Source organism: Hypanus sabinus, unplaced genomic scaffold (assembly GCF_030144855.1).
Source record: "Hypanus sabinus isolate sHypSab1 unplaced genomic scaffold, sHypSab1.hap1 scaffold_460, whole genome shotgun sequence".
Taxonomy (NCBI): Eukaryota; Metazoa; Chordata; class Chondrichthyes; order Myliobatiformes; family Dasyatidae; genus Hypanus; species Hypanus sabinus.
This window is the reverse complement of record NW_026781333.1, coordinates 2,069-74,157: the sequence shown is the minus strand read 5'-3', so window position 1 is coordinate 74,157 and position 72,089 is coordinate 2,069. Positions and strand designations below refer to the sequence as shown.

Sequence of the window (72,089 nt, the reverse complement as noted above, 5' to 3'; positions counted from 1 at the left end):
TGGGAAATTTTATATGCCAGCAGAAGGCAAAATAAAACTCATTGAAAGTTAAAGAAGGAATACCATATAATCCTAGCAAATATGATTAAAGAAGATATCAAAAGTTTATTTATTCAGATACACAAAGTGTATGAGCGAGGCGAAAGTGGAAAGCAATGATCGAGAGACGGTAATGGGGGATAACAAAATGGTGGACGCATTGAATAAGCATTTTGCATCAATTTTCAAGTCCAGTCAAGTCGTCACTTTTAACTGTCATTTCGACCATAACTGCTGTTACATTACATTGTAAAGATGAGACAACGTTTTTTCAGGACCGTGGTGTTAAATGACAAAGTCCAAAATCTGGACTGAACTACGTAAAAAACAACACAGAAAAAAAAAACTACACTAGACTACAGACCTACCCAGGACTGCATAAAGTATACAAAACAGTGCAGGCATTACAATAAATGATAAACAAGACAGTAGGGCAGTACGGCATTAGTCCAGGCTCTGAATATTGAGGAGTTTGATAACTTGGGGGAAGAAACTGTTACATAGTCAGGTCGTGAGAGCCCGAATGCTTCGGTGCCTTTTCCCAGATGCCAGGAGGGAGAAGAGTTTGTACGAGGGGTACATGGGGTCCTTCATATTTCTGTTTGCTTTGCGGATGCAGCGTGTAGTGTAAATGTCCGTGATGGCGGGAAGAGAGACCCCGACTATCTTCTCCGCTGATCTTACTGTCCGCTGCAGGGTCTTGCCATCCGAGATGATGCAATTTCCGAACCAGGCAATGATGCAGCTGCTCAGTATATTCAATACATCCCCTATAGAATCTGATGAGGATGGGTGGGGGGGTGGGTGGGAGATGGACTTTCCTCAGCCTTCGCAGAAAGTAGAGACGCTGCTGGGCTTTCTTTACTATGGAGCTGATGTTGAGGGACCAGGTGGGATTCTCCGCCCCGTGAACACCCAGAAATCTGGTGCTCATAACGATCTCTACCGTTCAGCGGGGAGTGATCGCTCCGTGCCCTCCTGAAGTCAACAACCATCTTATTTGTTTTGTTCATATTCAGAGACAGGTTGTTGGCTCTGCACCAGTCCGTTAGCCGCTGCACCTCCTCTCTGTAAGCTGACTCGTCGTTCTTGCTGATGAGACCCACCACGGTCGTGTCATCGGCGAACTTGATGATATGGTTTGAGCTGTGTGTTGCAGCACAGTCGTGGGTCAGCAGAGTGAACAGCAGTGGACTGACCACAGCCCTGGCGGGGAGGGGGGGGTAGTGTGTCTTTGGAATTCTCTTCCTCAAAGGAAAAAAAGAAAAAGCAGGAGATTTTTTTTTATGTTTAATTCCGCAGAACACAGTCAGTTTCTTGACAGTCAATGGAGTGACGTGTTGCAGGCTGTGCAGGCTTGGGCCGCTGAAATCAGAGTTCAGTTGAGGTCAGAGAATCAGAGAATGGTGGAACAGAACGGAGAGGCCGAATGTCCTGCTACTAATTCAATATGCCAGCAGCAGCCTCCTCCAAATAAGAGTCCCAGTGAGATTAATTTTCAGAGTTTTTCCATCCGTCCCTGATGAAAAACGGTTGATGTATGTATAAATTAAATGCGATGTCAGGCAAATTCTACAGCCAGGAAATGGTCTAAATTTCATGTGATGGCGCTGTGATCTAACAATTCGTTTCCTGTCAGTGAACAATAAACTGAAGCAGAATGGCATCCTTGTCTTGCTGTCGACTTTGACGAGTAGTTATCTCTGGAAGATGGTAATCTCGGCACAACCGCTCACGAGTTGCCCATTACCAAAATGTTACAACTGCGGACAACTGTTAAAGATGGCTTTTAAAAGGACCAACAAAAAATCATTGCAGGTCCAGGCTACGGGGGCACAGTTAAATCTGGAGAAAGGGATGTCCGCTGATCGAAAGAGGACATTATTCCAAATGCATAATATTCCATCAGAGTTGAGAGCGCCCTTCCTTCTGCTGTCTCTGTGTAATAAACCAAGAGCGATCTTTGCCCTGAGCTGTCGTTGGGGTTTATAATACGACAATAAACTGGTCCCCGGGTGAACAATAATTTCAATATGACGGCACCAACCAAACGGAAACAGGATGCGGGTTATGATTCCGCTCTAGAGGTGGCAAAATTTCGCGCACTTAAATATGAATTCTAGTTCGGACCACAAGTTAGAAAGACTCATTCAAGCAAGGTGAGTCTTTGTGTGGTTTAACACAAGCGTTGTGGAACAAGGTGCGGCGTTACGTGCTGAATAGACTGAAGTTCATGAGCGTGTTATCAACTGACCATTGCTCAGGGTGTGTTAGGGACATAAAATTCAGATGACTGGATTCGCTGAAACCCGACCCAGGAGTGCTGCATCAGGCAGGAAGATGGACTGTATTCTGCAGTGTTATGGTGTTTTAATAAGCACACTTGTAACGGCAGTATTTTAATATTTCTACCATATCAATATTAATACTGAAATCGCGCGGCTTCACGGATCTGGGTGCTGGATTATTCTGTAAGTGTGTGTGTTTTTAGGTAAGACGAGGAAGCACTGGCAGTGATAGTTATATTAACAAATATTGTGGTAATTCTCACTGACAGCAGATAAAAATAGCAAATTCTACACTCATTGGGCGCTTTACCATGTACCTCCTGTCCCCAATAATGTGGCCACTGAGTGCATGTCCGGGGTCTTCTACTGTCCCCCGTCCATTCCAACGCTGACCACTGCGCTGTATTCGCTGGCATTCGATTACGACGGGGATTTGATTGCATTCGCTGTTATTCAGATGGAGGTGAGGAGATTTTATCCGCTGGTGGTTACATAAATGAAATAAGCTTTTGCTGGAGACATTGAACATCACGAGGATTCTGAAGAGGAATATCGAGAACATGTTTGCTACTATAGGGGTAGCTGAAACAAGTGAAGATAGATGAGGTTATTTTTCTGAGGTGGAATTAGTACGTCTTTGAAATTCGCTTCCTCAAAGAAAAAGTGTTTAATGTGTTTAATTCCGCAGAACTCAGATTATTGACAGGCAAGGGAGTGAAGTGTTGCAAACGGTCGCGGGGATGTGTCACTGAGATCACAGTCCTACTGTGATCATAGAGAATGACGGAACAGGACTGACGGGGCGAATGTCCAGTTACTAATTGAATATACCGGACGGCCGAGCTCTCTGCGCTGTGGGAACATCGAACCATTGGTGGCGCCGTTGGACCCTCGGAGATGCGCAGGCGCGCTGCCGACACCAAGTATTGCCCCCTGTTGTACCGTCCGGGCGGCGCTGAGGAAGGAGCTATTACCGGGTGTGTGTAAATCGGGGGCCGAGTGCGGTGTTAAGGGCCGGGACTGAGAGCCTGACGGCTGGAGGTTGAGTGAACTTGGCCTTTTCTCCTACGACAGATGGAGGATGAGATATGACCTGATAGAGATGTGTAAGATGATGAGAGGCATTGATCGTGTGGATAGTCTGAGGCTTTTTCTCAGGGCTGAAATGGCTAACACGAGAGGACACAGTTTTAACGTGATTGGAAATAGTACCGAGACGATGTCTGGGGTAAGGTTTTTCTACGCAGACAGTGGTGAGTGCGTGGAATGGGCTGCCGGCGCCGGTGGTGGAGGCGGATAAAGTAAGGTGTTCAGGAGAATTTTGGATAAGTACCTGGAGCTTGGAAGAATAGAGGGTTGATGGGTAACTCAGGCAAATTTCTAAAGTAAGTACATGTTTGGGACAGCACTGTGGCCGAAGGGCCTGTGCACTATGCTGTAGGTTCTCTACGCTTCTCTGCTTCTGTGTTCTCAGTTCATCTCATGCAGTCAATACTCACAGCATCCTTTCCTCCCACTATCATGCTGCTGTGTTTACTATGCTGTAGGTTCTCTACGTTTCTCTGGTTCTGTGTTCTCAGTTCATCCCATGCATTCAATGCTCACAGCTTCCTTTCCTCCCACTATCATGCTGTTACATTTGCTCCCGAGGCCTTTGACTCTACGCTGAGAGGCGGTGAACACAGAGCGATAAAAAAAATGTGCAACTCTTCTTGCAGCTCTATTGGGCCGTTACCCTGGAAACGGAGGAAGCAGCTCACCAAAAATAACCGAAAAGGGAATTAACAAACCTAACATCGTACGCTATGAGTTTCATTATGACAAAGGTTAACACTGCAGCCATTTTGGAATGAAGAATCTAAAACTGTATAGTCTGCCTTTAACGTTCTGCATTCACTTAATTCTCTAGTAGTCTGGCTAACAAAAATGATCAATAGTTAGCGATCAATACTATATTAATCTCTGCCAGAAATATACCCAGTGACAGCCTCATTCAGCATCTGTTGCAAAAGACTCCACAGATCGGCGACTCTTTGGCTGAAGAAGTTTCTCTCATCTCAGTTTTAAAGGGAAGCTTGCTTATTCCGAGGCTGTCCTCTCAGACCCCAGACTCTCCGTCTGATGGAACTATCCTCCCCATGTCCACTATTTCCTGGCTGTTCAGCATTCTGTAGGTTTAAATATGATCCCGTCCTCCTCTCTACTTCTGAACTCCTTAGAGTACAGGCCCAGAGTCATCAAATGCTTGTCCGACAGAAACGCTCTCATTCCTGAGAGTACTCCTGTGAACCACGTGAGCAACAGTTCTACTGAACACATTTCCAGGAATTACAGGGAATGTGGTACCAGGACAATATACAGGGGAAAAGTTGCGGTTTCTTTACTGTTCCACCAAGTATCAGCAAACATGCGCTTGTGCATACGTCCATTTCCAGAGGAACAAGCTTAGTGATTTGGGTTCATAATCGTTCATCAGAATGGCTTCAAATATTTTCCATTTTTGGTGCAGGTTTCCAGCATCCTGAGATTCCGCCGAATTTCCATCGGTTGACAGACAGGTGACAGTGGCGGGGGGCGGGGAGGAAATTCCAAACACAGATTGAACACCAAACTCACGGGTCTATTTCTACTGTTGCAAACACGGAACAGTCCATTCCCACAGTTTCTAACTGCAAGGGATGGGATGGTAACATATCCTCTCCTCAGAAAAGTAGTCATTACTTCCAAAGGAATTCCAGAAACAAACATCTGAACCCAGGACAGAAATACTCGTTCAACACCTCATAAACCTGGGCAGGTTGAGCCCCGGGTCCATTGTAGTTGGATCTAAAACTGTGTTATCTCAGGACCCAACCTCACAGTGTCACACTGCTGAATCTGACACTCACCGACCCCCGAATCCTCAGACATCGTCCTCACATCTCACAGCGAGTGGTGTAATCAGAAATCTCCCCACAACCAATGCCCAGCACCCCAAGCCTTTTGATTCACTGTGAAGGGAGGAACATCCAGCCCCCATCTGTGGAAGTACTGACCTGGGCCAAATCCCCGATACTGACAGGTCTAAATGCCGAGTGTTTCCCAGGATTACAGCTCAGTCAGGACTCCTTGTTGCTAGTAATATGCTGCAGTGTCCCGGCCATTTAGAGTTCAAACACCAACACTCCGACATCAACCTGTGTCTGAACGGGAACCTGATGAACCTCTGACTGGGCCAGATAGCGGGCTGGAAAACCTGGGCGCGGGGCACCAGCAGGCGGGTATAATGTTTCACATTGTCTCCACCAGCTAAACTGAACACATTTTATCATTATCCTATTGTTAAATGAGATCTTGCCCAGCACAATTAACCACCACATTTCCTGTAGTCTAACAGGAATAAAACGCGTTTAAAAATAAAATTGAATGTAAAGAGCTGGAAACTCGGTACATCAGATTGGATGTGTGTAAAGAGAAACTGTGGAAGACCCGGTATCAGAACTGGGAAGGTCCAAGATGCTGCCAGATCCGCTGAACGTTTCCAGCATTTTCTCTTTTTTTTTACTTTAAATGATGCACAACTATTAACTGATAACAAGTTATTTATAACGGCCTGAACAAAGTAGCGCAAATGTAATACATTAGATTTCTCTTCAATCCAATTCCGGGAGAATGCAGTCAATGCACACAACTTCCTCCCCACCCCACTATCAATCTGCTATCTCTGCTGCCAAGCCTCCTTCCGACAAAGACTAACACGGCGGACATTTGGCAACGTTGAAGCTAAAGTCGGAATGGCTGTCTTTACCCTACCTGGTGCTGTATTCAATAAATCTTCTCCTAGTTCCAAGTAACAAACACATATTTCAGAATGAGTGAGCCTCAGAGTGAGGGAAAATACGTCACAACGAAGACAACGGTAGAAGAGAGGCTGTTAATAGGTAATCATTGGTGGGATACCGGCTGGGCAGAGCTTGGACAAGATGGTTGATATATATCGTTGGTGGTGGGATACAGACTGGACAGAGGTTGGACAAGATAGTTGATATAAATCATTGAGGTGATGGGATACAGTGGACAGAGGTTGGACAAGATGGTTGATATATATCATTGAGGTGGTGGGATACAGTCTGGGCAAAGGTTGGACAAGATGGTTGATATATATCATTGAGGTGGAGGGATTCAGACTGGACAGACTTTGAACAAGACGATTGATATATATCTTTGATTTGGTGGGATACAGGTTGTACAGCGAATTTCCCAAATGGGGAGGAAATCCTAGTTTTGTGCTGAGGTACCGTTTCCCAGGAGGTAGCAGCTTCTCTGTAGGTTGCTTTATTGTTATTTGACATTAGGCCAATCCGTCTACTATCGTCAGCAAATCTGATCAGCTGCTTGGAGCTGTGGGTGGCGACACAATCATGGGTATACAGAGGGTAAATGAGGGGGCCAAGGAGACAACCCTGTGGGTTATGTGTGCTGAAGGTCAGAGAGACAGAGGTGAGAGACCCACTCTTACCACCTGCCAGCGATCTGACGGGAAGTCCAGGATTCAGCTACACAAGGCAGGGTGAAGGCCGAGGTCTTTGAGCTTTTTGTCGATACTTCACGCCTTCGTATGGCTACTGCTCTGCCCATGACTGCAAGGAACGGCAGAGAACATCAGAGAAACAAGCCTGGACTCTTCCTAAATTTCCCCCTGAATCTGAAAAGCAGACCGTGCACTCAAATATACCCACAACCCGGGATATTATTGCTGCAAACCAACGGACGGTTTCCTGTGATTATAAGCCAAAAGAGTAATAAAATGGACGGGAAATCACAATGTAACTCGACGTGCCCCTGCACCATATGTCTATCTGCACTGCACTTGCTCTGCATTCATAATGCGTTGTTACAGTTAATGTTTGGTCATATATCAGCTCAATGTACTGTTGTAATGTATCGATCTGTGTGGATGGTACGTCAGCAAGATTTTCACTGTATCTCAGTACGTAATTAGAATAAACCAATTCCCCATTTTAATTGTGTGGAAATATTAGACAGACTGACCTTCTGCTTCGGAAATTCAGAGGGAAACTTAACTGAACTTTTGGCATTTCTGAAGAACACAAATAATTAGAAAATGTTTCAACCTTGCATTACGATCTGCTGTAAACGAGATCAGGTGACGGGTGGAGGGTCTCCCGTCTGAACCGGTGACTCTGCTCCTCGCCCCATACACGCTGCCCGACCCATCCGCCGCATTACCCACATTATTCCATATTGACACCAGATACGTGTTTAGTTTTTCCCGCCTTATCTTTCAAGTCCCTTTCCCTCCACCTTCAGGTCACAGTTTCACGCGCTCCGTTCCGATTCTGGTCCGAAGCAGTTTTCAGACCCAAACCGGAAATTTCCAGCTTTCATTTAAAACAGTCCATGTTTATAAACACTAATTTCTATTCACATTTCTCCAGCCTCGCTGGACAGCAACACTAAAACATCTGTGAAAAAGTGCAGGAGGTGGGCATTCAGCCCCTCTAACCATCAACAAGATGGCGCCTCTTCTCCCATCTCAGCCACATGTTTCTGTCCGATCCTTATTTCCTCGATCCCTTCGGTCTCCATACATCTGCCGGCCGCGGTTTTATGTGAGGACGATCACCGAGTCTTCACCGCCATCTGTGGAGGGGATTTTCAGACATTCACCACCCTCGGAGTGGAGACATTTCCCCTCATCGCAGTCCCGGACATTCCACCCCCTTTTTCAGAGACTGGGATCCCTGGTTCAACCGGTAATGATGTTGTGCATTTCAATGTGTTCACCTCTCAGTCCTCGATTCTCCAAATCACATTAGGTTATCACATTTGATCTTTCTTCATATGATGACCCCACCACTCCAGGGATCAATCTGGTGAATCCTCATTGCACTCTCTATAACAAATACTCTCTAACCTCTCTTGATCCTCTATGGAATTAATTTCCATCTTCTGCAGCCCCGTGTAGCCCCAACCACTCTCCGCCCACCCCGCCCTGTCACTATTTCCACCTTCCCACCTTCCCCCTTTACCTGGATCCACCTCTCACGCCCCAGCTCTTGCCCCATCCCCACCCCTCACCACTTTTCTCTGACTATTTCCCGTCCACTCTCAGTCCAGAGGGAGGGGCTCGGCCCGAAATGTTGACGGTCCATTTCGCTCCACAGATGCTGCCCGGCCCACTGAGTTCCTCCGGCAGTTTGTCCTTTGTTCTATATAAACCTTGTGTTAGTGTGGGGAGCGGGATTTTACACCATATTCCTGGTACAATCTCAAGAAAGTACAAATAATTGTCACTTTGCCCGAACCATTGGCCCCGCTTGCAGATCAATTCAATTCAATTCCTCTGTTGACTGCTGGGGGGTGGGGAGCAGGGAGGGGGTCTTTGGCAAGTGATTAGTAGTTCAGCCGTTAAACCGAAAAAGCTGTAGCACAGCAGTGCGTGTGTGACGTAAGGCACGGTGCTTGTGACAGCAGATGCAGATACTGTGAGATCATGCGTGACATCTGGCGCGTGGGGGGCTGCTCTGTGACGTCACGTGAGGGGGAGCGCTTCTATTTAAAAACACCTTTCGTTTCGTACGATTTGGTACAGCATAACTTAATTAGGGTTTCAGGTCTGAATCCCCTGTTGTGTGATGTGAAGTCCTTTCTATTTGTCTGGCTATTCGTGGAGGGTGGGCAGCGTGGTGTTTGTCTCGAGTTGAGTCACAAATCCACAAATGTTTCTGGGCAACACACAAAATTTTGGAGGAACACAGCGGTCCTGCTGAAGGGTCTCCGCCCTAAACGTCCACTGTATATCTTCCGTAGATGCTGCCCGGCCTGCTGAGTTCCTCCAGCATTTGTGTGCGTTCCTTGGATTTCCAGAATCTGCAGTTTTTCTCTTGTGTTAAATGTTTCAGGAGAGGACTTTCGGGAGTGATCCGGTTTGGGATGGCTTCAGTCAGTGCAGTATCTTGGTGTCTAGTACTTTAATAAACAACTGCTTTTTTCTTTTTAAAAAAAAAAATTAATACGAATCAGAATTTCCAGCGGGGTCCACACACAGTGTATTAGCCAACAGAAGTCCTCTATTCCCTGCAGTGTTTATCTCCTGGTAAACTCAACACCCTGACAGTGTGGACCATAGATACCCCTTCCTCAGAGTCAGGGGATCATTCTGACAACTGATCGGTGAGCGGAATTATATTTGTTGGTCATTAAATTTCGCTCGGACATGGAATGGATATGGTGTTCGGGGTGTCCCAGTGAAAGAGCCGGACGGCCGAGCTCTCTGCGCTGTGGGAACATCGAGCCTCGGAGAAGCGCAGGCGCGTTGCCGACACCAAGTATTGCCCCCTGTTGTACCGTCCGGGCGGCGCTGAGGAAGGAGCTATTACCGGGTTTGTGTAAATCGGGGGCCGATTGCGGTGTAAGGGGCCGGGACTGTGCTCTGCCGAACGGCTGGTGGTTCTGTGATCTCCTGTCCCGCTGCCCCGGTTTTAGCTTTGCGATGGAGACCGGGCTGTGGGATTAGTTAGTTGTGGATCCCCAAGGGGTTTGGGGTAAAGGGGATCTGTCTGTGTGTCGGTAGAGGTTATGGGTGGACGTGTGTGAGTGGGGTGAGTAGTTGGAATGGTGTGTCGTCGTAGGCGGGTTGGGGTCTGTTGGGTGAAGGTGGGATGATAGGAAACTTCGTGACAAACTAAGTTGTAAACAAGGGAGGATCTGGTGAATTGGGTCAGCCAGCTCAGCTCGCGGGTCCTTCCAGGAAACATCAATACTCTCTTCATATTAATTACAGGTACCGTCCAACCTTGCTGTTAAGATTTTGTTTGTTACAGAGCACCAGAGTCTGGAAACAGATTCAGGAAATATCAGTCCTCTTTCATATTAATTACAGGAACTGTCCAACCTTGTTATTAAGATTGTGCTTGTTCCAGAGCCTCAGAGTCTGGGAACAGCTGTCACCGTCATGAACAGCGAGTGCAGATTGGAAATGGGGTCACTGACCTCTGCATCAGAGAAGGACAGCCTCCTGTGAGATATCAATGTCCTCAGAGTGGATTCAGATCTGGTGGCATATCGGGAGTCTGAAAGGGAAAGGGAGTAGGCAAAGGGCTAAAGAGAGAGTTTTAATCGGGGAACATGTTTAGGGGTAAAGGGGTACAGAAGCTGTCTGATAGATTGTTTTAATTCCTTTATATAATCTCACAGACGGTGACTGAGGAAAAAGCTTGTTGGCGGAGGATGCCCGGAGGTGAGCAGGTCAGAAACAGAATGAGAAATTGAATTGAATGGAGTTCACTTATTTCATCCTTCTCATACATGAGGAGTAAAAATCATCTAAATGTGAAATGTGCACATATAGTAATTTATAATAGCTTAAAACAAATATAACAGTCAATGTAATCTAGAGTGTTCTCAAATCAGTGTGAGTTCATCAGTCTCATGTCCCAGTGGAAGAAACTGTCCCAGAGCCTGCAGGTCCTGGCTTTTATGCTTCCCGGATGTAGCAGCTGGAATAGAGTGACCATTATTTGATTTCCTGTGTCCCGGGTTTAGGCAGTCGTCTCAAGTGAGGAGTTGGTCTGCAGCAACACAAACTAAATGCTGGTAGAACGCAGGCAGCATCGATAGGAAGAAGTACAGTCGACGTTTCGGGCTTCGTCAGGTTCAGCATGGTAATATTCTGTGGAAAGGTAGATCACGCGGCATCCAGGGAGAGCTGGCTAACTGGATGCACTGTTGTCTTGATAGCAGGAAGCAGGGAGCGATGGTGGGAGGCTGATTATTCGACTCGAGGCCCGAATCTAGTGGTATTCCCCGGGGTTACACTCATTGATCTCTTTATTTATTGCTATTTAATTATATTTGCATTGTTGCAGTTTGTTGTCTTCTGTGCTCTACTTGATGTTTCATTGTTCCTTGTACAGTTACTATTCTATAGATCTGCTGAGTATGCCCGCATGAAGAAGAATTTCAGGGTTGTATGTGGTGAAATGTATGTACTCTGAAAATGAAATTGACTTTGCACACTGCAACTTGTCATCTCTACCAATAATTTGGTTGAGAGTGTACAGGCAATGGATAGTGAATTTGCAGCAAGTAACTTCAAACAATTACTGTTTTTGAAAGATACTCAGTATAAACACTCCCCTCCATTTCTCGCTCCTCACTCGACCACACCCTCCCCTTAATGTCTTCCCTCTCTGCCCCGTCTTCTCTCTCAACCCCGCAATGGGCAGACGTTCAGGGTGAAAGAAACATAGAAAACCTACAGCACAATGCTGGCCCTTCGGCCCGCAAATATGTGCCGAACATGTCCCTACCTTGGAAATTACTAGGCTAATAGCCCTCTATTTTCCAAAGCTCCATGTACCTATCCAAATGTCTCTTAAAAGACTCTATCGTATCTGCTGCCGCCACCGTTGTCGGCAGCCCATTCCATGCACTCACCACTCTCTGAGTAAAAAACATAATCCTGACACCTCCTCTGTACCTACGACACAACACGTTAAATCCGTGTCCTCTTGTGGCAACCATTTCAGCCCTGGGAAAAAGCCTCTGACTATCCACACGATCAATGCCTCTCAACATCTCTTTCAGGTCACCTCTCATGCCTCCATCGCTCCAAGGAGTAAAGGCGGAGTTCACACAACCTATTGGCATAAGGCATGCTCCCTAATCCAGGCAACATCCTTGTAAATCTCCTCTGCACCCTTTCTATGGCTTCCACATCCTTCCTGTAGTGAGGTGACCAGAACTGAGCACTGTACTCCAAGTGGGGTCTGATCAGGGTCCTATATAGCTGAAACATTTCCTCTCGGCACCTAAATTCAATTCCAGTATTTATGACGGACAATACACCGTACGCCTTCTTAACCACAGAGTCAACCTGCGCAGCTGTTTTGAGTGTCCTATGGACTCGGATTCGAAGATCCCTCTGATTCTCCGCACTGCCCAGATTCTGACAATTAATACTATACTCAGTCATTTTATTTGACCTACCAAAATGAACCACGTCGCACTTATCTGGCTTGAACTCCATCTGTCACTTCTCAATCCAGTTTTGCATCCTATCATCGTCCCGCTGTATCCTCTGACAGCCCTCCACACTATCCACAACACCCCCAACCTTTGTGCCATCAGCAAGTTTACTAACTCATCCCTCCACTTTCTCATTCAGGCCATTTACAAAAGTCACGAAGAGTAAGGGCCCCAGAACAGATCCCTGAGGCACTCCGGTGCTGACCGTCCTCCATGCAGAATATGACCCGTCTACAACCACTCTTTGCCTTCGGCGGGCAAGCCACGTCTGGACCCACAAAGCAATGTCCCCTGGATCCCATGCTTCCTTACTTTCTCAATAAGCCTTGCATGGGGTACCTTATCAAATGCCTTGCTAAAATCCATATACACTACATCTACTGCTGTTCCTTCATCAACGTGTTTATTCACATCCTCAGAAAATTCGATCAGGCTAGTAAGGCACGACCTGCCCTTGACAAAGCCATGCTGACTATTAGTAATCATATTATACCTCTCCAAATGTTCATAAATCGTGCCCCCCAGGATATTCTCCATCAACTTACCAAATAATGAGATAAGACTCAATGGTCTATAATTTCCTGGGCTTTCTCTACTCCCTTTCTTGAATAAAGGAACAACACCCGCAACTCTCCAATGATCTGGAACCTCTTCCGTCTCAATGGATGATGCAAAGATCATCGCCAGAGGCTCAGTAATCTCTCCCCTCACCTCCCAAAGAAGACTGGGGTACTTCTCATCCGGTCCCAGGAACGTATCTAACTCGATGTTTTCCAAAAGCCGCAGCACATCCTTTTTCTTAAAATCAACATGCTCAAGCTTTTCAGTCTGGTGCAAATCATCACTACAAACACCAAGATCCTTTTCCTTAGTGAATACTGAAGTAAAGTATTCATTAAGGACCTCTGCTATTTCCTCCGGTTCCATACATACTTCCCCACTGTCACACTTGATATTTCAGGGTGGAAGGTGAAATATTCTTGGGGAACCTGAAGGGGAATTCTTCACTCAGAAGTTCGTGAGACTGTGGAATGAGCTGCCAGTGGAAGTGGTATATGTGGGTTCGATTGAGACACTGAAGAGAAATTTGGGTAAGGACATGGATGGGAGGTTTATGCAGGTAGTTGACAATAAAAACAAAAACGGGTCGGTATTGACTAGAAGGGTCGAACGGCCTGTTTCAGTGTTGCTGGGCTCTGTGGCTCTAATAATATTCTGAACTGTAATTTCCCCAGTCATTGCTTTGCTGCTAATGACTGAACCCGGTAATTTACAGAATTGGTGAAGAGGCTGCTCAGTGACTCTTCCTGTGCTCAGTGTGACTGGGACGTCCCATCACTGAGCAGATATTGTCTTCTCCATTCTCTTTCACTAAGTCTGTCACTCAACACTTTCCATATTTACAGGAAATCACAGAACTCACAGAGAAAGAAACCGCAACAGAGGATTCCTCGCATTTCCTCAAACCTGGTGATGGGGAAAGGCTGCCAGTCCCAGGGAGTGATGTGGGAATCCTTTGTGGAAATGAGCAATAAGTTAGCAAAGGTGGACAAAATGCTGAAAGTAGTTCTGAAGTTCGGTACGGTAATACAACACACAGAATTGGAAATCACATTGAAACAACGTGGGTGTAAGAAAGTACGTCAACAAAGTTCGGCCCATAATGTTGTGCTGAACCAACGAAATTAGCAACCAAATGGCCATTAAACTGAATCTTTGTGGCAGCATAATATCCACCTCTGTCCATTTTCCTCACATTTATGCGCCTGTCTTTCTTTCTTTAAATATATTTATTAATTTTAAACAAATAAATGAAACATGAATACAGAGAGTCTGAGAGTACATAATTAATAGGTTAAAATACAAATACAAATAGATAATAATCCTTATATAATAACCTCCCAAACTCATAGTAATTACGAAAAATGGAGTGAGTAAATAAAAAAAAACGGAATAGGAAGAAACCTAACCAACATGGGCCATTGCATTATGTCAAATATACACAGTAGCGTCAATAACTCCGCACCTCAATCCAAATAATTAAGGATAATAAAAGTAAGGTTCAGGGGAAGTCAGTTTAGCTCATATGAAAATGTTGAATAAATGGTCTCCAAGTTTCTTCAAATTTAACTGGGGTCAAAATAACACTTCTAATTTTTTCTAAGCTCAAACAAGAAATAGTTTGAGAAAACCACTGAAATATAGTTGGAGAATTAATTTCCTTCCAGTTCAATAGGATAGATCATCTAGCCATTATTGTGACAAATGCAATCATCCGCCAGGCTGAGGGGGATAAACAACTATTATCCACCACTGGTAAACCGAAAATTGCAGTAATAGTTTGCCATTTGATACTCAGAACTGTTGAAATAGGACCAAAAACATCTTTCCAATAATTTTGCAAGCAAGGGCAAGACCAAGACATGTGGGTCAATGAAGCAACTTCAGAATGACATCTGTCACAGGTTGGATTAACACAAGAATAAAATCGATCAAGTTTATCCTTGGACATGTGAGCCCTATGTACAACCTTAAGTTGTATTAGGGCATATTTAGCACAAATAGAGGAAAAATTGAGTAATTGAATAATGTTCTCCCACTGCTCAGTGGGCATAAGAAAATGAAGTTCTTTTTCTCATTCCTTCTTAATTTTTTCTGATACTTCTGACTGTATTTTCATGATCATATTATATATGGTGGCTACGAAATCCTTCTCACAAGGATTCAGAGCTAAAAAAAAGTGTTTAAGGTAAATTATATTTATTAGATAGCTGTTCAAAGGACAGAAAACTATTATTTAAATATGGATCACGAAAACATGTTATACCTTTTATTTTCCATAATACAAAGGATTGATCCATAGAAGAGGGCCAAAAAATAAAGTTAGAGATAATAGTGCTTGATAGGACAAAATTATTCAAGCTAAAAAATTTACGACATTGGAACCATATTCGCAATGTATGTTTAACTATAGGATTCGTTATTTGTTTATTCAATTTAGATAAAGAAAACGGAAGTAAAAATCCTAAAATTGAAAACAATGAATAGTCTTGTACAGATTTGCATTCCAAATTTACCCATTGTGGGCAAGATGCTATAATCGATTGTTGTGTGCAAAATATTAAATATCGAATATTAACTGCCCAATAGTAATATCTTAGATTTGGCAAAGCCAAACCACCCTCCTTCTTAGGCTTCTGTAAATATTTTTTGCGTAGTCTAGGACTTTTATTCTGCCACACATACGAGGATATTTTGGAGTCAATAACATCAGAAAAGATTTAGGAAAAAAATTGGTAATGGTTGGAATAAATATAAAACATTGGGTAATACTATCATCTTAATATCATTAATTCGACCAACCAATGACAAAGATCATGGGGGCCACCTACTAACAAGTTGCTTAATTTGGGCAATTAAAGGTAAAAAAAATAACTTTAAATGAATTCTAATGTTTCTTGGTAATTTTAATGCCTGTTATGAAGGATGAACAGTTTGGATGGGCAGAAGGGTGCAGTGTTACCCATGGCCCCCGCCCCCGGCAGAATCACAAACCGTTACTGTTGCTATGCTGCTCATGACAGAGTGAGCTGGAAAAGAAAACATGCAAGAACATCTGCTACAGATAAGAGAGTGGAGAGAGACTTGTTGATTCACCGTATTATGACTTCTGAGAGGGTTATTTATCTTGTACCATTCTATTCATTAACATTCCTCAGTGGACAGCAGGGATAAAAGTCAGGGCTGGTGAGACACCCTTCGGACGCACCAGGAGACACACTAGTGGACACTGTTTGAGAGTTGGAACCGACGGGAAGGTGCGGGGCATCGGAGACTGAACCAGGAGCTCGGTCAGTTAAATTCACAGTGTTATCGCAGGGCCGGCAGGGACTTGTGTGTGTGTCCACTCATGCCATAGTGATGAGTTCACCACAGAAGAACGGTCTAACTGAATGACAGAGGGGACATAACTGAATGGCCACAACGATACGACGGATCAAGAACGCAAAGGATGGTTTGCCTGACTGTAGCTGGTACATCTCGCTCGCTCTCTCACTCTCTACTCTCCAACGATTACAATGCAACAACCATATCTACCTCAGCACGTATGAACTTAAAAGATGAATAACGGTTTTTAATAAATCCAGTATGATCTTCAGGGATAATTCGAGGTAATATGTTTTCTAATCTAGTGGCCAAAACTTTGCTAAAAATCTTAGAGTCCCTATTCAGCAAGGATATGGGCTGATAGGGTACACGTTCAGTGGGGTCTTTATCTTTTTTAAGAATTAAGGAGATAGAGGCATCATAAAAAGATTGTGGGAATTTACATAAAATTAACACATTTTTAAAAATTTTACAAAGCCAAGGGGAGAGTATAGAGAAAACGGATTTTTAAAAAATTCTGCAGTATAACCATCCGGACCAGGGGCTTTCCATGAATTCATTGAAAAATTCGCCTCTTTTATTTAGATTTCCGTTATAGGTGTATCTAGAAATACATTATATTCTGTTGTTAATTTGGGGATATTCAATTTTCTTAAAAAATCATCCATTATAGAAGAATCCTCAACAAATTCTGATTGATATTAAGAATTGTAAAAATCTTGAAAGGCTTTATTTATCTCTTTATGATCAATCGACAATGTGCCATCTCGTTTACGAATCTTGGTAATTTGCCGTTTAACTGAAGCAGTTTTCAATTTATTAGCCAATAGTTTACCAGATTTATCTCCATGTACATAGAACTGGGTTCCAGATTTGATTAACTGATTTTCAATCGAAGAGGATAATAACAAACTGTGCTCCATCTGAAGTTCAACTCTTTCTTTATAAAGTTCGTTGCTGGGGGTCACTGAATAAATCTTATCAAATGCTTTAATTTTATCAACTAATGTTGATATTTCAAAATTAGTTCGTTTCCTAACTCCAGCAGAGTACGAAATGATCTGTCCACGAATAAATGCTTTAAAAGTGTCCCATAAAGATCCACTAGGGATCTCTGCAGTAGAATCTGTTGAGAAACACAAATCAGTTTGTTGTTTAATAAAATTAAGAAATTCTGAGTCCTGCAATAAAGGTGTTGAACATCCAAGATTTAGCGTTAGAAGTTGAATCCATTCTCTTAACAGATAGCTTCAAAGGGGCATGGTCAGAAATGGTAATATAATCATATTTACAATCAATAACTTCGGTACGTAAACGAAGATCAATAAAGAAGTAGTCCATTCTTGAATAATTATGATAAAAATGAGAAAAGTATGAAAATTCTTTGTCATTGGGGTGTAAAAAACGCCAAATTTCGGAAATTGCAGAATCAATCATAAAGGAATTAATAGGAAAGGCTGATTTATTCGGAAGAGCTTGGGTGTACTTAGATCTATCTAACGAAGGGTTTAAGCAGCAGTTAAAATCCCCACCCATCATCAGCATGTACTGATTCAAATTAGGAAAGGATGTAAATAGACACTTAAAAATTCAGGGCAGTCAGTGTTTGGAGCATAAACGTCAACTAAAGCAACTTTTTGATTAAAAAGTAAACTAGTAATAAGCAAAAATCTACCTTGTGGGTCCGAAATTGTTTCATAGTGTATAAAGGAGGTTGAAGAATCTATAAAAATGGAAACGCCTCTTACTTTGGCTTGGGAATTCGAGTGATACAGTTTTTCCTTCCAAAACCTGAAAAAAACGTTCACGATCCATTTCCTCACATGGGTCTCTTGGACAAAGACAATATTAGCATTCAGTCGGTGGAATACTTTGAATATTTTTTCCGTTTGACGGATGATTTAAACAATTAGTATTCCAAGAAACAAAATAAATAATCTTATCCAGATTGCCAATATTTATTACAATTAACACATAAGGTTAAAAAAATAGATCTCATGAATCCGGAAGAGGGAAGTAAGTTCAAGGAGGAACCGGAAGTTCTGACATTGCAACCATTTTTGTAGTTTCGATTCAGCCCATGAAATATAACTAAGCGTGAAGCAAGCAAAAAGAAAGATCCCCCTCCCTCCATCCTCAAAACCCCAGGAAAAAAAGCCAAAAAGAGGCAAGCAGGCAATCTAATACTAAATTCATCCCCATGTCTCAAGACGGCAACTCAAACACAAAAGAAAAAAAAGACACAAACCACCCATATTTTAGGAAAGGGTTAGTATAACAAAGATTAAACTATAAAATTATAATTTTATATATATAAAAAGGATTTAAACAAAGGGAAAAATTTAAAACGTTAAAACCCATAAATGAAAAACTCATTCAGACACATCAAAACGTATGTGACGTATCCCAGCACTAAGGTCTTTGGGGAAAAGAAACGGCATCTTAGAAAAGCTTTTTATTATAAAAAAACCTTAATATTTAAACGTCAAAAGTATAAAAAGTGTACATAAACATAAAAGAAAAACCTAATGAGTTACTTTCAGAACTAACAGAATAATAATATTAAAGGAACGAACTCAGGATAAACCAAAAAAACGCACCTTTACCGTTGGTAAGAAATACACTGTTAACCATCACGTAAAAAATCATCAAATTATGAAAGATCCAGATCTATATACTAGTTATTACATTAGCCAACCCGTAGTAAAAAAAAAAAGTACTATTCTTTAAGGAATCTTTGAGCATCCGCTGGAGATTTGAACAGCCGATAGGTCCCATCATTGAGGGTAACTCTCAATTGTACAGGAAATAACAGCGCTTGCTTGTAGCCGTCCTGATGAATTTCCGACATAACCGATTTAAAAGCCATTCTTGCCCTTAAAACTTCGGGACTATAGTCTTCCAGAATACGAAATTTGAAATCATTAAAACTGATCATACCCTTTTTCCGGGCAGCCCGAATCAAACGTTCTTTGGTATGATGGTAATGAATCCGGAGTATCCCTGGTCGTGGTTTCGTACCTGAAGCTGGTTGAAAACGGGAAATGCGATGCGCACGGTCGATTATTGGAGGGGTATCCAGTACTTCTGAGCCGAACACATCCATTAAAAATTTGGAGAAAAATACAGTGAGATCACCGTTCGCAAAATTTTCCCGAAGCCCAATTATCCGGAGATTTTGTCTGCGAGAGCGGTTTTCAAGATCAGTGATTTTAGATTTATAACGATCCAGCAGTTGGGAAGTCGAAGCTGGCTGTTATTGCAGAGTTTCAATTTTGCGATCTTTCTCGCGAGCGGCATCTTCAAGAACAAAAATTCTTGCTTCTTGTTGTTGTGAATCCAGTGTAAGAGATTGAAGCCTTGCATCGACTGTCTTTAAAATTTCATCGAACGTAGAAAGCTTTGTTAATTTATTCTCCAATTTTTCAAGTCTCTCGTCCATAAGTTTAGCAATTGCTTCCAGAGTTAACGGTTCTCTCGTCTGTTTCGATTCCTTTTGTTTCGACATTTCAACGGGTTGAGAAAGATTCAAACAGATGAAAAAGATTTTATAAGTATGAACCCCTTTAGAATAGGTATAAACTGTTCAATTAGGGGTTGCTTGCATGTAGAAAAAAAGTAAAAGGATTGGAGCGAAGCCTAAAACTGTTTCACTCCATAAGCGCCATCTTGAGACTCCTCGAGAATCAGCTTCTCGTGTTGCATGTTAATGACCTGAATAAATCAGTTGTCACGGAATCCCGGCATTTTGGGGATGGGTTTGCTGGGCGTGCTGTTGAGCTTTGGCGATAGTATCGCCTCCCTGAAATATGAACCATATTTAGATTTAATTAGAAAGTGAATGTGGGTCATCTGTACATGATTTAATAAAATCAATTTGAAAAGGAATAAATCGTGTGTTTATTTATTAGTTTTCATAGAAGGTACTCAAATATTTAGGCGCTGATCTCTGACTCCTGTAAGGGCTGATTTCCGCAACAAGGCATATCGCGGGGTAACATCGAATATAATGTCTACAGGATCGGGAATAGAAGATCGCCTTCTATTGCTGAGGGGTGGCTGGTCAATTGAGGAGGTTCTGGTACAGCTGAGTGGCACTGCCGATCACGAAATAAACTAAAATAACACAGGATCTTTTGAAAGGTTATGTAACGCCTTTCCAAAATTTGTATTCTTGTACAAATTATTGAGAAAGAATATTTTCTAATCTCAATATCTGCTGAAGTTTTTGGAGGCTGTTGTGCAGTATTCGAAATGTTTTTGCCCCTTTTATTCGCTGTTTCGGATGATACCACTTGACAGATCGGAAAATATGGAATAAGGATGTTATTGACCGTAGCTATCTGTTGCTTTATGGAGATCCAATGTTGGATGCAAATCGTCTGGTCTCTTTAACGTTGAAATGACGCTTGTCCTAATTCAATACTATGTTCCATCCGGCCCATTCCAAACATTCATACATTCTATTCCTACCTCGAGCTAATTCTTATCAGATACGAATGACACACTTTCAGTTACCAGCATCGGGATGTTTTAAATGATAATTTTTATTTTATTTTCAAACTAAAAGCGCGGATCTTCAACAAAACGTTGCCTGTTGTAAGACGTGTGCGAGCTGGAACTGAGTTCTACTCATGGGAGAAAGCCTTAGGTGATCTGACATTTCTCTTGATCAATTCCCGGATAAGCGTCCAAGGAGACAGTATCAACGTTTTCAACTCTGCCCTGAAGTTAGTTTGTGTCGCTGCATAAATACACGTGTTTGTACAAGAACTCATGTTCGTGAGCAGAGTCCCGGTTTGAGCAGCGATATATCGGGCAGAGTAATAGTCGCGATCAAAATACATGGTTAGGCTGGCGATAAAATTGGTCACTGCCGACGGCAGCCAAAATAGTATAAAGCTGCCCGATATACAGAACAGTAATATGATGCCCTTTTTCCTGTTCTCCATTTCCGGGTCACATTCAATCTTACTCTTATGGGTTCGGAAGCCACGCCGGGATTTGCTGGCCACTAAGATATGCCTGGCAGTCATCCCATTACATAGAAGTATTAAACCAAATGCGCACAGCAGGTTTTGAAAGGTTTTGAATCTGCTGAGCGCGACGAACATTGGAGAGTTGAAGATGTCCAATTTCGGGCGGACACCCCACGAAATATTTCCAATTATTCGTTGAGGCTGAAATGCAAACAAGAGGGGTATATTCTCCAAGCAAAGACCCGCCAGTATTACTGCTGACAGGATTCTGGCTGTCCTCACTCTGCAGTATTTTGTTTTAAACTTCTGACAACATATGGCAACATATCGATCACAGGTGAAGGCCACCGTGTACCACCGTGATAGTTCCAGAGTGACCGCCAGCACGTAGATCGTGGCTTTAAGGACTTCCGTATAATGCAGAAATGAACTGGACAGACGGAATATTAAAATCTCATAGACAAGGACATTGATGAGAATGACCGATAGATCTGACACAGCCATCATCGTCATGTAGGCAGAGATGCATGTGGAAAGACCGCATTTTCCCCGGGACAGAATAATAATTGTTAACAAATTAGCTGCAACAGGGAAAAAAAAAACAAACAACAGATAAATACATCACTAAAGGAGGAAGAGAGGGGAATCTTACAACTTATTTCTGAAATACTTTCGGATGTATTTCTGTTTGGTCCGGTGGTCTGAGAGTGAGCAGAGGCAGGACGGAAAGGCACTTCACAGTGTGATCTTCACCGGCTGGAAACGGGCTGAGAAACAGCCCGTGTAATTTACTGGGAGCCTGGGTAATGTGCCGCCCTGCAGGAGGATAAACCAGGTTACAATTGCATGGTGAATGGTAGGCTGTGAGGTGATCCGCATAAAAGAAACGGAGCTGAAACTACAGATCCATCATTCATTTAAAGTAAAACACTGGGTAAACCGGGCGGCACAGAGATCATTTTGCACATCGGCCATCACAAATCAGGACTCTGAGCACTGGGGCTGAGTTATTGAGTTGAAGTTGTACAATACGTAATTGAAACCGAATTCGTAGTATTGTTTACAATTCTACTCACCTTCGTATGGAAGTTATATCGGGAATTATATCAAAATTCACGACAGACTTTACCTCCTGAGAGAAACACTACTGCTATTTCAGCGATGGCGTTCCTCCGTTCCCTTTGCACCGGACGTGAGGAGGCGCCCACCTGTGTCCAGAGGAAAGTCTCCTCACCGGCCGTGTGGACAGGGAACGATACAGCGACTATTGAGCAGCCTGTTTAATGGATACATTGCGGCGCATCTTCTGATCATACTTCATAAAGAATATCAATGTCCTACCGAAGGCCAATAGCTGTTAGACAATGTATTAATACGACTTACCGGGTAAACCAAACACCGCTAGAACAGGGTAACAAACGTCTTTCACCTGTAGGATCGCCGGTCGATTCATGTTCGATTGCTTGAATTATCTCCCGTTGTGCAGTTCACATCAGCGTGTGACTCGGACCACGATACCCTGCTAATTTATGGGAAACACGAATTCTCCGTCACGGGTAGGGGGGTTGTGCAATGAATGACGTTACTTACAGCCAATGAAGCACACAAGGGTTGATGTTCCGCTCCGGTGCCACCTGTTCCCCAGCTGATGGACTGAGCAGCTGGATCATGAAGCTCCTTCATTCACATTCCACAACAGAGCACCCCCCCCCCCCGAGGGAGTGATGTCAGCGCTCCCCTCGCCCGCGGAGAGCATCTCTCCAGGAGGGTCCTTTCGTTGTCCCACAGTAACTCAGTGAAGAGGTCCCGCTCCGTTTCGTAACTGCACTTGTTACACAGCGTTATGCTGATTCCCACTGACTATAACATTACTGATGCTGCGCTTCACTTTACTTTTCACATAATAATTCTTCAATAACTTTTCCCATCATGGGTCCAGTCTAATATCAACCCGTTAGTCTCTGTCTAACCTTACAGACTGTGATTCCTTCCTGAATGTGACGTCATTGAAACCAAACAATTGATGCAGCATCCCGGCAATGGGGTAGTGACGCGACTCTAACGTCACTGATGATATATTCTGTTATAGCTGGTGGAGAGTCACTGTTATATATGATATGGTTACTCCAAACAAGCAGATATAAATCACCTCCATCAGCACTGAAAATGCTGATATTTAAGCGTTTAGAGCCGCCTGTGCCTCCACATTACGTCGGTGTGGGGACCAAAGCCGCTTGTTCCCATGAAACTTCTCAGACTCCGCCGGAGAGATTACAAAGCTGCACCTTCACTGGGCAATCGACATTACCAATGAAATACAAGAGATTGTCAGGGAGATTTTCCTTCCGTTGGCAGAGATTTGTATGACAGGAGTATTCGCTTCGATATTCAGGGTGTAAAGAGCCATGTGGAAGATTGTCTTACACCTTTCATCTACAAAGTATATGGGTGATAAGGAACTTCCTACATCATGCACTGTTGGAGGTAGTGAGACACTGAATGCTGTTTTTTTGTTATGATCTCATACATTATTATATACAAAGTTACCGGCTCAGTGCAGGGACCGGGGATTAATGTGCTTGAGCGGAGCAACGTCGGCGCCTCAGAAGGTGTCAGACTACAAGTTTGAGCGGTGATGCACATTGAACACTATCAGTGATCCCCACTCCTGAGAAGTACATTTTGTAAATTAGATAAATTCGTGCAGTGTGTTGATGAACCACAGAGTGTATGTGCGCTGGCAGTTATGTAATACGAAACGAGAGTACGCCAGCAACCAGGCAGATCGGCCACTGTTCGTGAGATAATTTCGACAGGTCATCAATGTACACATGTGTATGTCGGAGTACATCGGAATTAGGTCGATGATGTATGATATTCTGTCTGCCTTCGGAGCTGAGGTAAGTCAAAAGTCAGGTCCATCTCACTGGCGGGTTTATTTACATTAAGTAATTCTCTACAAACACATCGTGTAAATCAGCACGATCGCCAATTTGAGCATCAGCCACTCTCAATGTGCTTCATCATTCCAATAGATTCAAAGTCTGTTGCAACTGCGAAGACATCAAATTTCAGGAAGTATCGGCGTTACAGGGAAGATACCAGCATGCATTGTGGACTGGCTGACGGACAGGAGGCAGCAGTGGCTGGCTGCCAGTGAATAGTGGTGTTCCTCAGAGGTCAGTATTGGAAACGCTACTTTTCCAACTTCTGTCAATGATTTGGATAATGGAATTGATGGCTTTGTGGCAAGATTTTCAGATGATACAATGATAGCAGGAGGAGTAGGTACTGCCAGGGAAGCAATGCGATTACAGCAGAACTTAGACAAACTACAAGAGTGGGCAAAAATGTGGCTGCTGGAATACAGTGTGGAGAAAAGAATGGTCATCATTTTGGTAAAAGGAACAATAGTGCGGACTGTTATCAAAATGGGTAACAATTCAAACTTCAGGATGCAGATGAACGTAGAAGTCCCCATGCAAGACTTGCAGAAGGTTAAGCTACAGGCTGGGTTTGTGGTAAAGAAGGGATATGCAATGCCAGCATGGAACATGATATAAAAGCAAGGAGATAATGCTGAGCCTTTATGAGTCTGTTGTCAGGCCGCACTTGGAGTGACGTCATCATCTATGAGCCCCAGATCTCAGAAAGGATCTGTTGTTATTGGAGAGAGTCATGAGGACATTCACGAGAATGATCCCTGGAAGAACTGGGTTGGCATATGGAGAGCGTTCGGCAGTTTTGGTTCTGTATTCACGGGAATTTAGAAGCATACACGAAGATCTCACTGAAACCTAACGAATTTTGAAAGGACGAGATAGGGTGGATGTGGAGGGGATGTTTCCTATAGTGGGGGCACCCAGACGAGGACATATCCTCAAAATTGATGGATCACCTTTTGGAACAGAAGCAAATGGGATTTTCTTTAACTAGGGAGTAGCGCGTCTGTGAGAGCTCTGCCACAGACTGAGGTGGAAGCCAAGTCCGTGGGTGTATTTAAGGAGGAAGTTCATCGTTTCCTAATGTGAACAGGGCATCGAAGGATGTGATGAGAAGGCAGGTTTATAGAGTTGTGTGGGATCCGGGGTCAGCCACGATGGAATGGCGAAGCGGACACGATGGGCTGAAGGGCCTAATTATGCTGATGGTCTTATGGTCTAAAGATCGCGTCAGAGTGAATTATCGAAATTGTTCAACACTCATGTTCAATTTAAAGCTGAAGTTCAGATATATTCTTATTGTTCTGTACGCATGTATGCAGCTAAACGAAACAGGGACTAAGGTGCAAATCACAGAACATATATCACATACAGCAGGTAAAATAATATTAAAGCAATACAACAATATTAACAGGTAGAATATGCTGTAGTTATGCAAGTTGACATAAAGTGCATATATGACATGTCGTTTGCTACGGATAAATCCCTGCAGCAGCGGACAGAACAGACCAGGCCGACTCTGAGAAACATTTCAGACTAAAGGAATTTATTTGTACGTGACATCACGGACAGCCTCTTTACGGAAGAGCCGGGCTTGGGGGCTTTGTTTGGCTGGCAGACCCGCTTCATTATATAGACACAGAGTACGTGACCAAAAGCACTTAACAGGAACATTGCTTGACTTTGAACTTAGGGGTAGATTTCAACAAACAACGTGACTCTGATCTCAGAACTTGATTTGCAACAAACGAGAGCTTTACGTAGATGCGGGGCCGCAGCATCTTTCTTGGAATGACTTCAGCTGAATTCCAAGACCTGCAAGAACTTTAGATAAATTTTAAGAGCTTTCACAAGCGATTAGGTTAACCCCTACATATCCAAAGAGTCTTAGATTCTTCAAAAATCCCCTCGTTGTTGATGCTTTCAGATCAACACTACTCATGCGGTATTTCCTCGTCTTCCTCACAGGTGGGTCAGATCCCTCCGGAAAGGGTATTTCGCTTACTGCGCATTTCCCTCACCCTCTGGTGTATCATAGGCTCTTTTCATTAACTGGTCACAATACAATCACAATGCGCCACATACACAGCACCCTAAAACACATATTATTACCACTATAATTATCCCATGGGTAATCCAGCTTGCCCAGTCAGAAAACCAACCCTCTATTATTTCCCACCATTTCGTTTCTGAAGCAAAATAATTAAACTGTTTCCCTATCTTCCTAATCTCCTTAATCTTTCCCCTTATGTGTTGACTGAGGTCAGTTATGTTTTCTGAGGCATCGGGAATATAAGTACAACATTCCCAACATCCCTGCCCTACCGCGGCGCTTGTCCCTCCTTTTTCGGCTCAGACCAGGTCCAGGGCATTTCTATTTTGCAAGGCTACCATTCTAAGGGCAACTACCTCTGTCGTTAGGTCTTTCAGTTGCGCATGCAGGTCAGTGAGGGGCATCGGCCAATTTCTCTAGAGCGGTTGCCATATTAATAATTTCTCGCAAATTTCGGGCCACACCGTATGAGGGAAATGCTATCAACCAAAGCCTTTCACTTACACTTATCTCTCGCTTACATCGCCTTCAAAAAGGATGTTGCGATATATCTTCCATAGGATGCATGGAGGGCAGTATATAGACCAGATTACAGCAGCCCGTCCAATTTCCTGGGGACACATTCCCAGTTCCGCCTGATGGCCCTGGATGCCAAGGATAAGCTCTTTCCCCACATACCCAGTAAGTCCCATTAGGAGTGTGCCGAGGAGGACCCATCCTCCGTTCGGTACAAGAGCTATTACCCAAAAAATGTCCCATTTCCCCCGCCGTATTACAATGACAAATCCCATTTACAGTTTTCTGTGCATTTACTAACTCGAAGGAGGACATCCCTTTTCCCTCCGTCGGGGTAGGGAGGTACTATCAACTGAAACAGGTACATCCACAATCCCCTTCACTGTCATCACTGCCAATCTCTCGTTCTAAAGCTGGAACAGGATGTGGTAAATAGGTTCACACGTTGCACAGAAAGCATTTCGTTTCCGCTCATGGGGACCCCTTCCCGGGACATTCACTGGGCGACATGCGGATGTATCTGAACACACACCCATAAAAACATCTGGCTTGTCAGCTTCATGCTGTCTTGTATTTTTACACACACCCAACAGAGTCCAACTCTTCACCGCAAAGACTGGCATAAGTGTGACATAAAAACAAAGATGTATTTCCGGACAAGGCCACACTGACTCCCCGCATTATCAGTCCCCATAAAAACATCTGACTAGTCAGCTTCAAGCTTTCTTGTCTTCCAACTCCTGGTGCCGTTTGCACCTCGTTGCATAAATCCATTCTCCTTTTCCTTCAATCTTCACCGCGGTACGGGTCCGCTTTTTCTGGCGGACCGAGGGTAGGTGTTCAGAGAAAGCAGGATCTCCTAGTGGCCACACATTTTAATTCCACGTCCCATTCCCGTTCTGATATGTCTATCCGTGGCCTGCTCTGCTGTCAAGATGAATCCACACTCAGGTTGGAGGAACAACACCTTATATACCGGTTCGGTAGCCTCCAACCAGATGGTACGAACATTGACTTCTCTAACTTCTGTTAATGCCCCTCCTCCCCTTCTTACCCCATCCCTGACATATTTAGCTGTTGTTGTTGTTTTTTTTTTCTCTCTCTCTTTGCCCATCACTCTGCCTGTTTTCCATCTGCCTCCGGTGCTCCCCCCCCCCCACTTTCTTACTCATGAGGCCTCCCGTCCCTTGATCCTTTCCCTTCTTCAGCACTGTATCACTTTTGCTAATCACCTTTCCAGCTGTTAGCTTCATCCCAGCCCTTCCGGTCTTCTCCTATCATTTCGCATTTCCCCCTCCCCCCACTACTTTCAAATCTCAGTATCTTTCCTTTCAGTTAGTCCTGACGAAGGGGCTCTGCCCGAAACATCGACAGTGCCTCTCCCTATAGATGCTCCCTGGCCTGCTGTGTTCCACCAGCATATTGTGTATGACTGTCAATCTACTACCCATCTGTTCCGTAACGTCCAAAGGCGAGGTGTTATTTTCCAACTGGACTCCACTGATACCCCAGGATACATTTTCACTGATCACTTTTCAGTGGCATATATTTCAAACATTTCACTTCCACCGTGGGGATCCCGGAGTAAAGCATCACTGGTAATTACGTTGCCAAAATGCTAAACAATATAATTGTGGCTGGTTTGATCAGAATGTCCGGCCGTAAGACTTTAATAAAGTGATAAAGTTAAGAGTGTAACTGGAGAAAGATCGGGAGTTATTTCGGAGTAACTCTACACGGGCTGCGCGTTGAATCAGGGGCGGAGCGTATTCCGAGATAAGTATTTATTCCTGACGTTGACTTTACGGATGAACCTCCACGGCCAGTTACTGACCCTTATGCAGGCGCGGGATATTTCGCCCACGTTTTAATTTTACATGGAATCACAACCACTTCAATATATTGAAATGGACCGTGATCCCAACTCTGTACCGATATGAGATCTCCCACCATCACCTCGTCTCAAAACTAAAAAGTGCCCAGTTTTCCTGTTCTACATTACCGTCATTATATAGGAAGATTTTTACCATACTTTTCGACATTCCCGCAGAACTACGATGTCAGAGTTGTGATCAATTCTTCCTCCTTGGACCTTTAACAGGAATGGAATGAGCGATACCAATGGTAAGATATTTGACTTCTGTCTGCGCTGCATATCTCCGGAAGATCACAGATTCCAGTCTTGAAAGTTTTAGGTGTTGATGTTACCAACTGTTTCCACAGTTGTAACTGTACTGAGCACAAATATTTGCGCGTCTGACGTGTGGTTGCTGTGGTGCTGCTCGCGACAGAGAAAACAAAGAGAAGCAGAGAGATTGAATGCATGTGAGATAAAGAAATAGAGAGAGATGGGGAGAGGCAGACTGAAAAGGTGGAACCCAGAATACTGTGGTGGAGAATTTGAACGGAGAGTCTGTATGGTGAGACGAGGAAGGAATGGAATACAGGGGTGTGGAAAACGAAAGCGATTTGCTATTTTAAAGTAGGTTTGAAATTTTTCAGCACAAAGTTATTTCTGATGTTGCTCTGGATGGGAACATTTGAGGTGTGAGCTTCGTTGAAACCACAATGCATCCTCATGCGACAATACATGACAATAGGGTTGAAGGCTGATTCTCCCGTTACGCAGTGTACGTTATCCACGAACCTCCTTAGGTTTAAATCCCTTTATGGTCTCCTGTAAATTAAATATAATTTCTATTAATTCTTCTTGCTTTAATTTACCTTTGCCAGGTTTGAAATACAATGCGCTACTGCAAGAAAAGAGAATGTTCATTATTTTTACACCTGGATGCACATGACAGTAAACTTGAACACAAACTGAAAATTTGAGTCTCAAGTTCATTTGAAGCACTGAAGCCCAAACAATGTTTCTGCCCAGGATTGAACTGGGGACCTTTCGCGTGTAAAGCGAACGTGATAACCACTACACCACAGAAACCGTGCAAAGTGCTCAATGCTTTGCGCTCTTGAGCAATGACCCGAGACATCGCCTCCCCGCCCTGCTCTGAAGTACAGCAATAAGTACAAAACATTGTCCACTGTTACTTTCCGTTCTCAGTAACACGTATTATTAGTTTAGGAACTTATTCCCTGGAGTATGGGTATAGGTAGAGTGTTACAGGGATGTGGCAGTGGAACGAACCCAAGTGCTGAACACGATCGTGGAATGGGTGCCAAGGGAGTCATTACCTGGAGTCTTGGTTTTCGTAGAGGATTCAGGAAAGATGCTGGATTTGTAACTGATCGTCCTAAGAACCATGGCACGAGATTACTCGTACACGAGTCGACCAGCGAACTGGCCGCTCCTAGTTGTGGTCACAGGATATTTACACTGCATTTGCTGATGGAAAGCAGGTGTTTGTATTTAGTGGAAAATGGGAATGAATGGGAAATAAACGACGTGATTGAGGCCCAATTCCGGAGGAAGATAACCAGGAACTAGAAGGGATCATGGCAGTAATCCCCCGCCACACAATGGGAGGCTCCGTGCGAACCTCCAGGCCTGTCTGAATTGTCCCGATGAAAGTCCTGGATGAGGGAACGGTCTAAACTGAAGGAGCGGGGGACCCAGGAAAGCTCTTCTGGACCCTTCCCAGTCCACTAGGTATTGGAGACACCTGCCCCTACGGCGTACATCCAGTAGTCTTCGGACGATGTATGCCGGATGTATGTCGATGATACGGGCAGGTGGGGGAGTCCCAGGTGGGGGACACAAGGGGCTGACGGAAACTGGCTTTATCTGAGACACTTGAAAAGTTGGGTGGATGCGCATGGACCTTGGCAATAGTAGGCGGACCGCTGTGGGATTGATAATCCTGTCAACCTTGGATGGTCCCAGGAAGCGGTGGGCGAGTTTCCTATGTTCGTTTTTGAGCGGGATGTCCTTGGAGGAAAGCCACAACGTCTGCCCAGGTTGGTACCTCCGGTGCCGGAGTCCGGTCTCGGTCGGCTGTCTTCTTATTTCGATTTGTTGATCTGAGTAGGGCCGCGCGAGTTTCCTCCCAAAACTTACGGCACCGATCAATATGGTCCCGAATCGACGGTACCGCAGTCTCTCCTTCTTGCGCGGGGAACATCGGGGCTTGGTACCCAAGGGAGCACTCGAACGGAGAGCGCACAATGGCAGAGTTCACCAGAGAGTTGGGGGCGTACTCAACCCACGGGAGGTGGTCGCTCCAGGTCTTGGTTGACCCGTTCCGTCTGCCCGTTCGACTGGGGGTGAAAGCCGGATGACAGGCTGGCTGATGCACCTGAGGCCTGACAGAAGGCTCTCCATACCTGTGAGGCGAACTGGGGATCTAGATCGGAGACGATATCCGCGGGGATTCCATGGAGGCGGAATACCTGGCGGATGAGAAGACCTGCGGTTTCTTGAGGGGAAGTGAGTTTAGGGAGGGCCACAATGTACACCGCCTTAGAAAATCGGTCTACCACGGTGTGGACACTGGTGGTTCCGCGGGAAGGGGTAGACCAGTGACGAGGTCTGGGGCGATGTGTGAGTAGGGACACCAGGTACAGTTAGAGGACGAAGAAGACCCGCAGGTGGTCGATGAGAGTACTTTCCCTGGGCACAGACGGAACAAGCCGAGACATAAGAACGGGTGTTCCCCTCCGTGGACGGACACCAAAAGTGCTTCCTCAGGAGAGCCAGGGTCCGATCACTCCCGGGGTGGCAGGTGAACCGGGATGTGTGACCCCATTGGTGAACCTGAGGCCTGACGGAGACGGGCACGTACAGGCGATCGCCGGGTCCGTTACCAGGGTCCGATCACTCCCGGGGTGTCAGGTGAACCGGGATGTGTGCCCCCATTGGAGAACCTGAGACCTGACGGAGACGGGCACGTACAGGCGATCGCCGGGTCCGTTACCAGGGTCCGATTACTCCCAGGGTGGCAGGTGAACCGGGATGTGTGCCCGCATTGGAGAACCTGAGACCTGACGGAGACAGGCACCTACAGGCGATCGCCGGGTCCGTTACCAGGGTCCGATCACTCCCGGGGTGGCAGGTGAACCGGGATGAGTGACCCCATTGGAGAACCTGAGACCTGACGGAGACAGGCACGTACGGGCGATCGCCGGGTCCATTGCCAGGGGCGGATTCGTCCCGCTGGGCTTCCTTTACCTTAGCCTGGATCTCCCAAGTGAGGGTGGCCACACTCAGGATGGTGGGAGGATCGTCTCGGGAATGGAGCTGATATCCGTGGAGTCATGCTGGCGGGAAAGCGCGACCGACTTCCCGTCCTTGGATCCTGGAAGGTACATGAGGGTAAACTTGAACCGTCCAAAAAACAATGGCCAACGGGCCTGGCGGGATTTCAATCGCTTGGCGGTCTGATTGTGCCCCAGGGTCTTATGGTCAGACACACTCGCAGAATAAAGAACTCAGGGACCAGAACTGTCTTCGAACCCGTCACTCGCAGAAATAAAAACAGGGACGATGATAGTCCTCGACCCTGTTACTGGCAGAAAAGAACGGCGACCCAAGTCTGGAGCGGGCCAGGTGGATTGGAAAGGGGCACTAGCATGGCTGAGAGAAAATCCACAATGGTTGGTGTTTTACGGGTTAATGGGAAAGGTGCATCCTAAATCAGAATAAATATTGGAAAGGGCGGATGAGGCAACCATGGCTGATACCAGAAAGTAAAGACAGCATAAAGCCAAAAGTGAGGGTTTATAATGTAGCAAGCATTAGAGGGAAGCCGGAGGTTTGGGACGCTTTCAAAACTGGCCAATACTGGAGAAAATACCGCTGTTCAGCCATATGAATATTAAAAGGGATGCGAGTGTGGGTATCAGAAAGCTGGAAAATGACGCGGAAGAAGCAGTAATGGGGGGAAAAGAAAAGGGACGAACTGAATGAATATTTTGCGCCAGGCTGCTCTGTGGAAGACTCCAGCATAATGGCAGGCACCGAGAAACACATGTCAGAGGGCATCAGTGAGAGTGGATGTTATCACCTGGAGAAGGTGCCCGTGAAGCTGAAAGGTCTGAAGTTAGATGTCATCGGGACCAGTTGGACTACACCCCATGGTCCTGAAAGTGGTAACTGGAGAGTTTCTGTAGGCACTCCTTCACGTATCATTATTTACATACAACAGCTCCATAGCAAAGAAAGCCCAGCAGCGTCTCTACTTTCTGAGAAGGCTGAGGAAAGTCCATTTCCCACACCCCCATCCTCATCACATTCTACAGGGGTTGTATTGAGAGCATCCTGAGCAGCTGCATCACGACCTGGTTCGGAAACTGAACCAATAATGATTGCAAGGCCCTGCAGCGGATAATGAGATCAGCTGCGAAGATTATCGGGGTCTCTCTTCCCGCCATTACGGACATTTATACTACACGCTGCATCCACAAAGGAACCAGCATTATGAAGGACCACAAGCACCGCTCCTACAAACCGCTCCTTTTTTCATTTTGTACTATTTATATAATTTAACTATGTAATAATTATATTCTTATATTAAATCACAATTGTTAAAATCTATGGTTATGAATTAGGTTCTACTGCTGCCGCAGAGACAACGCATTTCATGACATATGCCGGTGCTATTAAACCTGATTCTGATATTCATATGGGAGACCCACCACCAGTCACCTGATCCCAGTTACCGCAGGTCGTAATGCGAGATTGAAGTTTTTTCTATTTATTTGCATTCCTCAGATATGACAACAGTTCAGTTTCCTTCTGTAGTTCCAGAGCAGAAGCTCAGTCTATCTAATATTTCCACACAATTAAAACGGGGAATTTGTATATTCTTATCAAGTACTGAGCTACAGTGAAAATCTTGCCTGATGTACCATCCACACAGATCGATACATTGCAACAGTACATTGAGCTGATATATGACAAAACAGTAACTGTAACAAAGCATTATGGCTGCAGAGAAAGTGTAGTGCAGATAGACATATGGTGCATGGTCACGTCGAGTTACATTGTGAGGTCGAGTCCATTTTGCCATTCATTTGGCTTATAACCACAGACAGGAAGCCATCCTTCAGCCTGGTGTTACGCACTTTAAGGCTTTTGTATCTCTCCACCAATGTGGGAGCAAGATTGCAGCAAGAATGTCCAGGTTATGAGGTTCTTTGAGTACATGGCCTGCTTTCCCGAGGCAAGGGAATGTAGGAAGAGTCCATGGAGTGGAGGCTTGTTTCTCTGATGTTCACTGCGCTCCAAAGTTCTCTGCAGTTCCTTGCAGTCTTGGGCAGAGCAGTAGCCATACGAATGCGTGAAGTATCGACAAGAAGCTCAGAGACCTCGGCCTTCACCCTGCCTTGTGTAGCTGGATCCTGGACTTCCTGTCAGATCGCCGTCAGGTGGTAAGAGTGGGCTCCATCTCCTCTGTCTCCCTGACCCTCAGGACGCATAACCCACAGGGTTGTCTCTTTGGTCCTGTCCTTTACTTTCTGTGCACCCATGACTTGTGCTGTCACCTACAGCTCCAATCTGCTAATTAAATGTGATGACAACACTACATTGATTGGCCTAAATTCAAATAATAACTTTCAATCGATCAAATGCCTTCTGACAAGGGTCGGTCCAAACAAACTTTTCAACCTTCTTCAGGAGATTAGTCAGAGGAAGAGCGACAGCAGCAAAGTTCTTACAGAACTTACGATAATATCCATTCATTCCCAGAAACCTTGTAGGAACCTTCTCAACAGACAGAATAGGAACTTGTGAAATTGCCTGGACTTTTGACCGAACAGGAGCCAACTTGCTTAGACCTACAACATAGTCAAGACAGGTCACAGTGGCATGGCCATATTCACTCTTAGGTTGTCCTAGGAAAGCCTGTCAAACAGCTTTTCTACTGCAGAGATATGCTCTTCCCGAGTGGCACTCCCTGTAACTAAGTCATCAATATGGGCATCTGTGTGTTCTAATCCTCGAATTACAGGATCATTCATTCTCTGGAATGTTCCTGGAGCATTTTTCCTTCCAAAAGGTAAAACATTGTATTCACACAAACCAGATGGTGTCACAAATGCAGAAATTTCTCTACCTCTGTCCATCAATGGAACACACCAATACCTTTTCAACAGATCAATCTTTGTAAGAAATTTAGCTTTTCCAACCTTTTCGGTGCAATCATCCTCCCTAGGGACAGGATGGGCATCTGCTTTTGTTACTGCATTTACCTTCCTATAATCAGTGCAAAATCTAACACTATGATCAGGTTTGAGCACAATAACACAGGGTGAGCAATCTGCTGCTAAAGGACTAATAATACCATTTTCCAGTATATATTCAATTCCCTGCTCAGGCAATTTACACTTTTCTGCATTCATGCAATATGGGTGTTGTTTAAGCGGTTTGGCTTGACCATTATCTACGTTATGTACTGCGACTGTGGGTTGCTTGGGAACAATGGGAAATACATTTTTAAACTCCAGAATTAATTTCTTCAGCTATTGTTGTTGCTTTGGCTGCAGGTGTGCCAACCTGTTATCAATGTTTTCTGGAACAACCGAGTTCATTAGCCTAACTGGGACCATGTTTGGCTTGTGAAAATTCTCAGACGAGTCAATTGTTTCATTCTCAGGGTTACCAGATTCATATGTTTTGACAACAACACTCACCGATGGTGCCTGCTTGTCAAAATAAGACTATCATATTTATGTGTACAACCTGTGCTGGTTTACATTGGTCGGGTGTTTTAATAACACAATTCAGATCATTAATTTGAGAGACCATTTCATACGGTCTATTGAGATTCGCCTGAGGTGGATTTGTCAACATTCTTCAACATAAGGTAAGCGCCTTATCCCCCACGTGGAATTTTCTTTCCCAAGCCCTCCTATCAAACCAACACTTCACTTTGTTCTGAGAAATCTAAGTTTTGTCTCGCTAGACCTCAGGTGTGGAGTAGTTTATCTTTGATCTTCAAAACATAGTCTAACAACTTAACATGTACATCCCCATTAATCCTATGTTCTTTAACAAGGTCAAAGGTTCCCTCACTCTACAACCAAATACAAGCTCAAATGGAGTAAATCCCGGTGATTCCTGTACTGACTCTCTTACTGCAAACAAAAGCAAATGTATTCCTTCATTCCAGTCTTTTCCATTTTCAACACAATATGTCTTAATCATGGTTTTGAGGGCAGAATGAAATCTTTCAAAAGCCCCTGTGATTCTGGATGGTATGCAGATGATGTAATTTGTTTAGTTCCCTGTTCATAAACTCCCTGCTGGAATAATCCAGATGTAAAATTACTTCCTTGTTCAGACTGGATTTCTTTAGGCAAACCAGAAAAAGTAAAAAATTTGGTAACAGCCTTTGCCACAGTTTTAGCTTTAATATTTCTGAGAGGTATTGCCTCTGGGAATCAGGATGTAGTACACATAATAGTTAGCAGATACTGATGGCCAGCTTTAGTCTTTGGCAAAGGGCCAGCACAATCCACTATAAATTTTGAAGAGGAGTCACTGAATGCAGGTTTAGACTACAGTGGAGCCACTGGGGTGACCTGATTAGGTTTACCCACAATTTGACAAGTGTGACAGGTTCTGCGAAAGGTCACAACATCTGTCCTCAAATTAGGCCAGTAACATTTTTTGATAATCCTGTTTAGTTTTATTCACTCCAAAATGTCGATGTAAGGGTATACTGTGGGCCAAAGTTAAAATTTCAGTCCTATAAACCTTAGGAACTACAACTTGGTGAACAATTGCCCATTCCTCACTCGCTGGTACAGCAGGTGGCCTCCATGTCCTCATTATCACTCCATCCTTGACATATTTAACTGCTGTTGTTTTTTTTTTTTCTCTCTACCCATCACTCTGCCTGTTCTCCATCTGCCTCTGGTGCTCCTCCCCACTTTCTTACTCATGAGGCCTCCCGTCCCATGATCACTTCCCTTCTTCAGCTCTGTATCACTTTTGCTAATCACCTTTCCAGCTCTTAGCTTCATCCCAGCCCTTCCGGTCTTCTCCTATCATTTCGCATTTCCACCTCCCACCACTACTTTCAAATCTCAGTATCTTTCATTTCAGTTAGTCCTGACGAAGGGTCTCTGCCCGAAACACCGACAGTGCCTCTCCCTATAGATGCTCCCTGGCCTGCTGTGTTCCACAAGCATCTTGTGTGTGACTGTCAATATACTACCCATCTGTTCCGTAACGTCCAAAGGCGAGGTGTTATTTTCCAACTGGACTCCACTGATACCCCAGGATACATTTTCACTGATCACTTTTCAGTGGCATATATTTCAAACATTTCACTTCCACCGTGGGGATCCCGGAGTAAAGCATCACTGGCAATTACGTTGTCGAAATGCTAAACAATATAATTGTGGCTGGTTTGATCAGAATGTCCGGCCGTAAGACTTTAATAAGGTGATAAAGTTAAGAGTGTTACTGGAGAAAGATCGGGAGTTATTTCGGAGTAACTCTACACGGGCTGCGCGTTGAATCAGGGGCGGAGCGTTTTCCGAGATAAGTATTTATTCCTGACGTTGACTTTACGGATGAACCTCCACGGCCAGTTACTGACCCTTATGCAGGCGCGGGATATTTCGCCCACGTTTTAATTTTACATGGAATCACAACCACTTCAATATATTGAAATGGACCGTGATCCCAACTCTGTACCGATATGAGATCTCCCACCATCACCTCGTCTCAAAACTAAAAAGTGCCCAGTTTTCCTGTTCTACATTACCGTCATTATATAGGAAGATTTTTACCATACTTTTCGACATTCCCGCAGAACTGCGATGTCAGAGTTGTGATCAATTCTTCCTCCTTGGACCTTTAACAGGAATGGAATGAGCGATACCAATGGTAAGATATTTGACTTCTGTCTGCGCTGCAATATCACCGGAAGATCACAGATTGAAAGTTTTAGGTGTTGATGTTACCAACTGTTTCCACAGTTGTAACTGTACTGAGCACAAATATTTGCGCGTCTGACGTGTGGTTGCTGTGGTGCTGCTCGCGACAGAGAAAACAAAGAGAAGCAGAGAGATTGAATGCATGTGAGATAAAGAAATAGAGAGAGATGGGGAGAGGCAGACTGAAAAGGTGGAACCCAGAATACTGTGGTGGAGAATATGAACGGAGAGTCTGTATGGTGAGACGAGGAAGGAATGGAATACAGGGGTGTGGAAAACGAAAGCGATTTGCTATTTTAAAGTAGGTTTGAAATTTTTCAGCACAAAGTTATTTCTGATGTTGCTCTGGATGGGAACATTTGAGGTGTGAGCTTCGTTGAAACCACAATGCATCCTCATGCGACAATACATGACAATAGGGTTGAAGGCTGATTCTCCCGTTACGCAGTGTACGTTATCCACGAACCTCCTTAGGTTTAAATCCCTTTATGGTCTCCTGTAAATTAAATATAATTTCTATTAATTCTTCCTGCTTTAATTTACCTTTGCCAGGTTTGAAATACAATGCGCTACTGCAAGAAAAGAGAATGTTCATTATTTTTACAGCTGGATGCACATGACAGTAAACTTGAACACAAACTGAAAATTTGAGTCTCAAGTTCATTTGAAGCACTGAAGCCCAAACAATGTTTCTGCCCAGGATTGAACTGGGGACCTTTCGCGTGTAAAGCGAACGTGATAACCACTACACCACAGAAACCGTGCAAAGCGCTCAATGCTTTGCGTTCTTGAGCAATGACCCGAGACATCGCCTCCCCACCCTGCTCTGAAGTACAGCAATAAGTACAAAACATTGCCCACTGTTACTTTCCGTTCTCAATAACACGTATTATTAGTTTAGGAACTTATTCCCTGGAGTATGGGTATAGGTAGAGTGTTACAGGGATGTGGCAGTGGAACGAACCCAAGTGCTGAACACGGGCGTGGAATGGGTGGCAAGGGAGTCATTACCTGGAGTCTTGGTTTTCGTAGAGGATTCAGGAAAGATGCTGGATTTGTAACTGATCGTCCTAAGAACCATGGCACGAGATTACTCGTACACGAGTCGACCAGCGAGCTGGCAGCTCCTAGTTATGGTCACAGGATATTTACACTGCATTTGCTGATGGAAAGCAGGTGTTGGTATTTAGTGGAAAATGGGAATGATTGGGAAATAAACGACGTGATTGAGGCCCAATTCCGGAGGAAGATAACCAGGAACTTGAAGTGATCATGGCAGTAATCCCCCGCCATACAATGGGAGGCTCCGTGCGATCCTCCAGGCCTGTCTGAATTGTCCCGATGAAAGTCCTGGATGAGGGAACGGTCTAAACTGAAGGAGCGGGGGACCCAGGAAAGCTCTTCTGGACCCTTCCCAGTCCACTAGGTATTGGAGACACCTGCCCCTACGGCGTACATCCAGTAGTCTTCGGACGGTGTATGCCGGATGGTTGTCGATGATACGGGCAGGTGGGGGAGTCCCAGGTGGGGGACACAAGGGGCTGACGGAAACTGGCTTTATCTGAGACCCTTGAAAAGTTGGGTGGATGCGCATGGACCTTGGCAATAGTAGGCGGACCGCTGTGGGATTGATAATCCTGTCAACCTTGGATGGTTCCAGGAAGCGGGGGGCGAGTTTCCTATGTTCGTTTTTGAGCAGGATGTCCTTGGAGGAAAGCCACAACATCTGCCCAGGTTGGTACCTCCGGCGCCGGAGTCCGGTCTCGGTCGGCTGTCTTCTTATTTTGATTTGTTGATCTGAGTAGGGCCGCGCGAGTTTCCTCCCAAAACTTACGGCACCGATCAATATGGTCCCGAATCGACGGTACCGCAATCTCTCCTTCTTGCGCAGGGAACATCGGGGCTTGGTACCCAAGGGAGTACTCGAACGGAGAGCGTACAATGGCAGAGCTCACCAGAGAGTTGGGGGCGTACTCAACCCACGGGAGGTGGTCGCTCCAGGTCTTGGTTGACCCGTTCCGTCTGCCCGTTCGACTGGGGGTGAAAGCCGGATGACAGGCTGGCTGATGCACCTGAGGCCTGACAGAAGGCTCTCCATACCTGTGAGACGTACTGGGGATCTAGATCGGAGACTATGTCCGCGGGGATTACATGGGGGCGGAAGACCTGGCGGATGAGAAGACCTGCGGTTTCTTGAGGGGAAGTGAGTTTAGGGAGGGCCACAATGTACACCGCCTTAGAAAATCGGTCTACCACGGTGTGGACACTGCTGGTTCCGCGGGAAGGGGTAGACCAGTGACGAGGTCTGGGGCGATGTGTGAGTAGGGACGACCAGGTACAGTTAGAGGACGAAGAAGACCCGCAGGTGGTCGATGAGAGAACTTTCCCTGGGCACAGACGGAACAAGCCAAGACATAAGAACGGGTGTTTCCCTCCGTGGACGGACACCAAAAGTGCTTCCTCAGGAGAGCCAGGGTCCGATCACTCCCGGGGTGTCTGGTGAACCGGGATGTGTGCCCCCATTGGAGAACCTGAGACCTGACGGAGACAGGCACGTACAGGCGATCGCCGGGTCCGTTACCAGGGTCCGATCACTCCCGGGGTGGCAGGTGAACCGGGATGTCTGCCCCCATTGGAGAACCTGAGGCCTGACGGAGACGGGCACGTACGGGCGATCGCCGGGTCCGTTACCAGGGTCCGATCACTCCCGGGGTGGCAGGTGAACCGGGATGTGTGCCCGCATTGGAGAACCTGAGACCTGACGGAGACAGGCACGTACAGGCGATCGCCGGGTCCGTTACCAGGGTCCGATCACTCCCGGGGTGGCAGGTGAACCGGGATGTCTGCCCCCATTGGAGAACCTGAGGCCTGACGGAGACGGGCACGTACGGGCGATCGCCGGGTCCGTTACCAGGGTCCGATCACTCCCGGGGTGGCAGGTGAACCGGGATGTGTGACCCCATTGGAGAACCTGAGGCCTGACGGAGACCGACACGTACAGGCGATCGCCGGGTCCGTTACCAGGGTCTGATCACTCCCGGGGTGTCTGGTGAACCGGGATGTGTGCCCGCATTGGAGAACCTGAGACCTGACGGACACAGGCACGTACAGGCGATCGCCGTGTCCGTTACCAGGGTCCGATCACTCCCGGGGTGGCAGGTGAACCGGGATGTGTGACCCCATTGGAGAACCTGAGACCTGACGGAGACGGGCACGTACGGGCGATCGCCGGGTCCGTTACCAGGGTCCGATCACTCCCGGGGTGTCAGGTGAACCGGGATGTGTGCCCCCACTGGAGAACCTGAGACCTGACGGAGACAGGCACGTACAGGCGATCGCCGGGTCCGTTACCAGGGTCCGATCACTCCCGGGGTGGCAGGTGAACCGGGATGTGTGCCCGCATTGGAGAACCTGAGACCTGACGGAGACAGGCACGTACAGGCGATCGCCGGGTCCGTTACCAGGGTCCGATCACTCCCGGGGTGGCAGGTGAACCGGGATGTCTGCCCCCATTGGAGAACCTGAGGCCTGACGGAGACGGGCACGTACGGGCGATCGCCGGGTCCGTTACCAGGGTCCGATCACTCCCGGGGTGGCAGGTGAACCGGGATGTGTGACCCCATTGGAGAACCTGAGGCCTGACGGAGACCGACACGTACAGGCGATCGCCGGGTCCGTTACCAGGGTCTGATCACTCCCGGGGTGTCTGGTGAACCGGGATGTGTGCCCGCATTGGAGAACCTGAGACCTGACGGAGACAGGCACGTACAGGCGATCGCCGGGTCCGTTACCAGGGTCCGATCACTCCCGGGGTGGCAGGTGAACCGGGATGTGTGACCCCATTGGAGAACCTGAGACCTGACGGAGACGGGCACGTACGGGCGATCGCCGGGTCCGTTACCAGGGTCCGATCACTCCCGGGGTGGCAGGTGAACCGGGATATGTGCCCCCATTGGAGAACCTGAGGCCTGACGGAGACAGGCACGTACGGGCGATCGCCGGGTCCGTTACCAGGGTCCGATCGCTCCCGGGGTGGCAGGTGAACCAGGATGTGTGCCCCCATTGGAGAACCTGAGGCCCGATGGAGACCGTCACGTACAGGCGATCGCCGGGTCCGTTACCAGGGTCCGATCACTCCCGGGGTGCCAGGTGAACCGGGATGTGTGACCCCATTGGAGAACCTGAGACCTGACGGAGACCGTCACGTACAGGCGATCGCCGGGTCCGTTACCAGGGTCCGATCACTCCCGGGGTGTCAGGTGAACCGGGATGTGTGCCCGCATTGGAGAACCTGAGACCTGACGGAGACAGGCACGTACAGGCGATCGCCGAGTCCGTTACCAGGGTCCGATCACTCCCGGGGTGGCAGGTGAACCGGGATGTGTGCCCGCACTGGAGAACCTGAGACCTGACGGAGACGGGCACGTACGGGCGATCGCCGGGTCCATTGCCAGGGGCGGATTCGTCCCGCTGGGCTTCCTTTACCTTAGCCTGGATCTCCCAAGTGAGGGTGGCCACACTCAGGATGGTGGGAGGATCGTCTCGGGAATGGAGGTGATATCCGTGGAGTCATGCTGGCGGGAAAGCGCGACCGACTTCCCGTCCTTGGATCCTGGAAGGTACATGAGGGTAAACTTGAACCGCCCAAAAAACAATGGCCAACGGGCCCGGCGGGATTTCAATCGCTTGGCGGTCTGATTGTTCCCCAGGGTCTTATGATCAGACACACTCGCAGAATAAAGAACTCAGGGACCATAACTGTCTTCGAACCCGTCACTCGCAGAAATAAAAACAGGGACGATGATAGTCCTCGACCCTGTTACTCGCAGAAAAGAACGGCGACCCAAGTCTGGAGCGGGCCAGGTGGATTGGAAAGGGGCACTAGCATGGCTGAGAGAAAATCCACAATGGTTGGTGTTTTACGGGTTAATGGGAAAGGTGCATCCTAAATAAGAATAAATATTGGAAAGGGCGGATGAGGCAACCATGTCTGATACCAGAAAGTAAAGACAGCATAAAAGCAAAAGTGAGGGTTTATAATGTAGCAAGCATTAGAGGGAAGCCGGACGCTTTCAAAACTGGCCAATACTGGAGAAAATACCTCTGTTCAGACATACGAATATTAAAAGGGATGCGAGTGTGGGTATCAGAAAGCTGGAAAATGACGCGGAAGAAGCAGTAATGGGGGGAAAAGAAAAGGGACGAACTGACTGAATATTTTGCGCCAGGCTGCTCTGTGGAAGACACCAGCATAATGGCAGGCAGCGAGAAACATGTGTCAGAGGGCATCAGTGAGAGTGGATGTTATCACCTGGAGAAGGTGCCCGTGAAGCTGAAAGGACAGAAGTTAGATGTCATCGGGACCAGTTGGACTACACCCCATGGTCCTGAAAGTGGTAACTGGAGAGATTCTGTAGGCACTCCTTCACGAATCATTATTTACATACAACAGCTCCATAGCAAAGAAAGCCCAGCAGCGAAGGCTGAGGAAAGTCCATTTCCCACCCCGCATCCTCATCACATTCTACAGGGGTTGTATTGAGAGCATCCTGAGCAGCTGCATCACTACCTGGTTCGGAAACTGAACCATTAATGATTGCAAGGCCCTGCAGCGGATAATGAGATCAGCTGAGAAGATTATCGGACATTTATACTACACGCTGCATCCACAAATGAACCAGCATTATGAAGGACCACATGCACCGCTCCTACAAACTTTTCTCCCTCCTGCCGTTTGAGCATTCGGGCTCTCGCGACCAGACGATGTAACAGTTTCTTCCCCACAAGCTATCGGACTCCTCAATACACAAAGCCTGGACAGACACCTTACTGCCCTATTGTCTTGTTTATTATTTATTGTAATGCCTGTACTGTTTTGTGTACTTCATGCTGTCCTGTGTAGGTCTGTAGTCTCGTGTGGTTCTATTCTGTGTTGCTTTTTACGTAGTTTACTCTAGTTTTTTGTACTGTGTTATGTAACACCATGGTCCTCAAAAAGTAGTCTCATTTTTACTATGTACTGTACCAGCAGTTATGGTCGAAATGAAAATAAAAGTGACTTGATATTCGAGAATAGATGCTGATGACTGGAGAATTATGACTGTCACTCCGCTCTGAAAGAAGGAAGTTAGGCTGAAGAAAGGACAATAAAAGAAAGGTAGCCTGACTTGAACGTGTTAGATAACTCAAAAGATTCCAAGCAGTTTGAAGATCAAAGACAGTTGAGGAGAAAGGGAGGAGATTTGTCAAATAGATCATCGTGCGGTACGGTGATGCACTTTGGAAGAAAGGATAAAAACGTCTCTAAATGGAGAAGGTTTTCTGAAATCAGAGGTGCAAAGAGACCTTGTGCAATATTCCCTGAATGTTTACTTCCAGGCTTAGTCAGCGGTAAAGGAAGGCAAATGCAATTTTAAAATTCGGTTCAGGAGGGGTAGAATATATAAGCAACAATGTAATGTTGACATATGTCCGTCATTATAAACCTGATTCTGATCCCGACCTTTATCCCCAACAATGGAAATCTCCTTCAGTTACGATACTGACGGCAGTGTTATCGCTCCACATTCACGTTCTGATATAACTGTGTTGGAACAAATTCCAAAGCTGTCGAATTATACTATTTGTATTGGAATGATGAATCATCTTTTCCATTACCGAAAATAAGTACAACCATCACTTCAGTTGTAGTGCTACGGTGGGTGCAATGAACATTAATGGAGCTGCGATGGCCGAGTGGTTAAGGCGTTGGACTTGAAATCCAATGGGGATTCTCCGCGCCATGTTCGAATCCTGTTTGCAGCGCTCAGACTGCAGCGCCAGGGAATAGAAACCTCACTGCCAATAAAAATTTAACATCCTGGCTGCTGTCTGTGTTCATTTGACAACTACGTACCAGCCGGCAGATTTAGAGATTTTTACACTCATTGTGAAACTTTCATTTCTATTACGACTCTGACCAATCCCCCTCTGGGCAGCATAAACGCTTTGTAGTTTGCAGCTTTACCGACTTGTAAAACTAAAAGAATCAAATGCAGAGAACGGATATTTCAGCGTCAGTGTAAAGAAGTGGACTTCATCCTTTTACTGAAGTGGGCAGCACGGTCTCCGAACGTGAAAAGCTTTCGCCGGTTTCATATCCCTCATTGTACAGACTCCCCATTGCTCTTTTGTCCAGCGAGCGACCCCGCCTATTGCCATTGACAAATCGTTTCGCTGACCTTCCGTCAAAATCACCCTCGCCAATTGCCACAGAGCGGTGTAATTGTCCGATATCAACAAATCTCGTCAAATGACGTGCAACCTACCTAGCTCCCATTCGTGTATGCAGATGTCAATCCAACGTGTTATCCAGTTGCGGAAAGGGTTTCACCAAGAGTTGTTCCTTCCCACAGACTCTGACTGCTTCTGCCTCCACAAAATCCCGTCAATACCGAGCAAAGCTCAGTACAATGTCCCATTATATAACATTAATATCAATAGGCTTCTGATCGAAGCTGGGGGCGCTGTCAGGGCGTTGAAATAAAGGCGGGCGACAGAAGTTTATCTCCTCACACCTGGGGAGACGGTAGAAGATTTGGTGGAGGTGACCGGCCGACTTTTGACCGGCAACTGCTGTATGGGGGGGAGGGAGGATTGAGAAAAAGTCTGGGCCAGCCTGATCTTATAGAATGCCAAGGCTGGCTGAAAAGGACTAGACACTTCCCTTCATTCTGTTGTCTGTCTGTTTAAAGAAAAGGAATAAACAGCCTTTCTTGGGCCTGGATGCTCTCCCGTGGATATAATAGTTCGCAATTATGTCATCAGTTTGCCTGATGAATCATTTCCAAGGCTGAAACTGGCACAAGATTGATATCCATCTTTTGTTAATGATACAGAATTGTACAATGTATGTTTTGCGTACTGTCTGTCTTTTCGAGCCTGCAATGATGCTGCAAGTGTTTCATTGTACCTGTCCCTCACCATCCCTGTGCACACGGCAATAAACCCGACTGGACCTGACAATACTCACTGAGATTTGAGCAGTGATGATCCCGTGCAGATGAGTCAAGGTGATGTCGGCAAACTGAGTGAGTAGGACCAGAGTCCAATATGGGAAATGTATGGTCACCCTCTTCTACAGACAGACAGCGTCTCTGAGTGGATTGAGTTGCAGTGAGGAGTGAAGAAGATTAAACCTACATTGTATCGATTGCAAGTTATTGCCAGCAAGACCTCGCAGTTATTTCCAGCTTTATTGAGACTGCACCTGCGATATTATTTTTTCAATGCCATGTTCTGCTCGTATATTTTGTGGTTTTATGGTGCTGAATCAGGCGGATGCAGGTTAAGCATAGACAGGATTCGGGTTCTTGTGGAAGCAAGTTAATACACAAAATAATTTGAAACAAACACTTTAAATAAACAGGCAATATTTTAATTCCCTGACCGGGAATCGAACCCGGGCCGCGGCGGTGAGAGCGCCGAATCCTAACCACTAGACCACCAGGGAGGCTGATGAAGTTCTGATTACAACAGTAGATTACTACAAAACCAGCAAAATATGAAACAAAACCTAAAGATGAATAATAATGAATAAATGTGATAAATATTGTCACGAATCTACTGCTCAGCACTTTGCAGACCGCGTGCTCACCCAATGCTTCAGTTTAAGAAACACTCTGGACTCTGAATGAATCAGTGGGAAACACTCGTTCTCCAGTGTCTTTATAAAGATGGTAACATTCAGATTCTCTTATGAGCCCTGGTTCGTTTTTGTTTCTGTCTGTCGCCTCGAAGCAATTCAGTACTCTGCCCTCCGATTCCCGTGGCATTGTTGCCGATACATCCGGTGTCTTGTTCCTTACCCTCCCCCTGGGTGGAGGTATGAGAAAGAAACCCAGACGTTCAGAATGCCTGAAATATGGTCTGGGGGTGGAATGCTGGGCTTTCTGATCGTGCTGTAACCGTGGTCGAGTGTGCGGGAGCCCCTGGTACTGAGGATGATGTGCTGGCGACAAATTAGCTTAGATTTCTTGAAACAAGCCTGATAGAAACCCCCGCAATGATTTGAAAGTCCTCAGTGTAGGCAGTTCCTTGTTTGCCGATCGCGGCACTCAGTACATGGTATGCTTGCTTAACATCTGCTCTGGCGGTATGTGAAGTGCCGTCCGGATCAATGAGGAGAACCTCTCGGTAAGCAGCACCGACAGAACTCAATCATTGGATGTTGTGATTGGGGCAACAAGGGTGCGGCAAGACCGCCATGTACGGAGAAGGTGAAGAGTTAGTCATGAAACAACACCGCCGTTCCACCGCCCGCCCCCCCCCCCCTCCCCCAGCACCACAATACCTTCTTATCTTCTCCGAACGGTGGACTGAGAAGCCTTCCGGCTGTTCCACCGAACTGAGCCATGTCTCCATGAAACAGAGAGGACAGCAGCCCTTCATTTCCCTCCGAAACTGCAACGTTGCGCTGACGTAATGCATCTTGTTTTCAAGTAATTGACCTTTCGCCAAGAAGATGCCGGGTAAATGATGCTTCATCGCCCGTCGATTTAGTCTGGCATGAAGTCTTCCGAACCGACCTCTTTTCCGGCAATGGTAATGGCTGACCTTCGCTGACCGCTAAAAGGTGCCGCACCTGCATTCCCGAGAGTCAAGTCCACCTGGTCCTTCAGTAGCTCGTTAATCTGCTGAGTAATTTAGTCAGATCAAAAGTACGTTTCTTAAAGGGAAATTATGGGTTTCAGATTGCAGCGACAGTGGGTCAGCAGAAATACATCAAGACTTTTAGCGATCTGTCGGCAATACTTCGCGTGTATTGCCAGTGTCATCGTGAATCTTTGGATTTATAAACAAATCTCAAAATTCCTAAAGCCTTATCAATAATGTAGACATCCCGCTCTTACTGGAGCTTACAAAATGCATCACCTCGCACGTCATCTCTCTCGTGTCTATCCCCCTCCCGCTTTCTACAGACACTAAACACCTGACTCTGATCTCTCTCCCCATCGAAAATCTTTCACCAGCTCCCGATCAGGAACAGGAACATTAGCGATAGACAATATTGACCAGTGCGCAGTAGATCATGTCCAACCAATCTCACAGATCTTTACAAGTAGTAATCTGGAATGGTGTTGAAGGCAAAGCTGTGGATGCCGTCTACAGGAACTTCGGCAAGGAATTTGCAAGGTTCCGCGTGGGAGGAAGCTCGGGAAGGATCAGTCGCTTGGCTTTCACAATGAGGAAGTAAATTGGATTCGCCATTGGATACGTTGGGGAAACTGGAGTATGATAATTGATGATTGTCTTTCTAACTGGGGACCTGTAATGAATGGAGTATCCCAGGGATCGTTGCTGTGCCCCTTGTTCCTTGTCATCCATAAACTTATCTGGATAATAATGTCGTTAAATGGATCAGCAAATTTGCCGATGATAACAGCATTACAGGTGTAGTGGACAGCGGGGTAAGAGTACCGGAGCATAAAGCGGGATCTGGACCAGCTGGAAAAACGGGTTGAAAATTGTCAGATCGGATTTAACGCACACAACTGTTAGATGTTGTCCTTTGGGCGGACCAGCCAGGGTTGGTCTGAAACAATGAGAAATAGGGCACTGAGCAGTACGATAGAACAAACGAATCTGGGAATACAGGTCCATAATTCAATGAAAGTTACGGCGAAGGTAGACATGGTAAAGCTTTTCGCACATTGGCCTTCCCGGACCAAAGTATGGAGTACAGGAGTTGGGATGTTACGTTGTTACGGTTTACGGCTTTGTTGGGGCCCGAATTGGAATATTGTGAGCTGTTGAGCTCAACTACCTGCAGGAAAGATGCAAATAAGATTGAAAAAATGAAGAGAAAAATTACACGACTATTGCCGGAACTGAATGTTTTGAATTAAAAAGGAAAGATTACATATATCAGCACTGTATTCCCGAGCGGGTAGAAGACTGAGTGGAGATTTGATAGAGGTATACAACTTTATGAGGCGTATAGAGAGTGTAAATGCAAGCGGGCTTTCTCTACTGATTTTGGGCGAGAATACAACTGGAGATCATGGGTGAAGGGTGAAATGTGAAATGTTTAAGGAGATCATGAGGCGAATCTTATTCACTCAGAGGGTCGACAGAATGTAGAGAGTGCTGTCAACGCAAGTGGTAATTGAGATTCCGATGTCAACGTTTAAGAGATGTTTGGAGAAATACACGGATGAGAGGGATATGGATGGCTACGGTCCGGGTCAGGTCGATGGGAGTAGACAGTTTAAATATTTCATCAAGGCCCGAACTTACTGAAGACCCTGTTTCTGTGCAGTGGTTCCCTGTGGCTGTCTGACTGTATATCTGGGTTGGAACCTTACTGCCTCACAGCACCGACCAATCTAGAAAGTTGTTGATGCTGTTCGATTCCACTGTCCTTGCACACACTGAAGCATGGAGACTGAGTTAATGGATGGTTACAGCATGAGGAGATGGAAGCTTTGGAAATTGTTTATTCTGTATTCTCCGACTGTCTGCGATGGTTTTGAAGGAAGACAAGAGTGAGTTCAGATATTTGCTTTGCCTTCGCTGCGTTTTTAGTTTGTGTAGATTTGTATGTTTCGTTTATTAATGATTTCAGAGGGAGACACGGATTCCACACCGGCCATGTGGATTCAGGGTTATAAAGATCGAAAAATGAGCGTATCTACACTCGATGCAATAAAACCACGATTCAGAGGTAAATTGGCATTAGGATAAATTAGTGTGTACTAGAATTGGGATTTTGGAAGGCTGGATCTTTTAACAAACACCGGAAGCTGCTGCTGATCACTTTGAAATGCTGGTTTCAAGTTGTAGGGCTCCATCAGACTCGCAATAGTGTTGCAAAGTGTGCCAGAATTTCAACTCTTCATGCGGAACACGGATGTCCTTTGTCTCCCAGCCAGAATTTACTCTGTCTACTATATTATCATCTGCCTTCTGTTAGGAAGCCAATTCTGAATCAACGCAGCCAGGTTTCCTCGACCCCATGTCTCCTCACATTCAGAATGAGTCCACTATCGGGAACTTATCAGACACCTGACAAAAATTAAAGGACCCACATCGACTGTTCTGATTCAACTGTTAGTTTTATTTTCACTTTTTCAAATAATTCAATCTGGCTCATTAACGACAACATGCCATGCTTTCTCTCCGTAGCCAGACTACGTTTCTCCAAATATGCATAAATTCCCTCTTCAATAATCCCCTCCAGTAGTTTACCCACTACTGATGTAAGGCTCCCTGGTCTATAATTCCAACAAGTATCCCTGTTATTTTTCGTCAACAAATGAATAACTTTTTCCACCCTCCAGTCACCTAGTTCTACTTCCGTGGCCAGCGAAGACACTAATATCCTGTCCAAAAGCACAGCAATATCGGAGATCGCCTTCCAAAATTACCCGGACTATATCCAGTTCGCCACCGGGGAATCATCTATCATAATGTTTTCCAAGTTTCCAACGCATCCTCTTTCTCAACGTCGGCATGTTCGAGCATATCTGCATTTTTTCGCAGTGTTCACATTGATCAATGTATTCAGTGAGGAGCTTCATCGCCTCCTTGGACTCCAGACACGTTTTCCTCTTTTGCCTCTGATCTGCCCACACTCTCTCTAGTCTCCTCCTGTTCTTCACAGTCCAACTAGTCAAGGATTTCTCAACTCCCCCTATCACTCTTTTAAGTCCACTGTTATATTCCTTCCTGTCTACATTGTGACTCGCTTTAGCCTTACCTGATCCTTTCTTCCTGTTCTGTTAGTATCGTTCTTTCGTCCCCTTGACGTGTTGTTCCAACTTTCTTGTCTCCCAGCGTAACTTTACGCTATCGTCCTTTCCCTGCATCAGTGAGACAAGCCTATACTGAACCCCGTGTAAGTGCTCCCTAAACAATCCCCACATATCTGTTGCGCAACACCCCGAGTGCATCATTTCCCAATGTACCATCCTGAGTTCCTGCCAGGCAGCACCATAAATCGCTGATCCCTAATTAAACACATTCCATACTCACTGGTGCTATCCCTGGGCAAGGTAAATGGTGGGGAGTTCGCCCTGTTGATCTGAAATGCGGACCCGGGGATAGATCTGTCACAAGACCCGTTTCCTTTCCTAATATTAGATCTGACATGGAATGTTAGCTAGTCAGCCTTTATTCATATTGTGACATGAAGACTTCCTGAACACAACCGAGAATTTATGCAATTCCTAAGCATTTTAACTTAGGTAGGTGCCAAAGACTATTAGGGAGGTTGCAGGTGCCCTTGCGAATAACATGGCTCATATCCAGGTTCTGCTTCCCAGTCGGTTCATCACTGTTCCCGTCGCGTTTTATTTTGTTAATCTGGTGGGCGGCTGTACAGAATACTCCAAACGGTGAGATTGCGCCCATTTCAAACGCTAGAACATAATCAGTGTTCGTCTCCAGGTCTATTAACAAACTAACGCTCCACGTTGTCCTCCCATTCTGCAGCTGTGATACTATCCCTAGTTCCCCATCGTACTCCCTTTAAATTCTGATACCCGACCCTGTCCATTTTGAAACATCTAAAACCCGGAAAGTCCTGAAGCCATCCCTGCCCTTGTGACAGTCGAGTGTCTGTGATAGTTTGGAACATACTTCAACCAAAGTGACAATCACGGCAGCAGTATTGAATGTTTATATAGCTACCTACCTGAACTGTGTGAAGCAAAAACTCTGCAAATTCCGTATGACCAGGCGTGTCATTGTTTGAATAAATTGTTTGAATTTATGACATATTTTCTGAACCTGTACATTGTAAAACGACTTTATTTGAAAAAAAAGCTGAATTGCCATTAGACACGGGGGTTATCTACACAGATGGCCATTTAATGTAAACACATACTTCATTCCATTGATCAGCTCTTCTCTGAATTTCCTCTGTGTCAGTGTATAGATACAAGTATTGGTGCACATGCTGAGAAATTGTAACATGAAACCAAGTTGTTGGAGGATGTACACCGGGGAACTCAAATATCTGTCCTGGTAAAGATAGTTTTGCACTTTCCATTTCAGAGAACGGGCTACATGGGGCATCCAAAATAATATGAAATTAGCTGATATAGAAAACAGCAAGATCATCGATTTTCTGCGTTTTTCCACCTCGGCATCTTTCTGATTGTCGCTGCTCTCCCGAAGCTTTCTGCGGACTCTATTTGCTACAACGATATGTCTTACGGTTAACCCGTTAAACACCAGGATTAATCCGATTGGTAGCAATGGCGTTAAAATACTGTCCAGTAATGTGTACCCTCTCCACACGGGTGAAGTAACGTATTCATATGTGGCGGTGCACCGCCATGGCGTGTTGTCAATGATGACGTAAGGTTCAATGGCAAAGTAACCCGGGACACATTTCCCGCAGCTCACTATAACCACGGTCACGATCACCACCGTTGCTGTTCTCTCGGTGCAGTATCGCTCCCGCAGCTTTCGGCAACATATTGCGATGAAGCGATCGAAGGTAAAACTGACCGTGAACCAAACAGAACAGTCCGTCGCTAATTCGACAAATACAAGTGTCAGAGCGCAGACAGGAGTGAGGAGCAGGTATTTGGAATAAATGTAGATATTGTTGGTCTGTTCCACTAAATCAGCAACGATAACCACCATCAGATCCGCTGTTGCCATTCCAACCAGGTAACGGGTGATGCATTTGGAGAGTCCGCATTTTCCCCGAGATAGGATCACAATCGCCGTTAAGTTAACTGCAAGAAATTTGGAAACAAAATAGAAATATGGTCAGCTCCCTGAATGCCCCCATTCTCCCGATGCTGTGCAGGGTATTTCCTGTATGGAAGAGGAAAGCCGGAATCCAGTGTGTGCGGTCTCGGTCGCTGCACTCCGGCTGGAGGACAATGACGGATGTGAGTGTCAGTGGATTGGCGACCTTCCCACAGTTTAGAGCGAGGCATCCGAGTTCCACGACTCAGGTACGGGTGAGCAGTCAATCGTTCCTGTAAACAACACCATTTCCATTGTTAGACTTGAAATCGCTGAAGGGATTGTATGTAGCCGTGACAAAGTGGAGTCAAGGAGATATAAAACACGAGATCTCATTTACTGACTTACAGAAGAACAGACCTACCTGTCGAAAATAGACTGGACAGTTATTTAAATAAGCTGCCACGGTGTTATAACGTCGGTCTGTCTGCACGAATAGAGACCAGGACCGAGAAAAACAGAGACCGTCATCACTTCAGAAAGCCCAGCGAGGTGCAATTATGAAACAGTGACAAAATCGGTACTAACTTAATTGACAAAAGGAAAAAAAAAACACTGCGATCGAAATACGAAATATGGAAATAAAACAACCAGATGCCCGAATCCTCCATTTGGGAAACACGTTTCCACCGACGGTAGCATCTGTGCTTAGTAACAGTGCGGATACCGCAGCAGAGTAACGACGGCACCATACATAAATTAACCAGCTCCGGCATCTTACCGGGGACACCAACCGCTACAAGTGTGGGATAGAAAACGGCCGCGATGTAGTAAATCGCCGGATATCCCATATTCCATCAGAAGCAGCGTTCAGTTGTACGGAGTGTTTCAGCTGCTCGGATGGACTGGTGATCGGTTTAGCAGACTTTTATTGAGGAGAAAACAATTCCACTGAGGCAATTAGCGTGGCTATCACATCAGAGGCATTAATGACAACCAACTGCACAAACACTTACGTTAAACTATTTTTACTCGCTCTGTCTCCGAGTCGTTAATTTGACTCCTCAAGGGGTATTGCAATCTATGTGCTTTAAAATAAAATATGATGCGAATTTTCCACGTTATTTTTCATGATACCTGGCTTCAGTTATTTAAATAACTTTTTTTAATATCTGTATTGTTTTTAAAGTTGGCATTCATCTTGATTTCGATTTATTTTGTAACAGTTGACGGAGCACATTCGCTTCTGAAATTGAGGGAAGGAGTTTGTTCTGGCGGGTGAAATGGAGAACACTTCTTTATTAAAGGGGAACATTCGTTCATTATTTTCTTTCGTTCGTGCCAGTTATTCCGGACGATGCGAGTAATGGAATAAACAATGACAGCTGACGTGTATTACAATAACACTGCACTTCTATTCCTCCAAACCATTTAAAATATCCACAGCGATCTTCCAGAGACCTGTGATGAAAAAAAGGGTCGTGTCTTCGGGAAAGTAGCGAGGACTGCGGACAATTTGAAGAAAAATGCTTTCCAGCGCACGCTGTCCGTTTGCCTGGAAGCTGATCTCTGCCAGTGAATGACCTGACCACCCCATACCCGTGTCGTGCGATGCAGTCTATTTAAGTTTAAGCATATTCTCAAACCTGGCATAATTCTACTACTATTTATCCATCGACTTGAACGAAAGCAGCAAGTGAAATCTGTGAATTATCCGCAGGTTCCCAGGCTGTTCCATTATTTGCCATTCAGTTGTATTTTTTCTCCTGATTTACTGTCAGGTATATTGCCTTTTGAGAGTCACTATAAGTACGCTTAGAACACTGGATGCGTTTAAGCTCACCTGTCGATCACATTTTTTCCTGCTCCTGCAGTACACCGCTCCGTGCCGATTGTGGTTCTCGTAGCATTGAGCGGCCTTCGGCTTATTGGAGAAAGTCTCAACACTCTATTTCCATTGTGGAACTCGTACTAATGTGCGACCCTCTGATGACTCTGGAAAGTATCACCTCAGCCTTCAAACTCATCCTTCCAAAGTGAATCACACCGTAGCTTTCCGGGTTGAACTCCATCTGTAACTGCTCAGCGGTGCTCTGCGTCCCGTCACTGTCCTGTTGTAATCTGTGACACACTTCTATTCTCTCCGTAATTATACTAACCTTCAAAACTCTGCAAATACAATAAACCACCCTTCCACCTCCTCATCCAAACCATTCATAAAAAATCCGTAGTTCTCGCAACAGATCTCCGCAGGACTCCAGTGTTCACCGACACACAGGGAGAAAATTTACCATCCACAGCCATCCTTTGCTTTCTGTATACCTGGATACCAAACCTTCTGACGTTATAGACTACAGACAATAGACAAAAGGTGCAGAAGTAGACCATTCCGCCCTTAGAACCTGCACCGCCATTTTGAGATCATGGCTAATCATCTACTATCAATTCCCGGTTCCTGCCTTGTCCCCATATCTTTTGATTCCCCTATACATAAGATACCTATCTAGCTACTTCTTGAAAGTATCCAGAGAATTGGCCTCCACTGCCTTCCGAGGCAGTGCATTCCAGACCCCCACAACTCTCTGGCAGAAGAGGTTTTTCCTTAACTCTGTCCTAAATGACCTACCCCTTATTCTGAAGCCATGCCCTCTGGTACTGGACTCTCCCAGCATCTGGATCATATTTCCTGCCTCTATCTTGTCCAATCACTTAATAATCTTATATGTTGTAATCAGATCACCTCTCAATCTCCCTCATTCCAGCGAGTACAAGCCCAGTCTCTCTAACCTCTCTGCGTAAGGCAGTCCTGACATCCCACGAATTAACCTTGTGAATCTACGCTGCAATTCTTCTATAGCCAGGATGTCCTACAGACCAAAACTGTACACAATACACCAGGTGTGGTCTCACCCGGGCACTATACAAATGCAAGAGGAATTCCTTGCTCTTGTACTCAATTCTCTTTGTAATAAAGGCCAACATTCCATCAGGCTTCTTCACTGCCTGCTGCACTTGCTCATTCACCTTCAGTGACTAATGAACAAGGACTCCTAGATCTCTTTGTATTTCCCACTTATCTAACTTTTCACCGTTCAGATAATAATCTGACTTCCTGCTCTTACTCTCAAAGTGGATAACCTCACACTTATTCACATTAAACGTCATCTGCCAAGTATCTGCCCACTCACCCAGCCTATCCACATCACCCTGAATTCTCCTAAAATCCTCATCACATGTCACACTGTCACCCAGCTTAGTATCATCAGGAAACCTGCTGATGTTATTCTCAATGCCTTCATCTAAATCGTTGATGTAAATCGTAATCAGCTGTGGTCCCAATACCGAGCCCTGTGGCACCCCACTAGTCACAACCTGCCATACCGAGAAACACCCATTCACCGCTACCATTTGCTTTCTATCTGCCAACCAGTTTTCTATCCATCTCAATGTCTTCCCCCCAATGCCATGAGCTCTGATTTTACCCACCAATCTCCTATGTGGGTCCTTATCAAATGCCTTCTGAAAATCGAGGTACATTACATCCACTAGATCTCCCTTATCTAACTTCCTGGTTACATCCTCGAAAAACTCCAATAGATTAGTCAAGCATAATTTACCCTTGGTAAATCCGTGCTGGCTCGGCCAAATCCTATCACTGCTATCTAGATATGTCTCTATTTCATCTTTACTAATGGATTCTAGCATCTTCGCCACTACTGATGTTAAGCTGACAGGTCGATATTTCTCTGTTTCCTCTCTCCCTCTTTTCTTAAAAAGTGGGATAACATTAGCCATTCTCCAATACTCAGGAACTAATCCTGAATCTAAGGAACATTGGAAAATGACTACCAATACATTCGCAATTTCCAGGGCCACCTCCTTTTGTACCCTAGGATGCAGACTATCTGGACCTGGGAACTTGTCAGCCTTCAGTCCCATCACTCTACTCATCACCGTTTCCTTCCTAATGTCAAACTGTTTCATTTCCTCTATTACCCTATGTCCTTGGCCCATCCTTATATCTGGGAGATTGCTTGTGTATTCCTTAGTGAAGACAGATCTAAAGTACTTATTAAATTCTTCTGCCATTTCTCTGTTTCCCATAACAATTTCACCAAATACATTATTCAAGGGCCCAACATTCCTGGCTATTCCTGGCTAGCTTGCATACGTACCTCATTTTTTTTCTCCCGGTATTGCCTTTTTCTTTAAGTTCTGTTGTTCCTAAAAAATTGCCCAATCATCTGTCCTCCCACTCACCATAGCTCTGTCATACTTATTTTTTTTTAATGCTATGCAATCTCTGACTTCCTTTGTCAACCACTGTGGCCCCTTTCCCCCGTTCGAATCTTTTCTTCTCCGGGGGTTGAACTGATTTTGCACCTTGTGTATTATTCCCAAGAATACCTGCCATTGCTGTTCCACTGTCTTTTCTGCTAGGCTATCCGTTCAGTCAACTTTGGCTAGCTCCTACTATGGCTAGGGTTAGGGTTAGGGTTATTAAAATGCATTTATACCAGATCCATTAACCCCCACTTTATTTGCAGAAGACCACGTAATAAACACGTTCTCCCATCTGTTTCTCTCTCCCATTTTCCCCGCTTTGACTCGGGCGAGTGCAAACAAGTGAACTATCCTTCTCCTCCGGCTACAAACCGGAAGTGGTTGTCCATCTCACTGAGTGGACAACTGCTCGTTATGCACATTACTGTCGATTGCCTGAAACGTAAATCAACGAGTATGATCTCAACTCGGTCCAGAGCATCCCTTTGACAAGATGCTCTCTGAAACTGAGCTACTAGATGACATTGAGTATCTTCAAGGGGTTTGAGTTGGTTAATATGATACCAACCCAACTTATTTGGAACCGTCTGAATTCGACATGCTGATGGACGGGCTCTGTCAGCGATATCATCTTTCTCTACAAATCGAGAAGCTGTAAACGGGCTCGTCTGATGTAGGGATATTAAACTTTCTGTCCGATTTCCAACTTCTGCGATTCTGTTCGCACCTCGAAATAAGCTTTGTTCTGTTGCTTCTCCTCTTATGGGCGGCGAAATAAGGTTTGCTTTGCTGTTTCCTCCGTCACATATAATGGGCAGCGACATAATAGGGCTCCTAAATAGAGTCAATTAATTGCTGCTTGCATTTGTCCTTTCCAATGCCACCAAACTCGCTTGAAGGTAAATCCAACCCAAACAAGGATTCTAACCCTTTTATTTTCGCTAGCATTGTCTTTAAAGTCCCGGTCATCCATTCAGCAATTGCACTCTATTGTGGTCGATAAGGAATATCAAACTGTGTTTTGCCCCAGACAGTTTCATCCCATTTTATATCACCTATGCGGTGTATCGGGGACCATGATCTGATTCTAGAATCTTTGGCAATACCCAACGGGTAAAAACTCTCTCCAAACAAAATCCTGGCTGGAACGTCACCGGTTTTCATTATCTAGTTGGGAAAGCCTCTCTCCACCTGGTCAATATCCACCATCTGGAGGATATAGTTCAGTCCTCCAGGGCATGGAGGTGAAGGTCCGACAAAATAATCCTACAAGTTAACACATGGTCCTTCTACGGAGCGGGTCTTAAAACTGCTTCTATTGCCAATTTATCAAGGTCATCACTGTTCATCATCCAGTTTAATTCTAGTTTGCCTAACTCACCAACCCTCCTGCTACATTCCGGGGAAGTGACCGTCCACCTTCTTAATCCATCAGTGTTTTTTGCTTGCCTTCTCCAATACTTACTTCACAAGGGAGCTGATGACAAAGATTTATCTTCTATTGCGGTATAACCTCTAGATTCCCATAGCGGTAAATATTCAGTCAAAGCACATGAGCATCCAGTGAATGAAGGAAGATGGGTCATGTACAGTCATCAGAGTTTAGTCTCATTCGGCATCTTGTTCAACGCAGGAGCAGTGAGTCACAGGGCTTGTTCCTCTTCTCTGTTCCTTGATCTCAACATGTCCAGGTGATGTGTTCACATTGTAATAACAATCCATTCACCATCTGCTGTCCATTCACCTCCAATCATCTATATCTTCGGCACGGACGGGGTTAACATAGTACCCGGTGTCTTGCATCACCGGAACAAGCTCTCCCGCCAGCCATGTCCCTGACGAGCGGGAGATTCCCGGCTGTGCAGTGACGTAAGCCGTGTCGGCAATTTCACGGATTTCATCAGTCAACCGCCTGCTGCAATGTGGACCTTTGGGTGATTCCAAATGTCAAACCGGAGCTTCCCTCGAACTCCTACTCACAAACTCTCTCGGTGCAACACAGAACAACGTAGTTACAATTTTCCCAAATCAAAAATGCATGGCACATTGCAGTCGAGTCCGAAACTGTCATAAGAAAATCGAGGTGATTCTTATATTACTTATGAATGGGACATAACTCGAACAGATTAACGCTCTCGTTCACATAGAGGAATATGTGACAGTATCAGCAAACGTAAGTGTGCAGAGACACACGGTGAAGGAGCAATTTAGAATTGATGAGGGAAATTTATTCATATAAGTAATTCTGGTACATGAAATATGCTCTCTTGGTGGGTTTTATACACCCTCATACTGTAACAGAGACCGAGAGATATAAAATGAATCCCACACTCGCACCCTGCAGCAGAGAATGACAGATACATTGAAACCCACATTCTCACGCTGTAGCAGAGACTGACAGATACAAAATTAAACCCACACTCTCACACTGTAACAGAGACGGACAGATACAGAATGAAACCCACACTCTCACACTGTAGCAGAGACTGCCAGATACAGAATGAAATCCACACTCTCACACTGTAACAGAGACTGACAGACACAGAATGAAACCCACATTCTCACTCTGTAGCAGAGACTGGCAGATACAGAATGAAACCCACACACTCACGCTGTAGCAGAGACTGACAGATACAGAATGAAACCCACACTCTCACACTGTAACAGTGACTGACAGATACAGAATGAAACCCACACTCTCACACTGTAACAGAGAGAGACAGATACAGAATGAAACACACGCTCTCACACTGTAACAGAGACTGACGGACACAGAATGAAACACACACTCTCACACAGAATGAATCCCACATTCTCACTCTGTAGCAAGAATGACAGATACAGAATGAAACCCACACTCTCACACTGTAGCAAGAATGACAGATACAGAATGAAACCCACACTCTCACGCTGTAGCAGAGACTGGCAGATACAGAATGAAACCCACATTCTCACGCTGCAGCATAGACTGACAGATACAGAATGAAACCCACACTCTCACACTGTAACAGAGACGGACGGATACAGAATGAAACCCACACTCTCACACTGTAGCAGAGACTAACAAATACAGAATGAAACCCACACTCTCACAATGTTGCAGAGACTGGCAGATACAGAATGAAACCCTCGTTCTCCCAGAGTCTGACAAATACGGAATTAATCCCACAATCTCACACTGGAGCAGAGACTGACAGAAAGAGAATGAAATGCTTACGAAATGTTAAAGAAGAACAGGAAATGATAATGAACTAGATTTTAGTGTTTACAGGATAGAGATTAGTAACGAAATTACGAGAGCCTGAGGTTCCCTGAGAAGGCCTTTGCGAGCCGTGTTAAGGAAAATCCCAAGGCGGTCTAAAAGTATGTGAAGAATGAAAGGACAAGATGTGAGACAATTGTACCAATCAATTGTGAGGGTGGAGAAGTGTGTAGGGAACAGGAGGAGATAACAAAGGCACTTAATGAATACTTTGCTTCAGTATTCTCTACAGGAAGAAAAATGATCTTGGCGATAGTAGATATGACTTGCAATGGACTGAAAAAATTAAGTGCGTAGATGTTAAGGAAAAGGATGTGCTTGTTACAACGAATGAAGCGAACCCAAGTGCAGGGCACAGGCACGGAGATTTGGTTAAGATGCAGACGTGAACGGAAAACAGGAGGGAGAGCAGGTAGGCAGGAGACATCGGACAGAATTTATCTTAACGTGGAGCATCAAGAAAGTAACGGCGGTCAAAACTCTTAGTTCGGAGAGTCATAGTTACTCTTCAGTAAAACTTTAGAAGACTTATCTTGGCCTGTTGGCGCGGAGTGGCTGGGTTTTTGTTTTGTTATGCAGAGTGGAATGTAGAGGGAGGTTGATTCACGCCGAACTCCACAGCTTCCACGCTGGTTAAACGAGATAACGGTCACCATAGATCGTGCCCGTCGAGTCACTCCGAATCCACGCACGAATTATCACCAGAAGTGACTTGTCACAGGAATATCTTCTTCCAGTGGCTGCCACACAACTTACCCAGGCAAGGGTCAACACACAAGCGGTCCAAAGGGATATTCGAAACACTCCACTCTTGTGGATTATACGAAGTGACAGTCACTTCTCCGTTATGCACTACGTGCCGATGAACAACCGTCATCTGCATATAGTGATACTATATGAGTGTTATTCACACGAATAATGCCAAATATATTGGGTGAATCACGAACTGCGATTGCCAAGGGGTCCAGGGCAATAACAAATAGTAAAGAGATAAAAATGCAACCCTGACTAGTACCTCGAAAAAGCCTAAAAGGTGGGATTTCTGGTTATTGGTAAATACAGCAGCCAAAGCTGTATGATGTATCAATTTTAACTAAGATATAAATATTGGGGTAAGATTAAATTTCTCAAGTGTACTAAATAAATATTCCCATTCAAGCCTGTCAAACGCCTTCTCGGCGTTAAGCCAAATAACACATTCTGGAGTATTAGATGAAGTAGTGTATACAATGTTCATTAACCTCCTAACGTTAAAATGTGAATAACAATTTTAATAAATCCTGTCTGATCCTCGGAGGTAATTTGAGAAAATTCCTTCTCTAATCTATTTGCTAATATGTTGGAAAATATTTTAGAATCCACATTCAACAAAGATATATGTCTGCATGATGCATGTTCAGTGGGATCTTTACTTTTTTTTTAGCAATTAAATAATTAGATGCTTCATAAAAGGATTGTGGTAATTTACTTATAAATAAAGCATCTCTAAAAATTATACGTAACCATGGAGAAAGTAAATCTGAAAAGGTTTTTCAATATTCAGCGGTATAACCCGTCCGGGTCAAGTGCTTTACCAGAGTTCATCAAAAATATTGCTTTTTTTATTTCCTCTTCAGTAATGCGTGCATCTAATGCTAAAAGTTCATCGGCTGGTAATTTTGGAATACACAGTTAGCTTAAAAATTCATGAATTATCGCGGGATCATCAGGAAATTCTGATTGATATAAATTGGTATACAATTCATGAAAACTTTTATTAATTTCATCATGATCAACCACCAAATTAACATCCAGTCTACGAACATTGTTAATGTGACGTTTCGCCAAAGCAGCTATCAATTGGTTAGCAAATAATTTACCAGATTTATCACCATGTATTAAAAAATACTCTTCGTTTTAAGTAATTGATTTTTAATCAGTGATGTTAACAACAAACTATTTTGCAACTGAAGTTCAATTCTCTCTTTATAAAGCTGGAGATTGGGAGCAATAGAATATATTTTGTTTATCAATTTCTTTAATTTTATCAACCAGTACACGTATTTCACCATTAATTCGTTTTTTCTTTTTCAATCCAGCAAAGTATGAAATAACTTGCGCATGAATATATATTTTAAAGGTATCCCATAATGTACCACTGGAAATTTCTTCCGTTGAGTTAGTTGAAAATAAAATTGAAATCTGTTCTTTAATGAAATTAACAAAATTTAAATCCTGAAACAAAATAGAGTTGAACGCTCCATTGTCATTGGACCTTTTGTGCGTACTGGCGCTGTCTCCGCGTGGGCTTTCTAGTGTCCGTATTTTTCGTCACTGAGTGGTTTCGGTTCCTAGCTCCCACATTGTAATTGCCCAGAGTGTTCCGTTACAAACATGACTCAGTATAAGAGTTTCATCATACCGCTCTGCGCTTTCTTTACAGCAGCGTTTTGTGGTCACAGAGACGGGAAGGGAGGATGAATATCGCAAAGACTGGTTGAGGAAAGGGAGATCGCGGATACGGTTTGGGAAGGACTCGGGTCAAGCGGGCAGGGTGGGAGAGGTCAGCGAGATGGCACGGGTTGCTTGTTTCAGAGGGACTATAGAATGGAAGATCTGTAATCCCAGAATGCCCACAAGAAGGAAAGTCCTCTAATCGCTTAGTGCATTTATCGGCAGTATTCTATTACTCACACTTCCCTACCTCATCCCAGTCTCTCTCTCTCTGTCAAACCCCAGTGTCTATTTCCCTCCCCAACTCTTATCATCTCCCGCCCCTCTGTATCCACGCGACTCTCCAACCCCTCCGGCCACCAGTATCCAACCATTCCTCCCTCTAACTCCATTGACGGCTATCCCCCCCCCCCCGCTTTTTACCGAGAACAAACTCCCGACTCCGAACTCTCTCCTCATCTAAAATCTTTCCTCAAACCCCGATCTCTCTCCATACCAGATCCCTCGCCTCCCTCGGCCTTTTTCTACCCTCTTCTTTCTTTCTCTACCTCACCGGACTCTGTCCCCGTCTCTTTCTCCCCAGTCCCTCTCTCCCGTCTCTCTGGCCAGAGTCGACTCCTTTCCCGGATAATACCTTTTCTCTCCATTGACTGTTCAGGGAGTGTCTTGGAGTGAAGATGGCCTCTGAACCTACGTGTTTTATAGTTGAAATAATAAAAATTGTTTGTTGGTAAATGTAGATTCTCTGTACCTCACTGATCATTAACACAAGGGATGATTTTTGTAACAGTGGTGTCCATCATGAATGTTGCCCACCAACAGGACTTGCCCTCTACACAGTGTTACCATCGGGAGGGACATTAATTGTACTGCTACCGTAAAGGTAACAAATTTCACGACGTACGTCTGTGATATTAAATCTGGTTCTAATTCTGATTCAGTTGAAGCGGGGATGTGTCAGTTTGAATTAGTTGCAAGTCTGTCAGAACCTCGTGAGACGAAGGGCTGTACTGTGCTGTAATATTCTATGTTCTATTCTCTGTCTACTGTACCGCATCTCACTGCTTAAGTCCAGTCGATTAATTATTTAAAGCTACGAAGCCTTCCTTTCCAGACTATTCTCAATGCGCCTGATAATATTCCAGGATTATTTAACAACAATAGGCCATAAATATCCGTGACGGCCACAGGATGATAATGATAGTCTTGCTCGGAAGGGACTCGTCAAGTAGTACGTAATGAGGAATTGTCCTTTGTGTTCAAACTACGCTGGTCATGGGGTATGAAGGGAACTATCTGGATAAACAGGAACATTAGCGATAGTCACTATGGGCCCGTGCGTTGTGGGTCATGTCTGACGAATCTTACAAAGCTGTACGAGGTAGTGACCAGGAATGGTGCTGACGGCAAGGCAGTTGATGCCGTCTGATGCCTCAGCAATCAATTTGAAAGGTTCCGTATGGGAAGATGCTCGGGATGTTTCAGTCGGGACTGGCTTTCACGATGAAGCAGTAAATTCGATTCGCCATTGGCTATGTTGGGGAAGCTAGAGTGTGGTAATGGATGATTGTCTCTCTGATTGGACTCCAGTGACAAGAGGAGTGCCGCAGGAATTGTTGCTGTGTTCGTTGTTATTATTAATCTATATCAACAATTTCGATAATAATGTCGTTAACTGGATCAGCAAATTCGCCGACGACACCAACACTCTGGGTGTAGTCCACAGCGAGGAAGACTACCGGAGCAGGAGGCGGGATCTGGACCAGCTGCAGAGATGGGCTGAACAATGGCCGATCGGATTTAGCCCAGACAAGGGTTAGATGTTGGACTTGGTGAGGACCAGCCAGGGTCTATCTGACACAATGAGAAATAGTGCAATGAGGAGTACGATAGGACAAACGAATCTGGGAATGCAGGTCCATAATTCAATGACGGTTGCGGCACAGTTAGACAGGATCGTAAATAAAGAAGCTTTTCCCACGTTTGACTTCATAGTCCAAAATACTGAGTACAAGAGTGAGGATGTTATGTTGATGTTGGTTAGGACTTTACTGGGGTCTAATTTGGAATATTGTGTGCGGTTGGGCTCAACCACCTACAGGAAAGATGTAAATACGTTTGAAAGAATACAGGAAAAAAAATATTACACTGCTATTCCCGGGAGTGGTTGCATTGAATTGAAAGGAATGATTACATATGTTAGCACTTTATTCACGAGGGGGGTAGAAGAATGAGGGGAGATTTGATAGAGGTATACAACATTATGAGGCAGATGGAGAGTTTAAATGCAAGCGGACTTTCTCCACTGATACTGGGCGAGAATGTAACTGGAGATCATGGGAGAACGCTGAAATAGGAAATGTTTGAGTGAAACATGAAGGGAAACTTCTTCAATCAGAGGGTCAACAGACCGTAGACAGCGCTACCAACGGAAATGATAATTGAGTTGCCGATGTCAACGTTTAAGAGATGATTAGATCAGTACATGGTTGAGGGGTAATGGATGGCCAGGGTCCGTGTGCGGGTCGATGTGTGTAGGCAGTTTGTATAATTCCTCACTGACTGGACGGGCTGAAGACCCTGTTTCTGTTCAGTGGTTCCCTGTGGCTGTCTGACTGTATGTCTGGGTCAGAATTCTAGTGTCTCACAGCACCGACCATATCTAGAAAGTCGTTAATGCTGTTCGGCCCCTCTGTCCTTGCACACACTGAAGCATGGAGACTGAGTAAAGTGGATGGTTACAGCATGAGAGTATGGAAGCGCACGTGTGAGATGATGAAGGGAGTGTCACACTACAGGTAAGGCAGTAAAGACAGTAGATCCGGATAGGAGGTGGGTTTGACAGTGGTCCCAGTACAGTGAACAGATCTGTTGCTTCAGAGCTGGTAATAGGGATGATTACTCTCCATACTATACAACAAAGTGTCATATAATCCGAATTCTATCCCTGGCCAGAAATTGAAGGTGAGAAATCCTGGAAGTCATTGGAGGTTTGGAGTTGTGTGGACATCATATTTTAATTGTGTTGAATAGTAACTCGTGAACGATACGTTACCTTCTGCGTCTCTTTGTCCTGGAGTCGAAAGGGTTTAATATGTGCTGTATAATTCCAATTACAGATGTTTGTTGACCATTGAGAAAATAAGAGTATGTGATTTTCCGCGATATTTTGAAAACATGAATGCATTGCAGTTTTGAAATATAGCACGAGGTTTGGACATAAGTGAGTTCAATTGGAAGAGAAACAGAAAGATTACCGCCTTGAATGGCTTTATGTGAGTTGCGTGTTTCTTTTGTTTGTGTTGGGGGATGATTGAAGTAATATTTTTCTCTATACAGGTGACAAAAATTGTGATTGCGAGAACTGGTTTCCAGTTACTGATCCGAAATTCGGGGGCTGCGTATCTCTCCGAAATTGTATGAAGTGCTGATGTATGTGAGCCACAGCTCCTCACATCTCACTCTCCTAAGTTCTTTGGAGTACGTGCTGAGGCCTTTTGCTTTAGAAGTTGTTTGTTCTGCATTCTCCAATTGCCTGCGATGGTTTTGAAGGAAGACAAGTGTGAGCTTTGCTCGCTGTGTTTTTAGTTTGTGTCGTTTTCAATATTTCGTTTATTATTAATTTCAGAGGGAGACTCGGATTTCACTCTGGTCATGTGGATTTATGGTTAATTGGATCGAAGTTTGAGCGAATCTACAACCGATACGACAAAACCAGGATTTCGAAGTATTGGGATAAATTGGTGAGTCCCTGAATTGTCATTCTGGAAGGCTGCTTATTTTAATGAGCACAGCAAGCTGCTCTGAACACTGTTGAGTGCTGGTTTTAAGTTGTAGGTCTCCATTGTAAAAGATTGTTTTGTGTTCATTGTCGCATCTGTCCTGTAATATGTAATTGACAGGTCAGTTTAGACAATATGGCGGTATAATGAATAGCTCAGCGTTTATGTCATCAGCTCTAATTCAATAAATTCTCCAGCTCCTGCTGTGTGGTCAGATTAAATCTATTATTTCCCTTAGCCCTATTTCTCGGAGCACTATAACTGCAGAGTCCAAATATAGTAAAATGTCTGAAAATTTTACAACTTTTGGAGTCTGCTGTTACCTTCCTCGTTACCCTCCTAGCGGTACGCGGCTGCCCGCTGTCTTCCAACCAGTATTCATTCTATTTACTACATCATCTGCTTCTGTTAGGAAGCCAATTCTGAACCAACACAGGATTACCTAGATCCCATGCCCCCGACTCTCAGAATTAATACACCTATATCGACTACTTAGATTCTTCTGCTTGTTTTATTTTGACTTTTACAAATAATTCAATCTGGCTCATATAGGACAACACACCTCTCAAAGAGCCATGTTGCCTCTCCGTAGCCAGACGAGGTTTCTCCAAATACTCATGAATTCCATCTTCAATAATCCTCTACAATAGTTTACCCGCTACTGATGAAAGACTCACAGCTCTGTACTTCCAACGACTATCCCTATTATCTTGTTTCATCAAATGAATAACATTTGCCACCTTCTAATCTTCTAGTTCTACTTCGTGTTCAGAGAAAACACAAATATCCTGTCTAGAAGTTCAGCAAAGTCTTCGATTCCCTTCCCAAATTACCTGGACTGTATCCCTTCAGGCAGCGGGGAATAATCTGTCATAATGTTTTCCATGTTTCCAGCGCATCGTCTTTCTCAGCGTCGGCATGTTCGAGCATATCTGCCTTTTGACGCTGTGTTCACATTGATCAATGAATTCAGTGAGGAGCTTCACCGCCTCCTTGTACTCCAGACATAAGTTTTCCTCTTTTACATCTGATCTGCCCACACTCTCCTCAGTCTCCTCCTGTTCACCTGAGTGCAACTCGTAAAATACTTCTCAAGCCTCTTTCTAACTTTTCTAAATCCATTATTAAATTCTCTCCTGTGTATATTGTGACCTTCCATAACCCTACCTGACTCTTTCCCCCAAATCTTAAGTACCTTTCTTTCTTCCCTTGTCGAGTTGTTCCAAATTTATTGTCACCCAGGGTTACTTTATGATATCGTTGCCCTGCGACAATCAGACAAACCCTTACTGTTCCCTAAACAATCTTCACATATCTGCTCTGCATTTCCCAGAGTACATCATTTACCACTGGACGTTCCCAAGTTCCTGCCAGGTAGCACCATACATCGCAGACCCCTAATTAAATACATTCCATGTTCCGTGGTCCTATCCATGTGCAAGGTAAATGTCAGGAAGTTCTGCCCTATCCAAGGCCCGCTTCCCGATCGGTTCCTCACTGTTCCCGCTGCAGTTTTTTTTTTGTTTTGTTTTTTGTGTGGCAGAGTGGCGGCTTTGTAGAATATTCCAAATGGGTTGATCTTGTTTCAGTGTTCGTCTCACAGTCTATTAACAAACGAACGCTCCACGTTGTCCTCCCTTCCTGCAGCTGCGATACTATCCCTGGTTTCCCATCGCACTCCCTTTACACTCTGTTACCCGATCCTACCCATTTTCAAATATCTAAAACACGGAAATTCCTGAAGAGATTCCTGCCCTTGTGATAGTCGCGTGTCTCTGATAGTTCGTAACATACGTCAACCAATGTAACAATCACGTCAGCAGCAATGAGCGTTTGTATTGCAACCTACCTGAACGGTATGAAGTCAGCTATCTTCCGCCAATTCGGCAATTTCCGGATGACCAGGTATATGAATGTTTAAATTTATTGCCAAGCCTTTTCATTGTAAAAAGGCTTTATTTGGAAACTCCGTGGAATTACCGTAAGACACGGGCGTTATCTACACAGATGGCCATTTAAAGTAAACACATACTTCATTCCATTCCTCAGCTCTTCTCTGAATTTCCTCTGTGTCAGTGTATAGATACAAGTATTGGTGCACATGCTGAGAATTTGCAACATGTACGCAAATTGCTGTAGGATGTATACCGGGGAATTCAGATATCTGTCCTCGTAAAAATAGTTTTGCACTTGTCATTTCAGGGAATGGACTACATTGGGCATCCAAAATAATATGAAATTAGCTGATACAGAAAACAGCAAAATCATCGATTTTCTGCGTTTTTCCACCTCGGCATCTTTCTGATTGTCGCCGCTGTGCCGAAGCTTTCTGCGGACTCTATTTGCCACAACGATATGTCTTACGGTTAACCCGTTAAACACCAGGATTAAGCCGATTGGTAGCAATGGTGTTAAAATACTGTCCAGTAATTGGTATCCTTTCCACACGGCTGAAGTAGCGTATTCATATGTGCCGGTGCACCGCCACGGCGTGTTGTCAATGATGACGTAAGGTTCAATGGCAAAGTAATACGGGACACATCTCCCGCAACTCACTATAAGCACGGTCACGATAACCACCGTTGCTGTTCTCTCGGTGCAGTATCGCTCCCGCAGCTTTCGGCAACATATTGCGATAAAGCGATCGAAGGTAAAAGTGACGGTGAACCAAACAGAACAGTCCGCCCCTACACCGACAAGTATAAGTGTCAGAGCGCATACAGGAGTGATGAGCAGGGATCTGGAATAAAGGTAGATATTGTTGGTCTGTTCCACTAAAGCAAAAACGATAACCACCATCAGATCCGCTGTTGCCATTCCAACCAGGTAACGGGTGATGCATTTGGAGAGTCCGCATTTTCCCCGAGATAGAGTCACAATCGCCATTAAGTTAACTGCAATAAATTGGAAAAAAATGGAACAATAATTTGAATAAATGTAGATTTTGAATGTCTGTTCTACTAAAGCATGAACAATAACTACCATTAGATCCGTTGAGGCCAGGTAACGGTAAATTAACCTCACAATCGCCATTAAATTAACCTAAGAAATTGGAAAGAAGGATAGATATATGGTCTACAGCAACTCTCTGAATGACATCATGGAGATGGTCTGTTTGGAAGTGGAAAGAGTCCATAGTGTGCGGTCTCGGTCGCTGCACTCCGGCTGGAGGACAATGACGGATGTGAGTGTCAGTGGATTGGCGACCTTCCCACAGCTTAGAGCGAGGCATCCGAGTTCCACGACTCACGGACCGGTGAGCAGTCGATCACCACAGTAAACAACACCATTTCCATTACTACGGGTGGAAGAGCTGAAGAGTTTGCAGCGGTGACAAAGTGGAATCAAAAGATGCAAAACACAATTCATCATTTCCTTACTTATGTAAGAACTGACCTACGTGTTGAAAGTAGACGGGACCGTCATTTAAATAAGCTGCGACGTTGTTATAAGGTCGGAGTGTCTGCACTGATAGAGACTCCGGCATAGAAAAGCAGAGACCAGCATCACGTCAGAAAGCCTAGCGAGGTGAAACTCTGAAACAATGTCAATCTCGGCACCAACATAATTGACAGAAAAATCACTTCGATCAAAGTACGAAAATAAAAAATAAAACAATTCAGCCGACGGTAGCATCTGTGCTCAGTAACAGTGTTGATACCTCAGCAGAGTAACCACGGCACCTTACAGAAAGTAACCAGCTCCGGCATCTTACCGGGGACAGCAATCGCTACAAGTGTGGGATAGTAAATGGCCGCGATGTAGTAAATCGCCGGATATCCATATTCCGTCAGAAACAGCGTTCAGTTGTACGGAACGTTTCAGCTGCTCAGATGGACCAGTGATCGGTATAGCAGACTTTTATTGAGGTGAGAGCAATTCTACTGAGGCAATTAGCGTGGCTATCACGTCAGGGACATTAGTGACAACCAACTGCACAAACACTTACGTTAAACTATTTTTACTCACTGTCCCCGTGTCATTAATTTGACTCCTCAAGGGATATTGCAATCTATTTACTTTAAAACAAAATATGATGTGAGTTTTCCATGTTATTTTCCATGATACCTTGCTATTTAAATAGGATTTTTTTTATATCCGTGTTGCTTTGAAGGTAGACATTCATCTTGATGTGGATTGATTTTGTAAAATTTGACGAAGCACATTCACTTCTGAAATTGAGGGAGGGAGTTTTTTGGGGGGAAATGGAGAACACGTCTTTATTAAAGGGGAACATTCGTTCGTTCTTTTCTTTCGTTCGTTCCAGTCATCCCGGGACTTCGAGTGATGGAAATCACAGTGACAGCTGACATGTGTTTCAATAAAATACACTTCACATATTCCTCCAAATACTGTAAGTGATCCACAGCGATATTCTGGAGACCTGTGATCAAAAAGGGAGAGTGCCCTCGGGAAATTAGCGACGGCTGTGGACAGTTTGTAGAACAACGTTTTCCGGCGCACACATGGCCGGTTTGGCAGGAAACTGACCTCTGCCAGTGAATGACCTGACCACCCCATACCCGTGACGTGCAATTCAGTCTAGAATTCAGATCTCTGCAGGACCCCACTGATCACAAGCATCCAAGGAGAAAACGCTCCACCCACAACAATCTTCTGCCTTCTGTGGGCGTCAGTTGTGAATCTACCAGCCAACCTTTCTGGATAACAAGTCTTTTAACGCTCTGAAAGTTCCTACTCTGGTTAACCGTACTAAGTGCCTTGTTAAAGTCCAGTTACACCATATCAACTTCTCTATCTTTATCAACGTGCTTTGCCTCCACCTCAGAGAATTCAGCCAGGCTCGCGAGGCATGACCTGTCCCGCACAAAGCCGTACTCATCCTCCCTAACCAGGTTACGCCTGTCCAGATGCTCGTAACAGATGCCTGTTTCTAAGAATCCTCTCCAATAGTTTGCCCAGCATTGAAGTAGGACTCACTGGGCTGTAATTTACAGGGTTATCCCTGAACCCTTTCCCGCTCCAATCCACTGATGCCGACTCTGCGGCCAGTGATGACGCAAAGATCATTGCAATGGGTGGAGCAAACTCTTCCTCCCGCTTCTCGCAGTTCAGCGCGACCATACAAGAGGACTTATCTGTCCAAGCGTTTTTTTTAAGTTGCAGTACATCCTCTCTCATAACCTCACCATATCGCACATCAGCCCGTTCAACGTTGTCCTCACAAACGTCAAGGTCCCTCTCACTTGTGATTACTGATGGAAAGTTTTCATTAAGGAACTGCCATTCCTCCCCCGCCTCAACGCGCACGATTCATCTGCTACCCCTGACCGGACCTACTCTCACTGTAACCATCCTCTTCTTCCATACATCTAGACGGCTTTGGAGTTCTCCTTAAAGCTACTGAATACCTTCTGTAGAGGTTGAGGTGAATGGTTACCCTCGACCCGGCCCCTACAGGGCACGAAAGGGAAGAGAGGCTGCTCTGTACATAGTCCCGGGAAGGTCCCTCTACGTTAGTTCCGTTTGCGCTTGGGACAGAAGCATGCCGCAGGCCTAAAATGCTCGGCTGGAGGCTGCGGGCATTCTGGGTCGCAGGAGGCCAGGCACCCGGGGTCTTCCTTTCGAAGAGAAGAGGTAGATGGGACCCGGATGCTCCGATGTATGGGCGACTACGGCCCGCACCAGCTTCTCGCTCAGAGAGGGGAAGATTCCTCTCGGGCACGCGTCCAGCCTACACTGAGCTCCAGCTGCGGCTCCAACCAGCTGACGGGAGGGAAGGCCGGCTGTGTTCACGGACTGCAAGGATCACTCAGATGCCGTCCCGCCCGAGAACTGCAGGGGGCGCCGCACAGGGCAGGTAGGGCTATCTCTGCGGAGTGTAGGAGATAGAGGGAGTGAGGGTCAGATAGGAGAGGCAGGGCGTCATGAAAGTGGTGACTGTGGAGACAGGAAGGGAAGGTGATGCTGGCGATACGCGATAGGAGATCGCGATACGTGTTGGAAGGAATGGATTCAAGTTGTCGAGGAGAGAGTGGTCAGCACGATGGAAAAGAGTGAATGTTTCACAGGGACTGTACAATGATGGGAGTGCAATCCC

The 72,089-nt window shown here is 45.1% G+C and overlaps 3 non-coding genes across 3 annotated transcripts; all 3 read right to left on the bottom strand.

Annotated features, from left to right (window-relative positions):
* Positions 1-29,605: 29,605 nt before the first annotated feature.
* trnav-uac (transfer RNA valine (anticodon UAC)) lies at positions 29,606-29,678 on the bottom strand. The gene has a single exon. It is a non-coding gene; the product is annotated as a tRNA-Val (tRNA).
* Positions 29,679-38,269: 8,591 nt separating this feature from the next.
* Positions 38,270-38,342, bottom strand: trnav-uac (transfer RNA valine (anticodon UAC)). The gene has a single exon. It is a non-coding gene; the product is annotated as a tRNA-Val (tRNA).
* A 7,659-nt stretch (positions 38,343-46,001) lies between these two features.
* On the bottom strand, positions 46,002-46,073 carry trnae-cuc (transfer RNA glutamic acid (anticodon CUC)). The gene has a single exon. It is a non-coding gene; the product is annotated as a tRNA-Glu (tRNA).
* Positions 46,074-72,089: the final 26,016 nt, after the last annotated feature.